Source organism: Cavia porcellus, unplaced genomic scaffold (assembly GCF_034190915.1).
Source record: "Cavia porcellus strain 051 isolate PalLab524CR breed Dunkin Hartley unplaced genomic scaffold, mCavPor4.1 scaffold_26, whole genome shotgun sequence".
Taxonomy (NCBI): domain Eukaryota; kingdom Metazoa; phylum Chordata; class Mammalia; order Rodentia; family Caviidae; genus Cavia; species Cavia porcellus.
Window position 1 is genome coordinate 36,368,853 of NW_026947509.1, and position 72,089 is coordinate 36,440,941.

The following is a 72,089-nucleotide window of genomic DNA, read 5'->3' on the forward strand; positions in this document are numbered from 1 at the left end:
TGCCCACTGTGGTGTTATCAAGGGGTAGCGCAGTAGGGAGGAAATTAGGTAATGAGGGACCCCTCATTAGTGAGTTCAGTGCCTATATAATGAATGAATGCTTGTCCCCTTTTGACCAAATGAGGACAAAAGGAGAAGACAGGCACCTATGGATGAGAAGGAGCTCCCTTCACAAGAACCTGCTGTCATCCTGAACTTTCAGTCTTCGAAACTCCAGATCTGTGCTAAATAAGCACTCATCATCTAGGTCATTCTCTGGTTTTATAGCAGCCTGTTGATGATTACAGTGTGCAAACCTTTCATGACAAAATCAATGCAACTTTTTGTGTCCAGAACATACTGTGGTCCAGCAGTAGAGATGATGGCTAAAGAACTAAAGGGCTCCAAAATCAATTGACACTTTCTTGTGCTGCAGGACCAGTGCCTTATTTTGTCAGGAAAGTAGGCCTGACAATCCCTTTGACATCTACACTGAACTGTAAGTAGTGTGGAAACTCTAGTAATTTAATCTTTAAATTCTTTTCTTCTTCTCTGTTTTATTAGTATGTGTTTGAAAATATGACAGATACACATACTATGAGGAATTGGCACCCATATTATTATGTGTTAATCCTTTTATCTCCTCTTTCCTCCCACTCCTTAACTTTAAGGTATCCTGTAGTGCCAAAAGAACAAAGAGTAGGAGGAAAACTATAGCTTTAATAGGCACTGGCTGATGAACTAAAGAAAACACAGGTAATGAACCAAATGTTACAGAAGTTTCAGGAGTGCGTGGTAGCACAGACCCGTATTCCCAGCACTCAGGAGGCTGAGGCAGAACAGGCTGGGCTACATAATGAGTTAGAGGCCAATTTGAACTACATGGCAAGATACTTTTTTAAAAAAATTCTCACATAAATACTTTTCTTCTTTTATCTCCCTCTAGAAGTCTTTACCTCACCTGGCTTATTTGCATTTTGAGTCCAGTGGGCAGACGAATTTCTAAACCCGTGTTCAGAACAATCCTCAGTAGCTGCCATTATTCATAACTGATCAATAACAAAGTTAATAAGAAGCACAGCAGGAGATTTTTTCAGCAATTAATCTTCCTAATTTCAGGGGGAGTGGTCAGATGTTTGGTGACAGGAGTTCAATTTTCAGAAACTGCAGGACAGGTATAATATGATCTCAAAGAGAAGAACTCAAGCTTTTGTGCATTCTTTAAAGTAATAAGTTGAGGCTCAGTTTGTATAGATTCACAAGCACCAAATGCATATCAACCTTGTTTTTGAAGCTAGTTTTATTTGAAACTGCATCTAGCAGGAATTATAATCATATATAGAACCCTTCATGCAGACAGTTCTGCCTCTGTAACATGACACACAGCAGGAGTGTGACATTGAGACAGAGGTGTTAGCATCCAGTTACTTCCCACGTCCCTCCCTGATTAGACAAGCCTCAATACTCATGGTATATATGTGTGTACACATGCACATTGAACACAGCCAAAGTACTGTTTCAGCCTCATACACACACACCTTAAAGTAGACGGCGATTTTCTCTTTCCTTTTTTTATTACTAGAAATGTTTATCATTTGCATCTTAATTTCCTTTTAAAATTGCTAGATATTCACACTTCATAAGTATTTCTCCCTAATAAAGATCCAGGGAGCTGCGGGGGTGTTGTTGTCATACAAAGTGATTTCTCAGTCTGGACAACCCCTATAGGGCTCCTTACACCAGCGGAGAGAATCTATCATCATCCCTGCGCAACACAAGAAGAAGCCAAAGCTGAAAAGAATCTGTTGTCTAAATTCCTGTCTCTCTACTCTACCATATTGGAATGTTAACTCTACCAGATGGAGAATTTGGATAGGAAGGGGCTGTACGCTTGTCTAAGGCAGAAAGCAATAGCAAGAGCTCCTTGCTTACTGTTGTGCTGTGTGTGGCCAAAGAGACAATTTTCCTGAGGATCTTGTGCAAGAGATATGGCTGTTCTAAGGCTGTTTCCAACAATTTTCTTAGCAAATACGAAGAGACTTCTTCATTTTTTTCTCAGTAGACCAGGATCACGAGGCCAAAAGTGCAATTGTGGGAGAGAATTAGAATTTCTGAGATTATGGCTTAGTGCCACCCTCCCTCCTCTTTGTGCAAACCCCATTCCGGCAACAATAGTGACACCCTGGGTGGCCAGTTCTCAATCCTTTCCTGAAAGTCACACTTGGGCTGCCCTATGTGAAGGTCAGGTGGCCTTCTGCATCAGGCACATATCTGCATTTGGCTTCTCAGCTTTCCTAAGAAGCTGCCAGATCAAGGCTTAGTTAGCTCTGCCCTCTTCTAAGGGTTCATCTGGGTCTCTATCTCAAACCCAACTGCCATCCATGCCCAGCTCAGGGGTCTTATTTCAGGAGCACCTTCTGAAGTGCACATTTCTATCCTTTTCTTTAGAGTCTCAAAAATGAGCTTCTAATTCAGGATCACCAAAAGAAAGGTGCTGTCAGATCAAGATGCTGATAAAACTATTTTAACCACACAACGAGTTTCATTTGCTGGTTATTGTTCTGTTGTCCAATCTGAGACACATCGCTGAGAGCAGAAGGGTATTTTATCCTCCCAGAAGTGTGGGCTTTAAGAAGGATCAAGTTCAGAGGACGGTGTGTGTTCTCCGAATCTCTCTAGCATATATTCTCCCTTCAGGTGTTATCATTCACTTAATGAGAGTCAAGTTGTTACTTCCATTTCTAAGCCTATTAAGTGACTTTCTATTTAAGCAAACAAAGTTCTGGGCATGAGTTAGGGATTTAAGCAATAGCAGTTTCATCATGAAACTCATGAAACTTAGAACTCTGACACTGTCTTTTTATGAAACGGTGTCCACTGAGACTTATTACTTTACTAAACAAACTCCATAAAGAAACTTAAAAAGAAATATAGGTGGGCCTCTGAAAAATGATCTCTCTGGATCTCACTTCTCTACCTATGAAGTGGTTTAATGATAATAATGCATTAGGATGATACAACACTTACATTTATAAAACTGCAAATCTTTAAGACTATTGGGAAAATTTTTTACAAGAAGTTTATTTTTGTGCATAGTAAACTGTATATCATTCTTCCTTTCTCTGGCAACTTTCCCATACTCTTGCAAGAAATAACAATGGCAATGACAAACTCTCTGCATTGTCATCTTCTTTGTTCCTGCAAACTTCCTTTGTTCCAGCTATGGGTTTCTCATCTCTTGAGATTTTCCTGGAATCACTCAACACAGGGCAGGTGGCCACAAGATTCAAAATCCTGCCTGTCCTTCCCGTGGAGCACAGCTATTCCCATGAGTAGCAGTTCTTGGTCAACCCCCAACTGCTTTCAGAACACAGAGCCAGGCTGATATTCTTGACAATAAAATTCTCCCTATGGAATATTTTGTATATCCAGCCTTCTGGGCCCTTCCAAGGATGTATGACAGTATAATAGCAAAGGGCCACCTGCCCTTTAAGGCTCTTTTGTTATCTTGAAGTTCTTAAGGCCTATGGAAAAAAAAAAAAGGCCCTGCCTTTTCAACTTTCAATGTCCTTGGCAAATGTGGCTGGCTGTGCCAGCGTGGCTTGCTTTGATCCGAGCAAGAGAGTGTTCACAGCATCTCACAGTACTGCTATTACTTTAGGAAGGTTTAGTGTTAGGACACCAGGAGTTTTCCCCTCTTCTTTCTGAATCTGAGGCTGAGCACAGGAACTTGTATAATCAAGAACTTTAAAGCTTATAGTGATTCATCAGACTGAGAAGTTCTGATGAACAGTCCAAGGAAATGCCAGTTTGAGTTCACACTGCAAAGTGATCACGAATTTAATCTCTTTCCATACATGTCCTTCTCCCTCACCTTTCAGAGCACTGAAGCATCATAGTAAATTACCTGTCAGCTTCCTCCACTGGAGAAACAGATAAAGCAATTCAGTGTTCAGTGAGTTATAATTTACTTATTTGTGTTGAACGTTGTAGTCCTGTCCTTTTATAATGATCTAAAATTATTTTAATTAGAAATTGTTTTCCATTCATTGTCTTTCACTTTGTAGGGATGGTTGAGACACATACATGGAATGGTAGGTCTTATGCAAGGGTAGTTGCTGCTTTAGACCCATGATGGTGAACGTTTAAGTGCTTTCAATGATAGCAAACAGCTGGCTGCAGCATGCGTGCCATACATTTGCCATTACTGTTCTAGATGACTGTGTTGGATCCTTAGTGATGAAGCGATTGTTATCCAAAGCAAGTTCCACATATTGCTGATTCTTGGGAGAAAGCTCCTGTTTCTTTGTGTTTCCACTGGAACACAAAACTTGGCCTACAACAGCACTCATTAACAATTTACTTAAAAACTGGCATTTTAAAATTATTTCTTGAATTTCAATAAAAAGTCACGTTTAAAATTTTTTAAAAATATTTTTTAACAATATCTACTATGTACTGATATATATAAGGATGTTTACATAAATCGCCTGCAGTAAATTTGCACCATCCTAATACATTATTATCATTGAATCACTTCATACGTGGAGAACTGAGAGCCAGAGCAGTCGGTGTCTTTCAGAAGCCCACCTATGTTTCTTTTTAAGTTTTTAAATAGACTTTGTTCAGTAAATATGGAGACTAAGTATGAATACATGCTTTCAATCTAATCCATGCTGTGGACTAATAAAGCAGTTTTACAATCAACTATAGAGAACTAAACGCCTGTAAACAGAAATAAAAGTACAACATGCCCAAGGGCCTCCTCACTGACCAGCCATCCAAGGAGAACAGAGACAGTGGTGAGGATACCTCCCACTAACACGTTTAACAAGTTCAGTCAACTGAGCCCCACCTTAGGGACACTGCTGTGGTCCCCATCTTCTAGGAGTGCAGGATAATAAAATGAACTCTGGGTAGGATATGGCAGCAGGCAGTTTATGATGTTAGGTGACTTAAGCTGGAAGTCATTTCATATTTCCATTTTAAGTATTAATTGAGAGACGCAGATTAAAACAAAAATGAATCTCCCACGGAGATGAATTCTAAATAACATATGCAGCTACTCAGCTTCAAACAACAGTGGAACCTCTCTCTATACTCCCGAAGTGTGGGCTGGCTAGTGACTTCTCCCCAAAGTGCAATATAGAATAAAGGAAATTTCCTACCAGTGACAGGTGACCAAGGTCAATATCAGGAGTGCTAGGCCCTGCTACGGCTACATGTTTTCAGTATGATGAGGTAAAAGTGACAGTTTACCTCCACAGTCTTCCTCTCCAAAACCTCATAACCCTGCCATAAGAAAAACACTGGACAAACTCCAACTGAGTGACATTCTGCAAAACATATGACATGTACTACCCAAAACCATCAGAAAACCTGTCATTCAAAGCATAGTCAAGAGATTATGACTTTTAACTCTGAAAAACATTCAGAGTCAAGAGGACCCTAAGGGCACAAGATAGCTAAATGCAATGTGATAACTTGGATGGGATCCCAAAACAGAAACAGACAGAGGTAAGAAATAAGGGAATCTGAAAATGTAGTAAGAATGTACCAGTATTAACTAATTGCAAAAACTATAAAAATATTAAAGATAGGGGGAATTATGTTTTGTGGTGTTCAGGAATTACTATCTCCTCAATTTTTCTTTAAGTTTGTCTCTATTTGAAAATAAGATTGTACTTAAAAAGTAAAAGCAAGTTAAACTTAGTCACACTAAACAATGCTTAAGCGCTCTTGATCAAGTGGCTTTTGCTGCAAACAGCAAGATATGCTGGGCAAACCTTTCATAACCAATTTCATAATGATTACTGTCTTTGAAGCAGGAGAAACCCTGCTGTCCCTAATGAACATTATGCCTGCAGCAAGTGCTCACCTTGGATGGGAAGCAGGTAGCAGCTGGTAGCTGGAAGTAGCAGATGGTGTCTGATGACCAGGCTGTGACTTCTGGTCTCAGGAAGACACAGCAAGTGAGGTGTTCTCCCTCCTTGGTTCCCACCTTTCCAGAAGCAAGGATTGAAAGAGCCAGTGGGACTTAATTCAGGGTGTTGCAAACCAGTTAATGGTGACATATCAGTATTTGCGATTGCATTAATTTTAATATAACCTACATGCTTGTTGTGAAAGTCTCAAGAGGATCTTCCAATGTTCTTAATTAAGGCTCTTTGTAGAACTTCTTTATCATTTCTTAGAAGGGATATATACATATATATCCAATTTTTGTAAAAATGCAACTTATAATTTTTGCATATATACGTTGGGAACGGAACAAAAGCATTAATGTCTGTTTGGAATCCTTATAGGTAAATGGTCATTAAAGTAATACAATGTTGGCCAAAGTGCTACTTGTTTTTCCTGAAGACTTATGTATGAGTCACAGTCCTGTTACTGTCCTAGTTACTTTTCTTTTTGAGACAAAATTCCAGACATCCAAAATTAAAGGAGCAAACTGTGTTTATTCTACCTCACAGTTTGTAGAGGTTGCAATCCATGGTCATTTGATTCCAAGGCAGGTGGCATGGTTAGAGGGGCATCATAAAAGAGAACAGGGTAGTCAGGGAGGCAGGTGGCACCAAACAGTAAGCAACAGCAAGGTATCAAGGAGCAGCAACCTGCTGACCATCTTTCTCCTTTGTCCAATCCAGGCTACAGATTTTCTGGGTAGGGTTACCCCCATCCAGAAAGACCCTTTCCATTATTCACATCTAGAACTATGCTTAAATCAATGAATTAATTATAATTAGTACCACACACTCTCAAATCCAGTAACACACTTGTCAGGTGTCTGAACTAGACCCCTGACCAACAGGAGAGAAAAATCTCGCGAAGCAGATCTAAATTATTCGCACCTGGGAGAGCACAACTTTCAACCGGAAGCGAGTAACTTCCTCATGCACCCGACCGGCTTGCAGCTGCCTCCACACAGCTCAACCTGCAGAGTTGATTCCATAAAAAACCACAAGAGACACGCCGTGCTTCCAGCACTCCCTGTACCCAATACTGCCCTATCACTTAGCCTTAGACCCCCTACTCAGAGACTCAAACTTTTGAAGCCCCCTCAGCAATCCCTCCTTTCCCTACTTAAACTCCCCTATAAAGAACACCTTCCTTCTCGTGCACGGGCTAAAGTTCTTTTCACACTTGACCTACCCACATCAGATTGGCAATAAAGTCCTCGAACGTGAGTTCAACATCGCCTGCCTCGATGATGTTGGTTGTGCCTCAGTTTACCTAACAACACTCTTAATTGACATTTTCACACACCCGACATCCAGCCACCTCTAAAATGTTCCACTTACCACCAAATGAAGGATTGGGGTGACATCCGGTTTCAAGCCACAGCAGTGACAGATGCACAAGAGTACGTCCTGCTCACGGACCAGTGACGCAGTGACCTGTGTGCAGGAGAGGATGATGCGTTCCGCCCTTATGAAACTCAGCGCAGCACTTACCAACGTGGTACTTTGCTCCTGGAGCCACAGCGCTTCTTTGAATACCGACTTCCTCATTCTTCCAAACCGGAAATCGTACTTCCCGCTTTTGGTGTGAGAGCAGGCATTTCTCCAATCAGCTGTCAATACGTCATTCTGCCCACCCCTTCAAACTCCAACCCACATCAAACCTAATAAAAGACCGCACCTCATTTGTCTGGATCAGGCATTTTGCACTGTTCTGCAACCCTTTCCTCCTCTTAATAAAGGCTTTGTTTCTTTGTTTCCGGTCTTTGCTTCTCTACCTCGCCAAGAAAAAGCTATCAGAGGATACCAAAGGTTAGAAATTAGATGATTTCAACATCTAATGTATAATTAACTGCAAGGGTAAATTAATAATTTCAATTCTGAAAATACTTCAAAAGATTGCAAATTTGTCTGATATTTAAGCATTAACTTATAAAATTATCCAGAGACATGTTAATTTCCATAGTGTCATGCTATGGATTTCTTTACAAAAACTATTGAAAATAGTTTTTCATCACATTTTGTTATCTAAAAAAAAAAAACCACAATTCTAAAAACTTGAATCAGGCTAATACTATCAGGAAAAATTTATGGTTTGGTGATAACTCCACTCATAAAACAAACCTTTGTTTCTGATCTCCACTTTTTGATAGGAATAAGTCATAAACAGAGATTACATATTCAAAGTTATATATCTATATTTTAATGATGTGTATATGCTACTTACATGGTTAATGGTTATTTACCTTTTACTAATAGTATGGCTGAGGGTTATATAACTTTGTATTAATATATTTTCCTTGTGTTATTTTAGTAATCTTATCCTGAATGCACATTGCATTGTACTGAAAAAAGCATCTAGCAACAAAATGATAAAACACATCACAAACTAAAATGCATTTTGTTAAATATTTACTACTCAGTATGTTTACAGTGAGGAATATTGTGAAAATTTAGGTTTCATCACCAGATGAGTTGCATTATTGATGTAACAGTTTTTATTACCAAGATATAATTCAAGCCTTATTAATTTTGAATTTGATCATTTCCACTGTAGCCAAGAGATTATCTTTGATTTGCTTTTAATAAAAGAAAGATTTCCTGTGCAATTTGATAGCTTTACCAAGCTCATCAGAGGGCATTAATTTACTCAAGAGAATATTGGGTTGTTAGAACATTTAATAACCTTCATTTGCATATGATTATTTACATTCATTTATTTTGTATATTAAAAATTCTGCTGAAGCATTACCTCAAATCTCAATTTTTCTCAAAAGTGCTTATAAAGAAATACAACAGAGTATTTGTTGGTTTTGTATATATAATAAAGACTAGAGGTTCAGATTGCCCTAAAACATAGGTCAGGGACATGACTTTCAGGTTTCTAAAAAATTTCCACTGCCTCCAGCACTATACTCAACCTCTGCCTGATACTCAACATTCACTTTCTACATAGCATTGCCTTATATCTCAAATTAAAATTATATCCAGATAAAAAAATCTCCGGACAGGATTACATTGACTTACTCCTGCTAACATAGACATTATTGTTGGAAGATTCTCTGAGAAAAAGATTGTTGATTTATTAGCTTATTTGAATCAGGAATGTGTTGGGAGGGAGGCTTCCTCCATGAAGTAGATGAATAAGAAACAAAGCAAGAAAATGCAGTACAGTAAAATACTAAGGGAGATAGAGAGAGATTTGGCCTGAAGAACAAATTTAATTTTTGTACACATCTGTTGGGACCTAACTGATAAACTAGCTCAAGAGTTCAAAGTAACTTCTAACTAATGACCGTAGGATAATTGTATACTTATTTACCCCTCCTTAAAACCTACCCTAATATTACTGATGTTTTCATATTTTTAAAATTTTTAGTAATATAGTGAATGGCGAGTACCATAACTCAAATGTTATACCCTTCTTGAAGTTCATCTTCTAAATAGTGTGAAATTGACAAGTGAAAAACACACATTCTCAGACCAAGCATGGAAAGTAATTAAGTTTTACGGTCACAATTTTCCTATACTCTGATTTCTGTTCAGATCGAATAAATCTTTCACCTTTTACAATTTCCTGTGGGTGTGCACTAGAAATGACAGAGTTGCAGTGGAGGTTGAACTGAAGGAGAATTCACATCACTAACACCACTTTCATGTGACCCTGAGCCAGCCATGTAGCTCAGAGAGATATCAGAGGGGAGCTAAGAAGGGGCAGAGAACATACAAAGCCCTTGCTGTTACTACAGATGCAACTGGCTTTCAGGAAAGGAGAGAGGTGAAGGAAGATGCACTCACAGTGTGACTCAGTGAGATGCTTAGATAAGAAAGCCTCAGTAGGAATTATAGATATTCCCACTTACTTCTCTATAATGCTGAAGGAATGGGACTTGTGCATAGATACATGCAGGAAGAACAAAAAGAAATAAGTGAAGGTTAGATGAAAGATAAAATATTCATAATGGGGGGTTTGTTTAAAAAAAAGAACAAAAATTAACAAATATGGTATTTTGTAATCTCAAAATAATTACAGGAAACATGATTGCTACATTCCTTTTTAAGGCTCAAGGAAAAGACTCCAGGATTCAAAGAGATACAAGACAATACCTGGAGAGAAAAAGCAAACTGGCTGTGCACAGAAAATCAAAGACGGAGAAAACAAAAAGTGTTAAATGGATGAAAGAACACACCAAAAGTGCCAGCAAATAAAATAAGTATGATTAAACGCCTTCCTCTCGTCTTGGCCTCTCAATACAACCTTAAATGAGTGAAGAGAAAAGATATAGAAATCAGGGAGAATATATGAATATATGACACAGGAATTCAATATGTAAGTAGAACAATGGAACTAAAAATTGCTGAAAAATATAAATCTTTTTTTCTCATATATTTGTCAAAGTCTAGATTGAAAATGCATGGTAACTAGGAGAAAAGTAAATGAAACAGAATGGTCAACCATGAAACAATGAAATTCATGAATAAAGCAGCAAATTGTGTATGCATAGGAAATAAAAACAAGTCACCTACCAAAAAAGAACCAGGAACATCAGATTGATTTCAGAATTCTCCAACTTCATTACTGAAAAAAAGCAAGGTTAACATATTCAAAAATTGACAGCATTGGGAGTGAGTTGAGAGGAATCTATAATGAAGAACTTATACCCAGCAGAGCATTTATTTAGGTGTGAAGGCAAGGGTCAGAGTTTCATGTATGCAAGGATTCAGGAATACAGCACCAAAGAGCTACTGAGAAACAAGAAAAGAAGTTTTAAAATATTGGTTATCAAATTTCAGTCAATATTTACATTAAAGTGGCTATTTAAAATAAAAATATTGGATTCAACACAGTAGGACTGATTTTTCATCACTTTTACATAGAGCAAGTAAGATCAATCACTGAGAATTATGACTACAAAACAGTGCATAGATCATATAAAGCTTAATGATAATAAAATTTGGAATGAGGCATTGGAGAAGCAAAATATGTTTATTTGCTCACCATTCACAACGAAGAGTTGATTGATATCTACTAAAATAATAAACATGGCCTGGGAATGGAGCTCAATGGCAGAGCATGTGGCTAGCATGCACAAGAACCTAGGTTTTGGGATTGATCCTTAGCAGTGAAAAAAGTTTAGAGAAAATTATGATATATTCAAGATAAAGACATGTCAATTGAGGGGGCACCAGGAATCAAACTCAGGACCTCATGCTTGCCAGGCAGGTGCTATGCCACTATAACAAATCCCTGGCCCACATGTCAACTTCTTAATTCTGTTATGAACGCCCTTTTATGTGAATTTTGGTGAAAAGAAACATACCTGAATTTTAGTAGTTCTTTTATTCTTACCACAATTCATTTTCCTGCTGTTAAATACAATGAAATATAATGTCCTATAAAGTAAAAATAGCAGGGACAGATTGGTCCAAACTTCTGACCAGCTTTTCTACCTTTACACTCAGTGCTGTGGAGTATAAAGATTTGCGGTACAGACCGACTCTGGAGATGGGTTTCAGAGCATGACTCTACCAGCTACCAACTGTGCCTTGTTACCAAAGCTGTTGCACCTTGCTATTTTATTTATTAGAAAAGTTAGGATAAATGTAATGTAAAGCTCACAGAATTGTTCAAAAGATGAAGACACCCATTGACATACTAATACGTATGTTACTTGCTGTGCTGTTTAATATTTTACTTTTAGTTGATTTAACATACCTTTTAGAAATAATATCATTATTTATGAAAAATAAATACTTCTATCCAGTAAGGTGACAAACTAGAACACTTGCTATTTTGTAACTCTCCATTTTCTGCTTTTTATTGAATTATTTCATCATGACCTTCAAGAAAATCTCACCATGATTTATTGGTACAATATATTGCAGTTCAGCATGGCTGAGACGTTCAAAAAAATCTATCAATTCCATGAATATTTTCTTTGACAAATTATTCCTTATCCATCTCCTCCTATGGTTGGAATTAAACAAAAAACTGGTGTTACATTTGAAGTACTTTACCTTAGTATTTGACACCTTTTATGTATCATCTTTTTGTTTTGCTCATTGAATTGATCCCTGTGTATTTTTAAAGATGAACATGTGCTGAGCATAAGATAGATAATTCTACCGAGTTTCCTACTTTATAGAAAATATGACTCATTGCATAGTGTACAAATGAAAGGGTGTGGAAATTGTTTTAGTTACTTTTTCATTCAACAAATGTTTACTGAGTGTCACACAGAATGAAATATATACCAAAGCAAAGAGCAGTGGACAAGATCGATGTGGTCCCTGTCTCATGAATCTTCTGGCGATTAAATACTTACTTTCTGTTACAAATCTTGTTAAAAATTTAAGTACCTTGTAAACACTTCACTCCATAATATTCACTGACAATATTCATTTCACAAGGTTGTTTTGAAAAGTAAATGAGAAATCATTTGTGAGGTGCTGGCAGACACATTGTGGTCTCCCTCTAGATATTTTTTCTTTAATGCATGTTTGAAAATAAATCAATTTAAAAAGAATCACTTCCAAGTCATTCATACTCAGGTATTGCTTTACATTAAATGACACTTTGAGATGAATTCTACTGTTTAGCAACCTCCATCTATTTTTCTAATCAGCGTAGTATCAAATTAGTAAATCTGAATGACTATTGACATTTCAAGATCAGCTCCTGAAACTGATTTTGTACCATCAATTGTTTGCTAACTCAAAAGTGACAGCCCTAGGAAAACACCTGCTCATCTCAAAGGAATTTCTAGAAAAAACAATATCTTGTGCTTAGAACAATAGATGATGTTGTAGGGAGGGAGGCTGGGTATCAGACAGTGAGACTATGAAATTCTGCAATAAACTGAACTTTGAATAAGTATGTGAAACCATAGAACTTAATGTCCATTCCCTCAACTCTGAATGTTCTAAAGGAAAAGGTCAACTTATATTCACATAGACTAGACCAGTGAAACTAACCAACCCAAAGATAATTTTACACATACCTGGCAAACTAGTTTCAATGAGGGCTCCAAAATAAACAATGGATAAAGGTAGACTTTTTGATAAATGTATTGTGAAAATGTTATACATATGTAAAAAATTGAAATTATATTTTTCTCATACTACACAAAACTGTCTTATTTGTACACAAAAATGAATTACAAATGGATTAAATATTGAAATACAAGACCTGAAACCATGAAATGCTCAGAAGAAAACATGGGATGAAAGCTTTTCAACATTGATATTGGCAATGATTTGGGAGGTGTTTTTTTTTTTCTTTTTTGGTATTTGATCTGAAAAGCAAAAGCAAAAACAGAAAATAGTACTACATCAAACTGACTCATTTTTGTACAACAAAGGGAACACTAAAAAAAGTAGCTTATATACTAGATGAGAATATTTACAAAAATATCCAAAATGTAGAAGAAACCAGTAAAATTAAATACTGACACAAAAGCAAAACAAAAGCTCCAAATCACCAAACTTAAAAATGGTTAAAGGATCTGACTAGACATTTTTCTAGAGAAGTCACACCAAGCAACCAAGAAGTGTATAGAAAGACGCTCAGTGTCACTGTATTCAAGGACATGCAAATTAAAAACCACAAACAGCACCTCATACTTGTTAGGAGTAGGTATTAGGGGAAAGTCAAAAGATGACACATATTGGCAGGCATGTGCAGAAAGGGAACCTTTGAACACTAACGAGAAGAAAATAAATTGGCAATGCTTTAATGAAAAACAATACAGAGGGTTCCCAAATAATTAAAGTAGAATTATCAAATGGGCAAATATAGAGAGGTATAATAGTGAAAGGAATGATTATGATAGGTGAAGAGGCAATGGAAAAAAGCATAGAAGCAGTTTAGGATGCTACATTTCTTTCTTATTCATGGTTTGCACCCAGGTAGAAATTTAGAAGGGAATCATAACCCAAAGTATGTAAGGGCCTCGCTGCTTTAGAGATAAATATGGGAAAAAATAATGGAGAAAGTGACCTTGAGAGAAAAAGTAAAAGCTTTTATAAGAACACAAAACCTTGAGCAGATGAGCTGCTTAAAGGTGCTTAAATGCTGAGCTGATATCCTTAGAAGAATCTTTTTTTTTTTTTTTTACTTGAAATGGATGGACTTATTTCTGCTTTTTTGAACTCTTCAAATCTGTGAACATCATCTAGTGGGTATCAGAACTAACAAGCTTCAGTAGCATTTCTAAGGAGGTTTGTCAGTGTTCCCAAGTTATCCAATATTCATTTAACTTGGTATAGTTCACCAGGGAATTGAACTGTCCCGTACTGAACCAGGACATCATAAGCTCTCTGGTACTGTGAGGAATGTCTATGTTTAGAATTCATCAGGTGTCTTCCTCTTATTTCTTTCATGCCCGAATGGTATATTAATAACAAAACAAACCAGGCACCATCTCCATGGAAACAAGCACAGATGTACACCCATGGAAAGTACTCACCAATGGACTACATTATATTCCTTAATTAATTCAAATATTTTGCTGTCAGCTCTTTCTCTTTGAAGTCACAGATTGTTTTTCATTCCGAGATTCACTTTCTTTCCATTGATAAACAGATAGGTTTCCTTTGTGCCACTGCATCAAGATTTATAAATAAGATTCGTCTGGAAAATCTCAGGCCATGGAGTAATTCATCTGTGATCACCATTTGGAGCCTTTTATCCTCCTAATAAAGGTCACATTGTTGTCATATGGATGACATTGCTCTTCTTTTTTTTATCAAGCATTTTCTTTTGGAAACATTTTTCCTGGATAGGGTAAAATATATCCATTTCATACATCTGAATTTTACACAGTTCTGTTTTAACAATTATGTAAATACCACCTAAAAGTTTCCTATATTCACTTAATATTTGTATCCCTCTAATAAGGGAGCCAGACAACCCTCTTTTCTTTCTTTCTTCACTTTGTTGTCCATGTGGATGTGGTATCTAAAATCTGTCCTGGGAAATAGATTTTACCAGCTTAAATTTCCATGTTGGAAATTTCTTCTTCCTCTACTTTCAAACTGTACTGAAGAAATATCAATCAAATGGTAGATAAATTGTCTAAAGTATAACACTGCAAGAAGTTGTCATATGGATTTATTTGGTGGCATAAGGAACCCATTTTGGATGGAACATGATTTTATTAATGACATTGTACATTAATTCATGATGCTGATTGATGTTTTTTAAATTTGCTAATAACATTCGCTTCAACTTGGAAGAATTTGACGGTGGAAACATGGATGGATGAATGGATGGATAGATGGATGGATTAGAAAGAGGCTCAAAGAAAACTCAAAACAGTGCAATAGTTGAGGATGAAACTTCACAAATGCTTTCTGCTTGCCAATTGTTGCCCTTGGGAAGACTCAGCAGTAGAAAACAGACTACTCACAGATAGGTGCTAAGAAATTCCTTCACTCACTTTTAGTCCCCAGATGAGTTAGGACAAAAAAAAAATAAAATCTTTGCCATATTTCTGTTGTATAACTGATTTCTTCCAGAGAAAATAGAACAAAGAGTCTCAACATATAATTCGGTGGTCTCCTGAATTTTATTATCTGATAGGAAAATTGAAATCTAATAATAAAAAATACATGATAAAATTAAATTTATATATAAAAATAAATATTTGGGGCATTAGTGATGTTAATGAGTTATAGTATCTTGCTAACAATGAGCACCGGTTGTTTATATAAAAGTTTCAGAATTTTTATAGCTTATATTATATCTAATGATTCTTATTAGATGAAAGTTCATAGTTCTCAGGAAAATTTCATGAGAAACTATCCCACTGGAAGAAATTTTACCTTCAAAGTATGTGTACAATTTAAGTGGGGCAAAATACAGATGTGTGTTAATGAAATATTACTAATGTACCTTGTGTATAACTCAGAAATCAAAGTGTCACTTCGGACATAATGCATTCTGTATGGAAATTTTACCACAGAATTTTTGTGCCATCATAAGTAAGGAACCCACAGTTTTATATCATCTCAGATACCTTGATGCGTAAGTCATACCTCTAGATTTTGTCAAAATTTAACTAGAAGTTATAGCTTGTTGTAAGACAGCATATTGGTCAGGTTTCCCATTGCTGGGATAAAATGCCTGATGCCTATGATGTAGAGAGGATCAGATTTATTTAGATTATGATTTCAGAAGTTTCAAGTCCATGGTTGCATGCTTCCAAGGCAGAAGCTGCATGACAGAAGGGAAGGGTGGAGCAAGTGGCTCCCTTCATGGTGGCTGGGAAGCAATGCAGAAAGGGACAGTGCGTGGGACAGGTATAACCACTTTCAACTGAAACCCACTTCCTAACAGCACATTTAGCTATGAATATCAGTGTTTCAACTCACTGATCAGAATATCACCCACATAATCCAATCACCTCTCTAGGAGATTAGCAATTCTATTGATAATTAAGATTACCAGGCAGAGACAGTCTCTCAGAACTGCTAGAAAATATCTCATCCCTCAAATTTCGTTGTACTAACACTACACCAAATTACTGGTAAAGAAAATTTTGGAAACTGTAAGATCAAGCAAAGGTGGAAAACTTCTCAGAATTATAGTATTCTGGACATGTATAAAATAAAAAGCATATTTTAATATTGAAAGAGTGATTTAGAATGCAGATACCATTAATTAATAATAGTGGACACTATGACTTTTTCTGCAGTCACATAGTCTAACGTACTCTTAGCAATTACCCTGGGCTCGGAGAAGAGGAGAGGAGGTAAGGATTAGCTAGTCCGATGAACAGATAGAAAATAGTGTAACTATGGACATGATTAATGAAGCTGAATGGGGCTGCCTGAGGGAAGGAATGGAAGACCTGGGTGAGTCGGGGTTAGAGATGTCACTTTGTCTGGCCCATGCAGTCTAATGTGGTGACAGTGGTGGGGATCACATGAGTATCAGCCAAAGAACTGCATGTGGGGTGCTGTGGGAGCTCTCAAAAGGCTTAGTGACAGGAAAGCAGTGCCATGCAGTTGTACTGAATTCGGGTGGATGTTGTTCATCACTTCAAACAGAAATTTCAGACATCAGGGAAAGAGATTTTGAAAACAACTCACCTCGTGCCCCAGTACAGTGATTTTTGCAGTGGAACTTAATTGACATCACAGGATCATCTCTTTGTTGAAGAAATGGAAGAGTCTTCAGTAATAATCTGCTATGTCCTGCAGACAGAGAGCACTTTTTACAAACTTAAGTTAGATCTTTTCTACTCCAAGCATGAGATGATTTCCATTTTACCCACAGTCAGCATCACAATTCTCACAGTGGCTCAAAGGTTTTACATGATTAGATGAGGTCCCATCTCAGATCTCCTCTCCTCCTGTTCAGCTCCCCCTGCTCCTGCCACATGCTCATACCAGCTGTTTCTGGGTTTGAGCTGTAAAATCTTATGAGGTCTTTTCATTTGCCTTGAATGTTCTTCCCCAGCTGTCTGCTGCCTGCATCTGCCACCTCCCATGTCTCTCCTCGGAGGGCAACTTCTCAGTGATGTCTGAAACACCCTCACGTTTCAAAATTGCAACACGCTGGCCCTTTCATCTCTGGTGCCATTTCCAATCCTATCTTTTTTCTTTTCATCCCCTGGTCCTTCTGGTACACTATATAATTCACATAGTACGTTTCTTGTAACTTCTTCTTTCTCTAAAATGTGAGGATCAGGAAGATAGAAATCTATGACCATTTTCACTAGTAATTGCCAAGTCCTTGTGCTTAATAATGAGAGGCACACAATGAGAAGCATTGGACAAATGACTAGAATGAGCAAATGAACTGGTTGCTTACACAGGAAGTGAGCAGCAGAACTAGGATTTGTGATCAAGTTGCTTTGTACCATTTACTCATTAGATAAGCACTCAGCGCTTATACAACTGAGTGCCACATGGACAGAGAAACCAGTACCTAAGCCTTCTGCTACCCTTTAGTATCTCACAGGCTGCAAAACCCTGAATTGCTTGATTCAAAGTGCAGCAGTACATTGCTGAGAGATTTGTTGTTCTGATCAAAGAGAAGAGTTTTGATTTTCCTGTGGATCACCCGGAGTCTCATTCTTCACCAGAGGAGTGACCTGAGCCTTAGCAATGGGAAACACTTTCTCTTTGCAACTCCAAGAACCCGTGGCATTAGTGTATGATGTGATTGTATCATCAGCTAAAAAGCTTCTGCTCTGCAAATGTTTTCTCCCAGTGTCTTCTGCTAACTGTGTGAGCCTCTGAGTTCAGAGGGATAGCTGGGCTGCCGCAGGGATTCACAGTGGACTTAATTAAATCATTAACCTTCATCACCAGTACTTTTTAGACCAAGAAAAAAACCCTCCCAGATGTAATTGGGTATTAATATGAAATATGGATCTTTCAGACTGTCTCCTACCCCATTTTTAGAACATAGACATAATTATCATGCCCAGCTGAGCGTGCTCTAGGAGGTGAACTCAGTGATGGCACCAGAAGGCGTGCATAATTGGGAGTAAGCCCTCTGAGGAACATGATGGTGATTTTTATAATTCTGCCTAAATGCATGTCTCTCTTTATTGAGCCAGCGAACCTAGGATTGCCTGGGTAAATGGGATTACTGGGTTATGACTGCCCAGCTTCCCTTGCCAGTGACCTGTAAGCCACTTAAGTAATTTGGTGACACTTCAGCAAAGGTCATTGCTGGAAATGAGCTTTTTTATATTCCCTTATTTTGCCACTCTTTAGCCTAACAGGAGGTTTGAAGCTTGAATTCAGGTTTAGAAAAGGAAATAAGTTGTTGCCCATCCATGCAGACAGCTCGGTTCTGCCTATTGCAATACACAAAAGCTCCCAGCCAGGACCCTACTGTTATTAAGGAAGAGAGGCCAGGTTTTCTCTTGATCCTTTCCAAGCAGTTACTCCAGAATCCATGTTAAAGGCACTTAGTTGCTCAACAGGGTTCTCCATAACTTCCCAGTCTGAACAATGCTAGAGAATTGTGCTAAATAAAACAGAAACAGAATATTTCTGTCTGCAAAGTCCACTTACAACAAAAGCTAGGGAACCACATTGTCATGGCATTATATCAGTGTCCCCCAAGCCTCATGAGTTATGGACTGACCAAATCTAGCATGTGTGATTGGTTTGTTGTCTAGCTCTCCGACTGGTGGTGTGAGTGCTACACCCAATCTGGAGCCAGCATATGATGTAATGGCAGGGAAGAAGGTGTGTCTCGAGCTTTTGGTATTGGCTTTTGCTATTTGCAGCAGCCATTAATGGCTGCCCCACCACACCACACTGCCTTGAGCATGGACTGAAACCTCCAAGAGCTGTAAGAAATAAACCTTTCCTTACCTAACTTTGGGCGTCAGGTGTTTTGTCTCAACAACAAGTAAAAAGAAATTAAGATAGAGATTGATACCGAGAATGGAGTTATTGCTGTATGTGACTTAAGAACCTTGGCAATTAATTTTGAGAGACTGGCAAAAAGACTTTGTATGCTGTAAACTATATTGGAGACTCTGGTCAGAACAAGGAAAATCAGAGTACTGATGGAAATGCTGCTGGTTAAGATGAAGCTTAGGAGGCTTCTGTTGAGAAGGACTGCAGTGGTTGCTGGAGTTCAGGTAATATGTTGTGTTGGGCTAAAAGTTGGTCTTCAGTTTGTTTGTATTTAGAAACGTTATTTGGTGGCAGAAAAAATTTCGGTGCCGTCTGTTGTTGGGATGATAGCATGGTTACTTCAGAGAGCTTCTGAATAGATCTATGTTGGAAATTTAAAGCAAAGAGCCAGTAGAGTGATTTAAAACATTTGGCCAGAAAGAAGGCTCCAGTGCAACTCCGGGTTGCAAAGGTGACACAGAGAACATAGTTTAGAAGAACAGGACAATGGAAAAATAAATTAAAGTCTAAGTCTTTTACTTGAAAATAAGTATATCTGAGTTGCAGGAGATCCTTGTTTTTCATTCTTGCCATGCTACGTTAAAAGTTAATGGGAAACAAGCACTGTGGTTAGAATTCTTTTAGTTTGATTTTAATGTTTTTATATTTGTAACCAGATTAATTAATCAAAGTATTGTGGTTTAATGTTGAACAGTGGCCACCCTATAAATATTTTGTTTTTGGTACAGGAATAAGTGTACAAAGAATTGTATATAGGTAATTGTTGTATTAATGTAAATCTGAATGTTAATTTTCACATATCTGCCACTAAAGACTATAGTTTAAGGAAATATGTGTGGTTATTAAGTTGACCATGGGTAGACTGTTATTGATTAAAAACTGTTGGTCAATTTAACACCAGCTGAATTAAATTCAGCATGGTGCTGAGCATAGATGTTCCACCTGAGTAAAGTTGCCAGCATAGAGACATGGAGAAGATGAGTGAGGTGTTATGGGTTTCTCTAAGTGTTGCTGTTTTAAGCCATTGGTTCTCTTGGAGAAGCTTGTCATGACTAGCTTCTTCAGTGAGTTCAACCACTGTCATTGGACGAGCTCTGGACCTTGTTGATGAGAATGGCTGTGATTCACTTTGGGGGAACTCTGGTCTTTCATCAAGCATCGCTTCCTGGCTCCAGAGGGGAAGATATCTGCTGTTTAGTCTCCAGGAGAAACTTGTCATGCCGGCTCTCTGGTATGTACTTGACTGTTCTTATAGTTGGAGGAGCTTGGGACCTCTGTGTCAAAGAGAATGACTATGGTGCTTTTCAGGGGAGCCCTGGTCCTTGTTTTGAGTATGACTTCTCAGCTCCAGTGTGGAATCCTCAATCTACTATCACAGCTCTTTCACCCTGCTGGCCTATATAGACTTTCTAGCTTCCACTGCTGACCTTTGGGCCTTCCCAGCACAGAGGGGTGATACAGGCTGGTGTGAGTCCTTGTGGGCTGTAGACTTCCATTAGACTTGTGGGAGGCATTGTCATGGGCTCTAGGTTTTCATCTGGACTCATGCAGCACCTTGCTGTGGGATCCATGCCTTTGGCTAAATATTCTTAGTCTTTAGTGTTGTGGACAGATTTCCTGCACTTTGTTGTGTTTAACTCTGAGTGACCATCATAAAATAATGTTATAAATTCTGTGTCCTGATTCTAATTGTTCTCCTCTCAACCCCTGACTTCCACATAAATGTTTCCATTTTGATAATGCTTTTGGATGAGGTTACATTGCTTTCCAATGCTCACTCATCCTTACTACTGGAGTCAGAAGAAAAGAAAGAAAACTACTTTTTAATTTTTTTTATTTTATGGAAAAAGTTAAAACAAAATTTCATAACAACACAATAAGAGAAAACCAATAGTTAATTCATTACATCTTTATCTTTAAAGTAGTTACCTTTAAAGTAATTACTCAGAGTATATGATATGGGCATAAAAATTCTCTAATCATATTAGCACAAATTTTCCTTTTCTGTGAACTAAGAGACTCACAGTATGACTCACTTGTGTTTTTTCTCCCTTTTCCCTGCCGTCCTTTCCCCTTCCTCCCATCCTAGTTCCTTTGTCCTTTTAAACAATTTCTTCCCATTTCACAATATCTGTGGTACATTTTAAACCTTATTTACTCTTTCAGTTTCTCACACTAGGGAGAATGTTTACACGTGTGTTTACACACGGGAGTCTGATTTATTTCACTTACGAGTATAGTCTCAAGTTGCATCCATTTACCAATAAATGTCTTGACTTTATCCTTTTTTATAGCTGAGAGGTACTCTATTGTATGAAAATACCACATCTTTTTTATTCATTCCTCTATTGGTAGGCATTTGGTTTGTTCCCAAAAGTTAGCTACTACAAATTGTGCTGTTAAAAACATGGGTGCATGTATATCACTATGGTATGATGTTTTTATTCTTCTGGGAAGATATCTAGACAGGGAGTAGCTGGGTTGAGTGAGACCTCCAATCCTAGTTGTTTGAGGAATCTCCACACTGATTTCCGTGGTGATTGTACAGTCTGCACTCCCACTAACAGTGATGAAGGTTTCTTTTTTTCCAGCTAGCATTTGTCATAGTTGATTTCTTGATGACAGCCATTCTTTCTGGAGTGAAATGGAATGTCAGGGTTGTTTTAATTTGTATCTCCTGAATGAACAATAATGTTGAACATTTTTTCATGTATTTATTTGCCATTTGTATTTCTTCATCTGAGACATACATATTCATTCTAAATGCCCACTTTTAGATTGGGTCTTTGAATTTTGTGGATCTCATTTTTTCAATTCTTTATATGTTCTAGATATAAGTCCTTTGTCTAAGGGACAGTTGGCTATAACTTTTCCCCACTCTGTGTTTTCTTTTCACTGCTTTGGTGATTTCTTTTGATGTGCCAAAACTTTTTAATAAGATGAGATCCTAGCTGTTGATTTTTTGAAGTATTTCTTGTGCAGTTTAGGTTTGGTTCATGAACTTTCTGCATATACCTATATCTTCAAGATTTCTATTTACTTTCTCTTCCAGTAGATTTAGTGTTTCTGTTGCCATATTTAGATTCTTCAACTGTTTTGACTTTAGTTTAGTGCGTGGTTATAGACATTGGTCTAGTTTTGGTCTTCACCTTGTAGAGAGCCAGGTTTTCTCACACCATCTATTGAAGAAGCTATCTTTCTTCCAGTGGGCATGTTTGACCCCTTTGTCAAACATAAAGTGACTTAGTGTGTAATTTGTTCTGCTGATCCTCAGGTCCATTTTATTTCTTTATTTTGTTTTGCTTTGTGGCTTTTCCCAGTACTGTGCTGATTTTATTATAGTAGCACACATCAGAGATATGTTGCAGACTGTAGTATATAAACATCATCTCTGAATACAATGACCTAAATTACAAAACCTAAAGAATGTGATTGCTGTTTCATAGAAACAGTTTGCATAAAATTTGGAAGTTTTTTTTTTTTCTCTTTTCTTTCTGGAGAATTTCTGGAATTAGAATAGAGAAAATTGTGAGGATAGAGCAGATGACAACAAAACTAGAAAGAAAGTTTATTACAAAGGCTCTGCCCAAACTGATGGTCCTCTGACTTCAATCCTCTAGATTGTGAAATGTCAAACATTTGTGTTGATAGATGCCCACATTGGAAAATGAATGAGCCTCCAGGTGTTTTAATGGCTCTTAAGCAGTGACCCATAGGGAATCAGTATTGGGCTGATTCTAGGGCCTCATATGTGTTTATATGCACGTAGGGGTCTGAAGTCAAGTTTGGGTGGGGAAGGACTTGAAGATTAGAATCCATGGAGTTTGAGCAGAACTCAGTGGAAAGTGTTCACAAACATGGGAAGGCTTTTTTCCTCTAAGAGAAGTAGAGGTATACAGGCCAGAAGCAGTATTAAGGGCAGAAGCATGAGTGAAGGCTTTCTTCCTTCAGAGGTAGTTAGTGGTTTGATAGCAGAAAAAAGGTAAATAATCTTTACCAAATGACGAAATGAGACATTCATCCCTGGACCTTCCATAGAACAAAGAAGAACATGATTCTGCATATTCATAAAAGCACAGATTCTATAAGTAGCAATGATAAATATCCACAGATTGTGACCATAGTGATAGAATGGATTCTTCATCTTATTTTCAGATTCTCTTGGACTATACTTTCCAAATGGTTTCAGAAGTGTGAGAGGGGACAAATTCCTTTTGAGTTGGTATTTCCAACCAGACTCCATATTAGAATTACTCAAGAAAGACTTTAATAAAGCACCAGTGCTCAGAGATTCTGATATAATTGGTCTACAATGGGATCTAGTCTCAGAGTTTATTAAAAGATATTTAGGTGGTTTTATTGTTCAGTAAGCCCTGAGTTTAAAATCATGCACTGGTTTCCAACCATGTAATCCTGCCGTCAGCCACTACGCAGAGGATCAAAAAGGCTTTTTAAACCCACTTCCAGTATATGAACATAAAAAAGCGAAATACATTCCGTTTTCCAAAAGAAAAAAAAATCAGTGTGTGTAGCATAGAAATCAGGAAAGAGTTGGTGCTTTCTGAATGCAAGAGGTGGTACCCACTGCTAACGAATTATAACAGAGGATGTTGGGGCAGGTGTGCTTGTGATTGGACTGCATTTTCTAATCATTGGGTGGAAATTGTGTTCAGCAGACTGTGTCTGACTATATCAGAGTGGAGAGTAGTACGTGAAATGAATACATGAGAAGCTGAATCTAGGAATCATAGGAGTTAAAATTTAACACCTGTGCATAGTAGGGAACCCATAGAAACAAAGACAGTTACTAACGGCTTTCTATTGGCCAAATAGTGCCCTGAATTCTGGAGAATACAAAAAATTATTGAGACATGGAATGTCTGGTTGGAGAGCCCATTTATTACTGAAGAATGTGTACAACTACAGACCAACGCCATACAGCAGAAAACAAGGTGTTACCTGAAATATCCAGGGAGAGGTGCTAGAGTGACCAGAATGCAAAGGAAGCAAAAACATAGAAAAGAGGTTTTAGAGCCAGGCACTCTATGGTTTTAACTTGCCTGGCTTAACCACATATTGTATGTATGGCCTTAATTGAGATAATTAATCTTTACCTGAATCTCAGCTTTCACACAGAAATAAAGAAATTGCACTCATATTGCTCTAAAGATTACTAAATATAAATGTTATGTGCCTAACAAAGATCATTGGCCCACTGGAAATGGTAGATTTAGGATGAGCACAAAAACGGGGTTATAAAATTAGTGTGACTGTGTAACTCATCATCCAAATTAGGACATTTTTAACATGAAAATAGACATTATAATAGTTATGCAGTAAGAACAGTCTAAATTTGGAAGGTCTGGTAAAAGCATTATATATGATCTCCCTATATATGATACTGATACAAATTATTACAAGATATCATTGATTAGGGAGCAAGTGAATAGGATTTGAATCACATTTCTTGGATTTAAATCTTGTGAGCATCATTCACTAACTGTGTAATCTTGAATGAATGAATTAATCTGAACCTGTTTTCTCAGTTACAAAATGGGGATAATAATAATATCTACTTTATAATTAAGCATCCAGATTAAATGTTTAATATTTATAATATCTTTAGACAAGTCTGTAGGGTGCAATACATGCTTAGGAACATTTATTCAGTGTCATTATTACTAAGAATGGTGGATGTTTTAAAATCAGTAATGAGGTAAAAAGAGTATGGGAATTTTTGCAAGTACTTTCAGAAGAAAAGAACACATTTCATCAGAGGTGTAAACATGCCATGCAGTGGTGACTTTTGAGAGTGTAATTTACCAGTGTAACCAATGAAGGAATAGTAAAGACCTGTAGACTTTTTGTATAAAAGAGTCTTCATAATAGTATCACAAAACAATAAGACCCAGATGGTTGGAAACTGTAGATCAATGTGGAGCTGAGGAAAGAGTGAGATCCCTTGAAACTTCTTAGTGACCAAGTGGAAGGTATCCAAAGAGAAGGGTGGGCCCGAAATGGAGGAGGGTAGGAGTAATTAATGACTATCGTTCATGAGGCAATGATAGAATCAAGTCAGGGAGGTCGACCAAACTTTAGAAAGATGGGAAGAAATTACAGAGTTGTTTGTTATGCTTTCTTCTATTGAAGTGAGAAAATGAAAAAATGGGAGTGGACATAGAGAGATGTTCTTGTGCACATCCACCTACTATGGAGTGCTGATTCCTTGTTCTTCTTTGGGGCACAAGAGGACCTTCCTCCTGAGTCATCTGCAAAGGCAACTTTGCAATAAATTCTCAATGTGCTTTCACCCTAAATGGAGATTATGGACAATAAAAATGAATTCTCTTGATTCTGTATCTTTTGATAGTTATCTAATCCCTCTACCCTCCTCAGCTCTATTTATCTGGAATATCCACTCCCAATCCTTTGTTGGAGAAAGTTATTTGGGATCTCACACAGGCACGTGAAGTTCAGCATCTCTAGAACAGAACTTGTCACTAGATCAGTCCTTCTTGCCTACAGCCAAAAACCTTGCTTAGTAAAAGTTCAAGTGGAACTTTTGAAGGTAGAGTACCTGAGTAAAGTTTCTAATTTTACCATTTTTTCTCAAGACTGGAAAATATGTCAGATATTTAACATTGCTATGCCACTCATTTTTCTTTTAACAATGAATATAAGAAGATTCCTTCTTGGTTATTGTGAGGATGAAATTTTAAAGAGATAAAAATCACGTTGAAGAATGCCTGGTGTGTAAGTGTTCACTTAATATTGGCTATTAATGCTATTTCAATACTAATATTCTCTCTTTTCATTGAGGAATTACTTATTCACTGAAGCTAGCAGCTTGGGGGAAGTTGCTGATTCTGCCTTCCTCACTGTCTGTCTGCATATAATCAAAGACTCAGTGATTTTAGCACTTTACAATTTCTTAAACCTGTCTTCTCTTTTCATTTCCGATAATATTCTTTTAAATTTAAACCCTTATTGAGCATCTTCTGAATTACTGACACAGTATCCCCAAAGGCCTGCTGGATGTCAGCTATATCACCTTCAAATTCAGTTTAAAACCAGTCTCCAGAGTGACTCACTTCAAAGTCAAATATGCCCCTGTCACATCCAAGTTTAAAAACTTTAGATGATTCCTATGCCTGCTAAAGAAAGTGAGCCCTTCCTGTAGCAAGTAACCTAGGAACTCAATGTCAAGTCCTTGAAGCATATGCAGGAATGCCATGGGGTCCTGGACATTTATGACACACAGAAGCTGAGAAACAGACTGATTTGCAGGACTAAGTGGACTCCCAAAGAAAGGGAGTGGATGGTTCACATAGAGAGTATAAATTGTAGGAGCTCCTTTCTCCTTTCTCTCTGTCTCACAAAGTCGTGACCTCCAACACATGCAGCATGTGCATGGGTGTGGGTATGTGCAAGTGCATGTGTGTGTTACATGCAGTGGGAGCAAAGGAAGTGACAGCTCTCCATTGACAGTGCAAATGAAAGTCGTGTCGTCACAGAACTATAAGAGGCTTTCATTAAGAAACAAATGCCCCAAGAATTTGAAACAAGAAAAAAAAATTAGGAAATTTAGTTTATACTGGATAAAAGAGTAACATAAGGTCATTCAAAGAATAATTGGTGGTAATTTGGTATAATAATTTATTTTTCAGCCAAGATTTCAGAAGCAGGAATAAATCATTTAAACATTAATTTTAAGATATTATGGGGACAGAAGAAGGAGTTTGGAAAGTTTCAAAAATGGCAGCTTGCTAGGGGATTGGGCGGAGAGTCTCTCTAGAGAAATCATATTAGATGCTAGAATATGACAACATGGAGAGGGCCAGACGAATGGATAATGATTCTTTTTAACCAAGACAGCATGGCTGGAGGATTTAAGGTTGTTGCTGAGACTGTGATGGCTGATAATGGGAGTCTGCAAATCCCGCGCCTTTAATACAGCACTGACCAGTGGACCCAAGAGGAAAAGCTGTATTGGCTTTTGGTGACTGTTGGAAATTGAGACCCGGGACCCCATGAAGCAGCCAGGGCTTCCCAGCTGCGCTGGAGGAGATTGTGAGAAGCTCTGGAGTTCCGAAGCCGGGCACCGTGCAGTTTTCTGACCATTCCGCGCTGTCAGGAATGCAGTGAAGGCAAGTGGCTTAGTGTACAGTAGACTCAAGAGGAAGACCTGCACTGAGTCCTGGTGAGTACTGGGGACTGGGTCCTGCGGCTGCTGTGGCTGGCTGGAAGACATCTTGAAATTGGGCAGAGCCCACCACAACAGCGACATCAATAATACGGAGACTCTGGTGGAAGACATCTTGGAGTTGGGCAGAGCGCACAGCTCAGTGACATCAGGCAGTCGCCCCTGGCATAGAGAGGTCTGGTGGAGGACACCTTGAAAGTGGGCAGAGGCCAGCGCCGTATCGGTGTGAGAAACATAGAGAGAACTAGTGGAAGACAGCTTGGAATTGGGCAGACCCACAGCCACGGGGACATTACATAGTTGCTCCTGGCACAGAGAGGTCTGGAAGAGGACAGCTGTGATTTGGGCAGAGCCCTGTGCCACGGTGACATTAGCCAGCTGCTTCTGGCACAGAGGGAACTGGCAGGACCTGCTGGGGCTGAACCAAGCCTCTGGTTGGGACCCAATAAGCAGATACAAAATAGTCACAATTCAGTGACACCCACAAAGTATAGCCTAATTTGCAGATTGACTGGCACAGAGGCTGGAGGCTAGCCTGCACCATCCCTGTATCCCTGCCTACCCCAGATAACAGCAAATTGGGTAGGACAGCAAAAACTCAAGTCAACACACTTCTGAAAGGCCCTAAGCAATACGGAGAGGGCCACAGACCCCCAGAACACTCCAGTCTGAAAGAAACCAGAAACATGACAAGAGATAGAATTAAAAAAAAAATCTCCAGCTGCCCAACATGAGAAAATAAGTCCAGGAGAAATAAACACTGAAGAGAACAAACACAGTAACCATCCAATACTGGACACAGCATCAGCCGAAATAAAAAGATACCTCCATGACCTCATAGATGAATTTAAAAGGGTACTCCTGATCCAAGTGAGGCAAGATATAAAGAGATAATTAAAGAAATGACAAGCCCTGCCCAAGAGAACACAGATGGAAGAACTGAGGAAATCAGAAAAGAAAGAGATACTTCTGAAGATGAGTTTAAACATAACTTAGAATACATGAAACAGATCCAAAGAGATTACCAGGAAACTAAAAACTCCATTGAACACTGGCAAAATGCCTTGACAGAAACTAAGGCCAGCCTTTTGAAACTTGAAGAGAGATTTAACATATATGATCATGAAAGAAAAGGCCTCTTAAAAATAACAAGGAACCAGAAAGAAACAATTTAAAGGCTAGAAGATGACAAAAGGATATATAACTTAAGAATAAAGAATGTGAGTGAGGAAGCAGGAGCAACCAAAAATGAAATACAAAGAATATTCACAGATATATTAAAGCAGAATTTCCCATTTATAGCAAAAAGCAATGATATCCAGGTAAAAGAGGCATACAGAACACCAGTTACCTACAACCAAAACAGATCTACACCCAGACATATAATAATCAAGATTCCAGAAATCCACCAAAAAGAACAGAATATTAAAAGCAGCCAGAGAAAAAAAGCAGATTACCTGCAATAGGAAAATTATCAAAATAACAACAGACTTCTCAACACAATGGGGAAGAAATATTCCAAGTCCTGAAAGAAAATAATATGCAGCCAAGACTCAAATACCCATCAAAACTCTCTCTCAAAATTAATGGAGAAATAAGATGCTTCCAAGACAAGGAGGAACTGTGGGAGTTTGTGGCCACCAACCCAACCCTACAGAGAGTGCTGAAGGACATTCCAGAGAAAGAGAGGAAGGGATACCAAGATTCCAGCAACAGTGGCAGAGAGGCCTCAATGAACGGGGCAGACAGTGGAAATAGGGAGTAAGGTGGACAAATTATAGCAGTAAAGTGGAATAGCAAACATGAGGCAGAGACGGTAAGCGATAGGCTTTAGTATGGATAGCTTTGATACACTACAAAAAAAGGCAGAGGTCATTGTTAATAGTGTATCAGGATTTAAAAGTCACAGTAGTCTTATCGCCCTGTTTAGTTTGAATTTAATTTGTTCTGATCATATTGGATTTGGATCCACTCATATTGGATTTGAGGTCACAGACATCTGACCCAAACATAGCAGGTTATACCATGGTAACTATCCTTAATTTCCTATTAACTTGAGCTGAAATCTTGTACTACTTATATTGTCTTACTATGACTGATCTTATTTGAATCCGATTCATATGACTACAGTTTTGCCTTGGCTGATTTTATTTGAATTTGATATGCTTGATAGTATCAACCCTAAAAGTAGAGGCAACTACTCTGAAGATGACATGATGTAAAAGATATCCATACCAGTATTAATTATTAACAGCTGTTAAGTCCTACAATATTTTCAAAGTTGTGTTATTATAAAAATAGCTAGGTAATACTATGTTCAACTATATTAAGCCCAATGATGTGGACAAGACTATGGAAAATAAGAGAAAGCATAGTAACTACGGTAGATCACCTAATACTGTGGTCTTATGTGTCTTTTTCACTGCATGTTTTTCTAGGAATTTGTTTTGCTGTCTAGTTATGATTCATTTCCCCCTATAATACAGAGAGGATAGATATACATGTAGAAATTCACGCATGAGAAGATTCTTTTAAAAAACTATTTACGGGAACAGATTATATAATGCAATATGTAATGAACAGATACTCTGAAGAAGAAGAGACACTAAGAAACCCAATGCTAATTTTGTAGCATTATGATATAAAATCTAGCAATACTATTATTCACTGATCAGAGTGATATTAGTCTAGTCTCTTAAGTTTAGTATCAGCATATGTAAAGATAAGGATAGCTACTACGAAGAGAATGAGAGATGCGATGGTAGTTATTATTGTCTTCCCCAATGTCAGATCTTGAAGACCTAAAAAGCCTTCATCATCCTGTAATTATTTGATTAGTTCTATAATATGCAGTATGTATTTAATGTGTGTGAAGATGGGGACAACTATTTGGAATAAACTAGAGACAATTAGATAGACAGTGAAGATCTCCAGTGGACTTGCTTTGAAATCTGTATTTCCTTAAAGTGTTTTTTTTTAAACTGTTTTGTTCTGTTTTGATATGTTTAATCTTACCCGCTTTAAGATATAAAACAAGTGTGTAGGACTGATATTACTAAGTTTTTGTTAGATCATTGAGCAGAACTGTTGGCAGTGTCACTATTTGAATGTCATTTTGCATATTTTAATATTGTAACCTGAATAGCTAGTTCTAAGATGACAATATGTAACTTATCAAGTGGCAATTTCTTACCATTTATTTTTCTGTAATTCTGTATTATTTCTACCCTTTTTATCTCCATGTATTTTTTTTGTTTCTTTCTCTTTAAATAAAAAAAAAAGATATTATGGGAACAGAGTTCAATTAAAATTAAGAAGCCGTAACAGCTAATATACATGAAAAACATGCTGGAGTCTCAGGTAGGGGATGAGAGAAGCAATCATCTGGCAGTTTGCATTGGATAATGATGAATATACCTCATAGCATTTTTTGGTCATAATAAATAAGACATTTTTCAGAAGACTTTGAGTCTATTTCATTCCACATCTCATTTTTATCAGGATTTTAGGTGTATTCATATTCCTGGATTGGTTATTGGCAAAAATCCCTACTGGCAAAGGAAATGGAATCACCATGGTTGAACTAGACTGATTTCTGTTCTCTAACTAGAGAATGAAGCAAGTCCTGAATTTATGAGAGGCAGTCAGGGACAGATCGAGGAGGACAATGAGAATGACTATCGTGTTGTCTGTTTTCAGAGTGTTTCACTGTCACTTAGAATTGTAACACTAGAGACAAGACTCACGTCTCAAGAAAATGTTTTCGAGTAAGTACTCTCGCTAACTGCTAACTCTCACGTCAGCTGGGGTTTCATTGAGGCAGGGAGGGAGGGCAGTTCTGCCTGGCCTGGTTGCTCTGCCACCCTTTGGGCCTTTGCAGGGAAGGACTGGGGGAGAAGCAGATCATTGGACCACTGGCTTCCGTTGCTAAAATGTCAGAAGTCTTTTTAAATTGCAAACGCAGAAAGTCAGAGTGAGTGCGGAGACAGACATCTCTTTTTTGCAAACCAAGACTGGAAATGTGCTCATCTGCAAATATCTGATGGGTTCACTTAGTACCAAGCGCACTCCAGGCAGGGTGAAATGATGGCCAGATTTAGAGCTAAAGCTCCATTGTTCCTTTGGGGGGAATAAGATTAGCTTGAACAGAATCAGAATTTTAGTGATAGCCTAGAGTAAAACTTTAATTTCTTGAATTACTTGAATAGTAGCATTGCATTGCTATTCATCTCAGAATTAATGGGGGTAAAACCCTATAATTTAGTTACAAACTTTTAAGTTTCTTCTGCTTTGGGAAGTACAATGTAAATAAAGTTACTGAGCTAAATGTGATTTAAGGGTCACTGTGTATAAGTCTTAGCTATTGCTGAGGTGGATATTATTTTGTTTTTGTTTTTTTTAATTTGTTTTGTTTTTTTAATTTTTAGTAGCTTAAAAAGTTTTTTTGAGCTGTATGGGAGGCAGTGAAGACTCATAGATATCCTTCTAAGCAGGAAATATTAAATAATCCCCTCAAACAAACCAAAAACCAAAAAGCCTCATAAACCCTTGACTGATTAGTTAATGCCGTTGATAAGTTGAATTTTACTTAATAGAAATTTATCCTCAGATTGTTCATTGGATTTTTTCCTCCAATCCTGATTCCACTTTCCCACAGCAGCTGTATCAGGGGTTCAGGTGGCCACCGGGGTGCGTGGAGAAGGCCCAGAAGCTGCCTTCCCTCTGTCGCCTGCCCGTGACCGACCACGCTGTCACGCGCAATGGCTGAGCTGCACCTTGGCTGTGCACGTGTGCAGACCTTGAAATTCCTCTTTACCGATGAGGTAAGGTACAGGTTGAAGTAAATTCTCTAAGGTCACACCACTAATGGGCAGGAAAAAATTGAGATTTTTATCACTGGGTTCAGAGTTCTCTCTAAGTGCAAAATAAATCCAATTTATATGGCATGATCCTGGTTTTATGTATTAAATTGAAGTCTCCATAACGACCTTTAGACTTGAGAACATGGTTTCTTTAAGAGCAGAAGTGGTGTGAGCTTTTACTGCTCTCCTTCCTATTACTGTGTTCCACTAAAGTAAGTGTATTAGATTGAAGTGTTTTCTCCTATTCTCTCTCACCGTTTTCAAAGCAAGGCTGGACAGTGAAAATGCCTGCTCATTGCTAGAGGTATAGCTCAGCGGCATAAATGCCTGTCTGACGAGCTCAAGATCCCAAGTTCAATTCCCAGCACAGAAAAAAAAAAAAATCACTGATCATATATGTGGAGACAGAAGGAGGGTAGCAATGCCTCTCTGGAGCCAGACTTCAGGCTTTGGACTCATAGCCCTGATTCCCTGAACCCAGCCCTTCTCACTCACTCCATAACCTAGAGATCAAATTCAGCCAGTAATGGGTAACACATTGTGCCTTGCTTTGTAACATACAAGGATGTAATTTAAATATTAAAGAAGAAAAAAATAGGCATCCAAGCAAACAACCCAGCCTCTAACCTGAAAGAGGAAAAAGGAGATAAAAATTCTGACAAATCTAGAGGCAGACTTGCACAGGATGGTATGATCTTTTTTCCTTTCTTTTTGGATGCACTGAAAAAGCTGTTTTATTTTCCAGTGTTCATCTTTTGTTTCTCGCTTTGCTTTTTTTCTGCCCTCAGAAAAGCTTTTTATTGTAGTAATTGGATTTTTGCTGTCTATATTTTCTTTCCCAGACATCTAAACATAGTCCTTAAAATCGCCCTTCCTTTCCTTCCCTTCTCCATATTTTTCAGCCAAGCTCCCACTTCCATGCTGGAAACCAAAGAACCCCATGTATCAAGAGTCCTTTTGCTTTTATTTCTCCAACTCAATTCTCATTCCACTGCCTGCAAATTTAAAAAACGTTATCACCCCAAAACTATCCTTTCCGATGAGAGGTTGATCATTTAACATCTAAAATGAAACACTTTTTGAGAGTGAAACATGGTCTATCTATGATGACACTATCACAGCATAAATTAGGACCTTCCTTCTCAAACCAGCATCTATGGGAACCCTACACACAGACCCAACTTAGCACTTACCTGATTTGATTTCCTCTGAGCATTGCACATTGAAACTTCCTTTTAAACATGCCTGTGTATCAAAGCACCCATAACCTTCTGGTTGCTCGTTACCATTATTTTGAGAGTTCCTTCTTTCTCAGGCTATTAACATTTTGTATTTCTACAGGTGTATTAATCAGCTTTCTTACTATTGGAAAAAAAATTTGATACTCATAACTTTAAAAGTGAGAGATTTACTTTACTTAAGGTTTGCAGTGGGTTCAGTCCATGGCTGGCAGGCTCCAGCTGAAACAGCATTGTGAAGGGCATAGAGGAGGGAAGCTGCTTACAGCATGATATCCAAGGAGCAAAGAAAAAGGGAGGCGCCTGGGATTAACAAAACACCCTTCCAGGTCAAATCCCCCGTGGCCTGCCCATCCTAACCAGATTCATACTCAAATAGTACTTACAGGACATTTCAGACATAAACCATAACAGAGGATTTATTCCAGACCTAGGGCTTGCTATCTGCCTCTGTCAGTGTATTCATTCTTGTGGTTTCATGTATCATCTTAATGATGCAGACTCACAAACTCACAGCTGAGATTCATTTCTCTTTTACTCATTAGACCCCAGTATCCTACTGTGTACTAAACCTCTTCTTTTGGCTTTTCCACAAATACCAGAAAACTGTTGTGCCAAAATCTCAAACCACATTTCACCTTGAAATCATTCCTTACATCCATCTCATTTCCAAAGCCTGTATCCCACTACGAAATGTCTCAAATCTCAGTTTCCTCTGTCTCCTTGGGTTTTCTGCAGTTCAGGCTGGAACCATTTTGCATTTATACCTCTGTAAGAGTCTTGAAATCCAAGTATTCCCTTCTTTAGTCCAGTTTACTTACATAGCCCCCAAAACTGCTTCTCTTACAGGCAGATCTGATAAGGTCACTCTTAGGCTTAAAATATGTGGAGTCCCTGTTTCTTTTGAAGGGGTGCCTGCTGAATCTGGTTTTTGTTTACTTTCCAATCTTCAAATTTTGCTTTCATGTAGCTCACTGCTAAGTGCATTGAGCTCCTTAAAAAGGTGGCATGTTTTTTCACCTAAATATTTTTCTTAATTTACTTTTCCCTTCTGTTCCTCCTCATCGTCATCTACCTCAATTTTATTTTAAATGTTTCTCCCTGATTCCAAAGCCCTCACTGATCCCAATAAGCTGTTTTCAAATGTTCCTCCTATGAAAACCCTGAAAACCACTGAATACTTCATAGTCATTGCATTGTGATGAGATTGCCTGCTTTCTGTAATTCCTCCCGCAGTGACATTCAGGCAACATGGCTCTGTGTGTGTGTGTTCCTATCAATCCTTAGATTCTAATAGAATAGTTTACACATAATTAGTGCATCCTAAATAGATATGGTTAAATGAACATATTTTAGATAAAAAATAAATGTCAGGTGATCCCTAAGTAACTGACAAACTTCAGTACTCTAACCTTCGAGAGCTATTCCAAGTATAATGATAATATATAAAAGTACATGGAGTTAAAAAAATTTGGGAATGTGAATGAGAAACTACAAAATATATATTTTGAAGGGAATACCAAGTAGGCTGAATTGAGGGAAGATATGTCTGGAATACCATAAACCAGTTTGAGAGCTATGTGAGAAAGAACATGCTAATGGTAATCTAAGTATTATTTGAGAAATATAAAGCTTTCATGATAGCTAACACAAGAGATTGATACTGGTTTTCTGATTACAGCAATGAAAATAAATTAACAGATAAAAGCACGGGTGCTTTACTCTGTAATGCAACACATAATATCAAATACATGTCTTCCATGTACTCATGATTAAAAACATTTGAAAGTTCTTGCTCATTCTCAAGCCAATACCTTTGTTTTGCTCTACATCCAGGAGAGTATAATACTGCCAGAAATTTCCATCCCGTGGAGTCTCCCTGTAACATGACAGCTGAACACACTACTTGAAACTGGTCTAATGCAAATACTTCTGTCTTTGTACTCCAATAACACACTCATACAGTGCTTCATAGTTTAAGGCTATAAACAGTTATTTTGTGGTATTTATTTTAGTCTTTCAAAACTACTAGGTAATTAGGGGAACATTTTATAACTTTTATGCACAACAGAATTGGCAACCCCATATATTAAACACCTTACTCCAGTGCCACAAAATTCCTTAACCTCACAGCTGAAACTCAGATAGGAAGCTACATAAAGTTGTGTAACTTGCAGAAGGCTAAGGGAACAGGATGCTGACATGTTTGCTAGAATTGCATTCAGATAGATGACAGGCTGATTAGACAATCAGGAATAGCAGAAATGGTCTGGGAAAGGTGGGAACCCAAGTTGTCAGTGACTTAGGGAGGGGAAAGCAGGTTGGAGAACAAGCTCAGAATGTGTAAGGGAGTAAGGAAAATGACAAATGAGCCTTGTGCTGGAAAGTGGGAATGTCAAGCTCACCATCACTCTCAGGTAATGAGATGCTTCAATTATTCAATGTCAGTTTGGATTTCCCTCCATTTTCCATGGCAGCCAAAACAGCCATCCTCTAAATCAATCCAACTCTCCCAAAGAATTGACACTGTCTCCTTACGGGTGGCTGAGACCACAGTTCTAGCACTGCTGAAAATGCAACCCTAATGAACCAAAGATTCAGGCTTTTCTTGGGTTTTACTCATGCAGTTGTAAGTATGGTACAGACAAGAAACATTTCAGGATCCCTAAGTGTGACTTGTGTGCCCAAGTACTTGGTTAGCATGATCCTCTCCACTATTTACATCTGGGAAGAGGAACTGAGTCCTCAACTGTCATAATAAATATGCTCCAAAATTGGCACAGAGTAACAGTAGCAGTGCATCATTTCTAAGTCTATTAGAATCAAAGTTGCTTCTAGGAGTGGATGGACTGGAAGAAACAAGAAAAGGGCGGGTAATTTACATGTGCATCGGGTGTGGCTTAAGTTGTACTCAATATTTTTAGCTTAACATGTAGATTACTTGAAAAAAAATCTAAAATTCACTTTATAAATTATAACAAGAAGAGTGGAGGGAAATGGAAGGAAAATCTAGTGTAATAATTAAACAGACTAGTGCTAAAATTCAATCATATGCTATCTGACGAGTCATCTGTAGACCTGCATCTTGAAGGGAAGGTAATATAGAATTACAGGACTTTTAAAAAATTTTCTGGAAAGAAGCAACTAGGGAAAGGATAATCTCCCAGGATGCAGATACCTTGTATTTTTAATTCCTTGTTCATTCAATTACTCATTCACTCATTGGTTTACTCATTTAACAAATACTTATGAATGCTTATGATGTGCAGGGTCATCTGAATGGAAAACAAAAACATCAAAGTCTTAACTCCCGCCAGGAGTGGTGGCTCATGCCTGCTGGGAGGCCAGAGCATGTGTGCTACCTCAGCCCAATGTGGGGGACTAAGCATAAGCTCACCAACTGAGCTATATTTGCTGCCCATTATTGCTTTTATGTTGAGACAGGGTTTCATCAAGTTGTGCGCGTGCGTGCAACTGCTCAGCTCCAAAGAAGTTCATTTTCTAATGGAAGAGTTAACATATAAGAAAACATGTAAAAGTTACAGGATGTTACAGGATACATGTTTGAAAAAAATGAAACAATGACAAATGTGGCCCTGAGAAGAATTTAATTTGATTAGAATACTTTGGGAAGCAGAATTCTGAGAAGCCCCCAGGATATTGCTGTGTACACATCCTGAGGAATACTCTTCCATGAGTGCTGGTGAAATGTATGGATTGGGTGGGATTTCATGTCTGAGGCTGCTACCTAATGTGAAAAAATGGATTCTGCAGATGTGTTTACAATCTATCGGTTAACTTCAAATAAATCAAAAGGAAGATTTTCCTAAGGGAACCTGACCTAAATTGGTGATCCCTTTTATAGAGATGGGAAGCAACAGAAACACGCTTCTCTATTGGTGGTTTGGAAGAAAGCAAACAACCATTTGTGAAGGCCAAACAACTAGAAGCTGGGGGTGGCAGCTAGCAGTAAGAGAAACTCGGTATGACAGCCAGTGACAAACTGGAGGCCTAAAAATATTGGAAACTGAATTACTCCAGCAGCTTGAATAAGCTTGGAAAAAGGCACCAAGATCTAGATGAGCTGAAGTCAGCTGACCTCTTGATTTTAATCCTTATGATCTTGAACAGAAAATCCAATTATGTTGTGTGTAAATTTTGCACCTAGAGAAAACTGAGATTACAAATGGATGTTTTAAACCATTAAGTCTGTAGTAAGTTGTTATGAAGCAATAAGAAACCAGTGCAGAATTAGTTTAGTCTTTACTGACTTGGCCATTGCAATAGGCAAGACACCTTTACACACAGCTTGTCGCTCCACTGAGCCATTCCTTTGAAGCTTCTGGAATTTCACTTCCAAGGGAAAAGACAGCAAACTGGAAACAACCAGAGTTTCATATGCTATTTACTTTCTATATTGGCACCAGGCAACGCCTGGCAGTTGAGAGGATTGTTTCTGTGTTGCTACTTTGCTTTCCCAGTGCTGAATGAACTCTGACTCACCACATTTTGGGGACAGGATTGGTTACTGAACACACAGAGCACAATAATACCCAGAAACACTCCTCATTCGACAGGAGGTCAATCAGCTCCCTTGTCTCAAAGCTCCTTAGTGTAATGATGCTTTATGGCTCCACACAACAGACCATTACCCCCAAATGAAGCGAGGACAGCAGAAAATGAATATTTTATTACCTCCTGTACAATGGGCACGGCCTGAAGTAAAAATAAATGTTCTATGGCATTCATCTTTATAAAATGCATTCTACCTAACCATAAAAGGGATCCAGTGAGTCACCTTTTTACATGTCTCTCTGCAGTTGTGATATAGTAAATAATTGTAGTTATATTCACAGATGGCCTGTGTGCCAGGAAAAGTTATGTTCAGGTACTAACAATTTCTTCTAACTCAGAGGAAAATTTTAAACATGGTGACTGAGAAGCTACTGCTGGATTTTTCTCAGATAAAGACTGATTTTTTTATGTGATTATGTGGGCTCTTTGGTAGCATAATCACTTTCAGAATATCGATGTTTCAGACAAGTATAAAATTATTAGGTAAACATCAAAAGTATTAGAAATTCACTGTGCTGCAAATGAGATTATGAAGTATCACTGATTATCTGGGAAAAACTGCGTAGATTTTCAAAGAGAGAAAAATAACAAAAAAAAATCATAGAATAGAGTCAAGCAGAGGGAAAAATGATAAACGATACTGTAATGTTGCAGGATTTGTGGATGGTTCAACTGGGGAAGATTTTGATTAGTATCTCATGTCTGATTTACTTATGGAAATGTCTTATATACTATATTAAATTCAATTTATCTTTGATGTTCTACTTGGAAAATATTAAGTATTTTTGTGAATTTCTGTGAGTCTTTTGACTTGATAAACTATTCTTAGTTGGAAAGTCTCTTTTCCAATGTCCTTCTAAAAGGTCAGTTTTTTCCTTGGATTTTAGCTATTTATTCTCATTTTATTTTTCTAACATTTCCTTTTCTAATCAACCATTTCATTTTGAAGTAGCTTAGGATGTGTCATCAAACATTTATGCTTCTTGCTTTACATCCTCTCTCCTCCCATAATTTTAATTACCAATCACATTAGAAATGTTTCTGCAACACAACTGTTATATCTCCAGATGTATCATCCCCCTGGTGTGTTAGGTCCAGCTACCAAAACAAATGATCATAAACATGTTATGATGTAGGCCTAAAATGTCCCCCAAAAGTCTCATTTTCAGAGATGGGCTCCTGCCAGCTTATTGGATCATGGGGGTATTATAATCAGAAGTGGGTTAGTCCAGTGATGAGTGTGCTAATTTTGCTATTAACAGGTAGATAAATGTGCTATACCTAAATATGCTATTGACAGGTGGGTCGTGGGAGCTGTGACCTGGAAGGGTGTATTCCTGTCCGTGGCACCCATCCTTTCTCTCTCTTTCCTGAAATGAGTTTTCCTCTGTCTTCACCTTCTGACTTACTATTTCTGCCTTCAAGCCCAATAAACATGGACTGAACCCCTGAAACTGTGAGCCAAAATAAACACTCCTCCTCTAAATTAGGGGTGTTAGGTATTTTGTCTCAGTGATGGAAAAGTGTCTAATATAGACTGGATAATTTATAAATAACAAACACATATTTCTCAGTCTTGTAGGCTGAGGGTCTGAGATCCTGTGGTCAGTATGGTCAGGTTGGGAAAGGGACCTTTTCCAGTTTGCTAATTGCTGTCATCTTATTGTATTTTCACATGGTGTAAAGAAGGCAAGACAGCTAAACAGGTTCCTTTAATAATACACTGATGCCATTCAGAAGATATTTACTATCATAACCCAATCATATCTCAAAGACACAACTCCTGTCATTACTGCAATGGTGGGACCTGGAATAGGATTTAAATGTATAAGTCTGGGGGGCACAGTACTTGACACTAGAAATAAATGAGAAGGACACATGACATGAGCCAGAGCGTGCATATCTGCCATGAACGTGAAGGCTTTCCCTGCCCTTCCAAGAAATGTACTTCCATAGTCCCAGACCAAACTGCTGTGTTAAGGATACTGAAATGGAATACATTTTTAGCTCAGCAAATTATCTATTTGAACAAAATTAAAGCCTCGTTAGAACTGGGAAAGAAGAGGGGGTGAATATTGAGTAGCCATGACTCCCAAGTGTATATCTTTATTGATCTAGTTTTGAATATCAAACCAATGTATCAAGCATCTATACCTTGAGATGCTTTAATAAAAGCTACTCCACAGTGATACTCTCCTCTCAACTTTTCCTTCTCTCATTTTTCAGTTGACTCTGCTAACTGCCTGGCTAAAGTTAAATCTTTGATATCTTTTGTGTTTCTTCATCTCTGTTACTTTTTCTCTCTAGCTAATGTTACCAAATCTTGTTTCATTTTGAATGCGTCTAATTCATTCTAACTGAAGTGTTTCAGTCTCGTGAGACTACCATTCATGTTTTCTTACATATTATTTTCCTAACTAATCTCTTTCTTTTAATATTTTCCTGTCATCAATTTTTTTTTGTAATTTTACTTCTAGTAACTTTTTAAAATATGAAAATGACCCTAATCCTCCCTGGGTTGAAGTTAATTAGTATTCCTTCTGTCTGATTGAAACTTTGAACACTTGTGCCGGGTGGGTGGCTCACGCCTGTAATCTGAGCACTTGGGAGGTTGAGGCAGGAGGATCTTGGCGAGTTCAAGACCAGCCTAGACTACAAAGTGAACTCAAGGTCAGTCTGAACTGCACAGCGAGACCCTGTTTCAAACAGACAAAAAAAAAAAAAAAAAAGAAACTTTGAACACTTTGATCAACATCTCTTTCCCAACATAACCCCTGATATGAATTAAGAACTGGTGGTCAGGGGCTGGGGATTTAGCTCAGCGGCATAAGCGCCTGCCTTGCAAGCAGGCAGTCGTGAGTTTGATCCCTGGTACCGATAAAAAGGAAAAAGACAAAAAAAAAGAACTGGTGGTCAATTTAATGCCAGCTGGATTGCATCAGCATGGCATAGATGCTCCACCTGAGGAAAGTTGCCAGCATAAATAAAGAGGTGGAAAAGGAGAAGGAGGGCATTAAGGCACTAATTCGTTGTTGCGTTGAGGCATCCTGAGATCTCCTATGAGTTACTGTTTGAGCTGTTGGTTCTCCTGAAGAAGGTTTGGTCCTCACATTGAGCATTGCTTCCTGGCTCCGGAGGGGAAGATGTGTGCTGGTTGCTCTCCAGGATGAACTCATCACGCTGGCTTTCTGACATATACCGACTGTGCTTATCGTCAGAGGAGCTCAGGGCCTCTATGTTGCTGAGAATGGCTGTGGTACTTTCAGGACAGCCCTCGTCTTTGTTGAGTGTGATTTCTCAACTGCAGTGTAGAATCCTCATTCCACCAGCACAGCTCCTTCACCCCTCTGGCATGGATTTTCTGGCTTCTACTGCTGACCTTTGGGCCTTCCTCGCACAGATCTATAAAAGAGACTGGCATGAGTCCTTGTGGGCTCTAGACCTCCAGATGGACTCGTGGGAGGCATTGTCGTGAGCTCTGGGTTTTCATCTGGACTCATGTGGGACATTGCTGTGGGATTTAGACCCTTGAATAAGTATTCTATGTCTTTGGTGTTGCGGATAGATTTCCTGCATTGTCTTGTGTTAACTCCCAGTGACCATTATAAAAATAATATTATAAACTCCATGTCCTGATTCTAATTGTTCTCTGTAACTACAACAACCCCTGGGGATTGACTTTTAGCACAAATTAATCCTTTCTGTAAATATATATCAAAACATCACATTGTACCCAATAATTTTTATTAAAAATTAAAATTAAAAAAAATCAATCAACAAAGTACTTAAGCCAAAAACTCTATCTGATTAACCTTACTTTCCTCTCCAGGAACCTCCTATATCATGAAATCATGTCTTATTCTATTAAAATGGTATAGAAATTTCTTCAAACTTTACAAGTCATACAAGGCAGGGCCTTATTAATGAACTATCTACTGTGAGAGTAGTGAACTAAGCTTGTCCTTTACACGATCACTCACTGCAAATAGTGCAATTGGTAAATTAGTGTTATTTTCACTTTTACTCACTAGTGACTTCCCTTCCAAGAGTAGCCTACAGGAAAAATTGAAACAAGACCCAATAGTTTATCTTCCTAAACCAACAATGCCCAAACACTCATAAATTCACATTTTTTTCAAAAAAGTAGCAAATAGGGTAGTGTCTGATGCATGTTTTGTGTGGAGAAGCAGGAAAGGACCTATCGTTGATTACCACACAAAAAATTGGTTAAGAAATCCCTCTATCAGAATCAGTCAGCATTATTTCCTGCTGCCCTAAGGTTTGTTCATTTCTCCCTGATCATGAGACCTTGCACCTGGCTTTTCTCTTTCCATCCTTGATTGGTTATAATGCCACCCTTTCTCCACATTAAACTCTTCTGATTCCAACAACCCTCCATTTTGTTTCTATATACGCACATCCAGGTTCTCTGAGCTTATAGAAGTGTCTTAAAATCTTGCTTCAGTTACCTGAGTTCCTGTGTGTTAGCTTCCAGCTGAAGGACTGGAGCTTTCCTTGTTAGTTTTGCATGAACATTATCTTTGTTATGAATTTGCTTCTACTAAAATGATGAAAAGCCTAGCAACAGACTATGTTGAAATGCCTTTATGTTTTTATTCTTCTGTCTCAATGGAAGTTTATGAAATATTCCAAAATGGCAGGTCAATATTTTAACCACTGCCTCTAAATACAGATTCTTTACTAAGTCCCTTACTTTCACAAATCAAATGGTAATTAATAATGGAAAATAAAAAAGAACTACTTTCTGAAAATAAGTCATGGGGTGTAGAGTTGAGGCAATAATCTATTTGGTGGAATCCATTTCTATGCTACCTAAAAGAACTGTTAACTTTTCAATTATTTTTATTTTAGATGGGAGGCTTTAAAATAAGGTTATGTGTTGATTTAGCTTTTCATTGCTGATCAAATGAATTCTTTTTTGGGAGAGCAAACCAAACTGAAGAAAGAAGGCATTTCATTGGCTTATATTTAAACCAAATCTGGGGGGGAGGTGGGGCCGAGTTTGATAAAGACACATTCAGGGCTGAGGGAACCAACAATTCAATTACAGGTATAGTGCATGACTGAAGATATTTTAAAGCAACATTTAGGAAAAGACAGTGAATAAATAAAGATACTTTAAAACATCAACGTTGGGGCTGGGGATTTAGCTCAGAAGCATAAGCGCCTGCCTTGCAAGCAGGCAGTTGTGAGTTCAATCCCCGGTACCGATAAAAAGGAAAAAGACAAAAAAAAAAAAAAAAAAAAAAACACACACACACAATGTTAATGAAGTTTGAAATATTAAGATCAACAATGCTGATGGGGTAGTTTTGTACTATAAGACACATAGATTCCTGGGACTATAAATCTCTGAAGCTTAAGCAGAGGTATTTTTACAATCCGGGCTGAACATAGTCCCTGATCATGCTTTGAGATTCAGACCCTAAGATGTAGAAAGCAATCTCTTATAAAATTTTAACTTAGGTGATTTTTACCTGAAGCTAAATTTCAACTGGGAACTGATGCCAAATGACATTATTTTAACTATTGCCACACTGCAGTTTGCATTCTTTATTTTTTCACCAGATATTTTTTCACTAAAAGTTTTTCATATGCAACTAAAAGACAAAGTTTTCACATACTTATCTATCCATATTCCATTGTACTAAAACTGAATTTCTGATATTCTTCCTTAAACATATCCTCTTGCAGAGGTAACCAGAATCTTCTCCTCTCGCTGGTAATGGTGATGAGTTTATTTTTCTTACTGACTTTTTATTTTCTTTTAGAATTTACTCTGTTTTGTGCTTAGTAAATATTTTTTATTCTACTTTGAAAATATGTCCAGAGTTTGATCATTTCCTGTGCCCACTAGTCCCGCCCTTTGTGAGCCCTCTTCCATCTTGATTACTGCAGTGGCTTCCTACTGGGGCTCCTAACATTGCCCTTTGCCCTCCCCAGCAGACAGAGGGATCCTGCTAAAATAGGAAGTGGACCCTGACACTTCCCAGCTCAAAACTCTGTTTCCTCCTCCTGTGATTCAAAATAAAAGTTCCAGTCCTTGCCGTGGTCTGAACCCTGTTCCTGTCACAATCCCACATTTTAGAATTCCTCGCACACTACACCCCATGCAGTTCAAAGTCTCCAAAAGGCAGCTCCCAATAAGGGGGAGATGGACAAGAGTTTTATTGGAAGAAATTGTCTACGATAAATAGAGCCAGACATTAGATTAGGTGGTGGACACAGATTTTTATTCAGTAGCTTCTGACAGTAGGAGAAATCTGAGCTTCATTCTGATTCGTACAGAGGTGATTTGGACATTTTTAAGGGAGAATCAGAGCAGAGAACAGAGACTCAGAACCACAGAAGTGAAAAATCACCAAGGGCTGCTCTGTGTTAATGCAATGAGGCCAGCTGTGTCTGTTGGATGGCAGTGATTAAAGTTAGGGTTTTATCTTCCCACAGAGCCTGGAAAACAAAAACTCTATCATTCCTGATAATTACTTCTCAAAAAATGGCTTTCAGGTCCTTGAGAAAGACACTTGTAGGATGTAGGAGATGCATCCTCATAACTGTCAGGACTATTTTTTCTTTTCTTTTCTTTTCTTTTCTTTTCTTTTCTTTTCTTTTCTTTTCTTTTCTTTTCTTTTCTTTTCTTTTCTAGTAGATGCTCTAAGAAAGGGAAGACAGGAACCTACCATAAGGTGTTGGGTAGAAGAAACAGTGAATTTTGTGGGTGAGTAATGTTGTTTGCTCAGGAAATTATTCCTGGGGACTATCTAGAAACATAAGCCTGTCCTGTGAGAAGCTATGCACCCCCTGCTCAAGCATTTGGGTGCTTTGTGCTGAGTACTACAATTCTCACAGTGCCTGGGAGCTAAGGGCAGAGAGTGGGAATAAGTAGGCAGAGGCTGTTCACGCTATGACATGGGTCTGATGCCTATGAAAGGAGACAGAGAAAGGAGGAGAATTGTTTTTAGAAGATTCTCAGATGGCTGCGTCATTCCAACAAAGTTTCAAACATGGAGTCCTCAATTTAAAGTCATCTTTAGAGGCATTCCTATTGTCACTAGAAAGGGCATTTGTGACAGTCTCCTCCATGCATACTCTGTCACCATTTGTGAGCAGCTCATCAGAGCCACAGCCTCAGTATGAACATGGTGGTGGTTGTAAGGGGGTGGTGGATGGGACTGTAGCCAGCTGTTGTCTGCCCAGCAGGAAATACAAGTAATGAGTGCTCACGACCAAGACACACTACTTTAGCTTTTTATGCTTGTTCCTAGCTCGAAGTCTCTGCCCACAATGTCTCCTGTGCCTAAAATGCTTTTGTTCTGATATCCATGGGGCTTTATCCCATTAGTGAAGCTTCTGCATTCATCCTGTCTCAGAAGTCACCCAGCTCAGCAAGCCCCAACCTTTCTGGCACCAGGAAGTGATTTCATGGAAGACAGATTTTGCACAGATGGAGTGGGAGAATGGTTTAGGGATGATTCAGGCACATGACATTGATCGTTTATTTCTATTTCTATTGCATTAGATTGTCACAGGCACACAAAACCTAGTGGGCTTTACATTCCTGTGAGAATCTGATGCCCTGATGATTTGGCAGCGGGCAGAGCTCAGGGGTCAAGCAATTCAGAGTGACTATAAATACACAGAGGAGGCTTTCCTCAAGTATTCACCTGCTTCACCTCCAGTGAAGTACTGGTCTGTAGCCGGGCTTCTGAACCCTGATGCAGCTGCAAATCTGTATTTTCTTTCCCTAATGATTTTTCTTCTTAACACTAATTATCACATAGCCCATCTCATATATTTTATCATTTGCTGTGTATCTTTAGCATCTCACAAGGATGTAAAGAATTTTTGTTCTATTGTAACTATAATCCCAGCACTTTGAATGACAGCATAACATGAAACAAAGTAGGTGCTTAATAATTGTCTGTAATGATATTTTTAATGCCAGCAATGTGAACATGAGCTCCTCACCCCAGAGCCTTCTACTGTTTATTCCAGAGTTTGAAAAAGATGTTATTTCCTCACAGAACTCAAACAGTGACAGAAGGAACATTATTTATAAATTCAAACTTGCTGATGAATTCAAACTGGACTCTATTTTTTTACTGAAAATATTAACCCCTCACTTAATGAATTAATTGAATATTGAGTGATTCCAAAAGTTGGAATTTTCTTAAAAAGTCACCTAATCTTACAAAATCAGTTTCCACTAAGGATTTTATCATGGGATTATTCGAAGAGGGCCAGAACCAGAATGACAAAGGTAATTTCAGGATATTTGTTTAGTTTTACAATCAGTTTTCATATCCAAGTTTGCTAGGTTGTATATAATCTAGTTTATTAGGTGATTAATAAAACAGAGCATAACTGATGGAATCTTGAGAAATAGTTCCATAGAGTGATGTCTTTTGCGCATTGTAGCTTACTATTTTGTGACCTGCTCACTTTGAGCATTAGGATTCATATCATTGTCCCATGTGGAGCAGACTTGACATGACAGTTTACAAAAGTGAAAACAAATCCAAGAACATTTGGAAAATTTTTGCTCCTAACTTCTAGACTGAAAGACACACAGCAACAATGATCTCTGCCCGATAAACGAAGATTAAACAATGACCTCTAGGAGAAAATATTTCACTTTCAGATTTTATTTTCAACTTCTGAAGTAAAGCTGAACCACGACCATAAAAAAGCTTGACATGTATACTGCCAGTCTGTTTATGAATCCCAATTTTGTCACAGCACAAATAGATAAATAATAGAAGCCTGTAATGCTTGTGTCTGAAATGATAGTTAAACGGAAACTCAGTATGCAGGAAACAAAAGATGAATGGTTGTTCATAAACATATTTTGATAACAAAGTCCATTTATATAAACAACTGGCAGCATATCCTTTTGGGATTCTTATTAGCCAGGATTTTCAAAGCTACACTGAATGAACTGAATTGCAGAATTATTTACCAATTGTGTCTTGTTGGGAGGAAACATCTGTTAACTGTATATAAATGAACAAGACATTTTGTTTTCTAGAGACCCGACAAAGAGCCCTTAATGTGGGCCAATTTGTTAAGTAAGAAAACACAGTCTATTCAAAGGACCACAAATACTGTCCAACAAGATATGTTATAAAGATAGCAGTTTTCTCTTAAAAATTGCTGTATTTGTATCTAGTGGGGAAGGGAGATTTACCTTTGATTCAAAACCTGTCTGGAGCTTTTTGTTTTCTTTTTGCTCAGCCGTCAGACAGACTAAAGTTAGGAAACAGATTGGCCTCATGGAAGAAGTGTACAGCAGACAGTATGGGAAGATGAGGCAGTAAATCTAGTTTAATATTTCCACATGTCTGGCGATTACCCTTGGAAGCCAGGAGTCCAGACATTCTGCAGCAGATGCCTCAGCTGGGGCCTTCCTTTCAAATTCAGTTTGGTCTCTTTGCTCCAGAATGATGTTGCTCATCTCATGCATACTAATTTTACATGAGTTTGATTTAGAGGCAAGAGAGTCGTCTGTAGGTGCCGTTAGCTGGAGACAGCATGAATAACTAAGAGAATCAGTCAGATATGACTTAGGTGCAAAGACAAATAGAAAACCCTGTGCTTACAAAGAGCTTACAAATGTGGTTTTTGTAATGCAGGAAACTGAGTGTTTCCTTGAATACTAACTCTTGAGGGAAAAGATCTAAAAGCTAACAGCATCATGATACCTGAGAATTTTAATATTTATTCATCATGCTTGCATATCTCAATTACTTTCTAATGTTCAATGTGAAGACTTCTGTGTTATATATGAGCACAGCTACTGTTTGTATGAATTACAGTGCCTTTTATATCTGAAAAAATTTACAGCAGTTTCTTCAACAAATATAGGAACTTAATCGATATGCTCCCGGTTATGGTTTTTTGGTAAACTTTAAGAAGCTACATTAACTGGAACTGCTGTAGAATAATACTTTACTCATTTGGTAGTTCCATTTAAACTAGAAGTGATACATTTTATTGGTGTCCTGTCAACTTTATGAATGTATCCGATAAATATCTCTGTTTTTATTCTGCCCTTCCTCATCAGTAATTTTATTTAGAGCCCACTAAATAAGGAGCCACCCCTTTGAGTTTCTGTCTTCTTCTCATTTCTAGTTTAAATAAATGTTCATATGAGTAATGGAACATTCCCCAAATTATATTTTCTTCTTAATACTGATAAACCTAGACGAGCTCTAGGTTTTTTTTTAGCTGGTGCCATTTAAAACAGTTTTTGTCTCGCTATTTATAGTTTTAGTTTCCCATGATGTTCTGAATCTCTCCTCTGAAAGAACTGCGTGGACAATTTTGAAACAATACACATAGAAATGGAGAAACCACTCAAGAAAAAGAATGTGTAAAATGAAAATATTGCCAGGTATGGTGGTATAGGTATGTAATCCCAGCACTTGGGAGACTGAGGCAGGAGGATCATTGAGAGTCCGAGATCAGCCTGGGCTACAAAGTGAGCTCAAGTCCAGCCTGAACTGCATAGTAAGATCCTGTCTCAAAAAGACACACACACAAAAATACTGTATGCATCTCTTTTTTTTTCCAGAAAAAAGGATACGATTTAGATAGAGAAGACAACTGGTTGATGCATTGTTGTGCAAGTGTGTATCCTTCTGTGTGTACAAGGTAGGATCAAACAATACAGTGTTTTTCAATTTTTAAAATTATTAGGATAAAAGACACATTGGCACTAATCCCCCTTGCTTCCAACATGCTTATCCCATGTTCTTGCCACTTTCTAAAGCAGTTCTGGAAGTCCTCTGCCATATCTTTAGTTCCTCTGTCCTATCTGATTTGATGCCTTGAATCGATTCAGAATGTTTCCTTTTCATAGTCATTTTGATTTTGTGGAACATCCAGAATTTTCTTAGTGTTACATCTGGTTGGTCCAATGGATCACAATGGACTATAAAGTATCTACAAGATGCCTTTCCATTGGGTGGTACTTGGCTATAGCATTCACCCTATTTTTGATCATACTTCCAGAAGACACTCACAAAAGGGGAGTTCCAGAACTGCTTCAGAAAGTGGGAAGACAGATGGGATAAGTGTTTGGAGCAAAGTGGGAGTATTTTGAAGGGGTTTGATAACAATATATCTTCTACTGTAAAAAATCTATTTCACACACTTAAATGATACATCTGGTATACATCTGTTTAATATGTGTTTTTCATTTAAATATCATTTAAGTGTGTAAGTATATATTTCAGTCATACCTAATACATTCATATATGTATGTTTGTTGAGAATTTTTGATTGAAAATCCTGCTATCACTAGTGACAACCCAGAAGTATTTGGAATAAGAATTATCTTTCATTACAACCAGGAAATGAATATCTGCTGCTTTGGATTACACAACACTCAAGTGACCACAGTGGAGGTGTTACCATCTTTGTCTGAGCTGGGTCTTCTCAGTGAAGTGACCATGTCCCTGACTCATCTGGAATTCAGAATTTATGCCCCTACTCATCTCATTTAATACAGCGTGGTGCAGACCCTGATCTCTGCAGAGTGAACTCATTTCTGGCACGTTTCCACTTTACATTCAGAGCTTTTAGAAATTAATCTTGACCTAGTTCTTTTAGACCCTACACTTTTCGCAGCCCTCCATGGTGTTTTATAAATGATGAGGCATTGATACCAATGTATATAACATTTTATTTTTACCTTTCAATTTTCTGCTGTATGACTCAGAACTCTGTAACTCAGAACTCATGTATTTCGGGTTCTATGGAAATACCCCTCACTAAACTAACTGGGGTAGTAGTTTTAGGGTTTGTATTTAGCCTCATGCCCCCACAAGTGGGGCTTTGAGGAGATGACTGAATGATGGATGCAGTGCAGCTGACTTGCTGTTAGGACGTAGGGTCTGGTTGGAAGAGGCAGGTCCCTGGGCTGTGGCCGAGGCCTCCTGCCTTGTCTCTCTGTTTCCTGGACATTGTGACAGTAGCAGCTTTTTCTGCGCTGGCCTCTCTGCTTGCTGTTGTTTCTTTGGAGTTGGTATTCACTGGACTGAAATGTGAGCCAAAATTAACCTCCCCTTCTTTAAATTGTGTCAGATGACTAAGACAAATAGCTTTTTGCTGTATGGTCATGTTTGAACGGTTTTCTCATCCATCTCATAGGCATCTCTTACCTATTCTTCATCCTAATACAGACAGAAAGGCAGGAAAAGGATCAAGCTGGTATCTTAGCATATTTATGTTGTGGAATAATAAGGGACATGATTAGTGGCAGCCGAATTGCAGGGAGCTTTGAATGTTAAGCCTCAGTGTCTCAGTTTTCTTCAGAGAAGGCAGGATGATAAAATGAAACTGAAATTCTAGGACGGTTGACTCAACACAGGGAAGCACAGTAAAGAAGTCATAATAAGTACTAAACTATTTAAATTCTAGTCCATATTCCGCTGTATAATTTTGGGAAGTCATTGCTGTTGTTTTAATGTCCTAATCTCTAAATTGAGAGATTGAATCAGATTTATTTTTTCTCTTTTCTGAATTCAGTGACTATGTTATATCTTGAGTAAAGTCATAATATAATCAAATTCATGGTTTCAACTGGATATAAAAAATCTATGCATGTAAACAACTTGGTTGGACGGAAGAGTGGAAAAGAATTTTAAGAAGTAGAGAAAAACATACAACCCATTATGCTGAAATGCTTCGTTAATGGGTTTACCTGATGTAGTAATTTTTGCATCCAAAATCATCACCTCTAAGTTGGTTTGACTTCAGGGAAATTTTATAAGCAAAACTCAATGCAATATTAGAGGAATAATGACTGCTCATAATACACTTTTTCAGTGGTGAGTCATTATAATCACAGAACCCATGAGCATTCTGTCTGAATTTGAGCTGCATAAAATAAGTTTTCCCACTGACTGAAAATGCCATTTTGGCAACCGCTGAGATCTGAGTAATTTCTGTAATTATGACTACTTTTTGTCAGCTACTATTAGCAAGTCTGTTGAGAATAAATATCCTATTCTATGACCTTGGACAAAGCACTTAAATTACTTTGCTTCTCATTTACTGAGAAATTAAGTAGAGTTTAATAATTTTTATAATACTATTAATTTTAAATTATATATATATTTTCTTATAAAAATGCAAACATTTTGATGAATAATTTGATATCTCATGTTGCATGTTCAGGTTTTATTTATCCAGAAAATAGATTTATCAAGAAATTACTTTTTCAGGGGACTAACTGGGCCACACCCAGTGACCTCCAAGCTAGCAGGGGCCTGAATCCAGTCCCGGGAGCCAAATGTACCCGAGCTGATTCCCAGCACATGGAGGAAGCTTTGGAAAGTTGCTCCCAGCTAGTAGGACCATGCCCAGTGTCCCAAATCACTGGAAGACACATGGGAGGCCCCCTCGTGGGCCTAACTAGGCCATGCCCAGTGATCTCCAAGTGACTAGCAGGGACCTGTATTCAGTTCTGGGAGCCAAAAGTGGGCCAGATGATTCCTAGCATGCAGAGGAAGCTTTAGAATGTCACTCAAAACCCAGAAATATAGGAAGATGACAAAATGAAAGAGAAAAATACAATCTCAGACCTCCAGCCCCACCTTAGCAAGCCTAGGAGACATGGACATAGAAGAAAATGTAAGTCATACAGCAGAAATTCCTGAAATGATGTCAACTGAAGTAAAGAAACAACTCTAGGAAACTATAAAAGAACTCATATCAGAAATAATCTTCTAGGTAAAAGAAGAAATGATAAATGTAATAAAAAGTGCTGAACACATCTAAAGAAGACATAGTTAAAAAATTATAGGAACAATGCAAAAAGATAGAAACCCTGAATGAACAATGTAAAAAACAAACAGAATGCATGAAGATTCAAAGAGATATACAGGAAATCAAAAACTGAATTGAAAGTTGGCAAAACTGCCTCAACGAAAGTGAACATAGAATTTCAGACTTCGAAGACAAAATTGCAGCTAGTGTACAGGAAAGGAAAGATTTTTTTAAAAATAACAAGGAATCAGGAAATGACAATTCAACAATTGCAAGATGATGCAAAGAAAAACAACGTAAGACTGATAGGTATAAATGAAAAAGTGACAACACAAATGATATCAAGAGGCTATTTACAGAAGTAACAGTTGAAAATTTCCAAAACATGACAATGGAAACTGACATATAGATAAGTGAAGCATATAGAACTCCAAATAGCCATAACCAAAATAAAACTACACCCAAGCATACAATAATCAACATCCCAGAAATCCAACATAAGAATAGAATATTAAAATCTGTTAGAAGCAGATAATCTATAACAGAAAGCCTATCAGTATCATAGCAAATTTCTCAACACAAACAATAAAGTCAAGAAGAACATGGAGTGAAGTATTTCAGATCCAAAAGGAAAATGACTTCCAACCCCAACTGAAGTACCCTGTAAAACTGTCCTTCAAAATGGATGGAGAAATAAGATATTTCTACAACAAAGAACAGCTGAAGAACTACATGAAAACCAAACCAACCCTGCAAAAATACTGAAAGACCCTCTCGATAGACAGAAAAAAAATGACTAAAAAGGCAAACAATTAAAGAGTGGAAAGGTAAAGAATCAACAGCAGAAAGATAACAAGTAAAAAGTAAACCAACATATATCAGTTATAACCACTGATGTAAATGGCCTCCATTCACTGATTAAAAGAAATAGACTGGCAGAATGGATCAAGAAACAACATCCAACCATATGCTGTATATAAAAAATTCATCTAACCCAAAAGGAAACTCATAGACTAAAAGTCAAAGGATGGAAAACAATGCTTCATGCAATAGGATCCTCAACGAAAGTAAGGTAGCTATTTTGTTTGTAGACAATGTGAACTTCACATTAAGAAATTACTTTTTTAGCACATGTGACCTTACTTCTTAGAAAAAGAAAATTTTCTAAAACCATCTAGCTTCTTCTAAAATTAACAATGAAAGACTTTTTTGCTTCTTAATTTTATTTTAATGTACATAGCTTTAATTTCATTCTTTGAGAAGGTATATTCCATAGCTTATTTGTAGAAAGATCTGATTTTTGAAAGGGAGCTCTTATGCAGGATTCACTTACATGGGGGAGGATCTATCTTTTAATGATTTCCTCACAACACTCTGAAATCACTTATAAGGTTTATCTTTGAGGGACAAAATCCTGTACAGTGGTTCTTGTGTACACTGTGATTTGAGAAACGTTGTGCTCAACAGAAGGACAAAGCAAATCTACAAGTCTGGGTGCTGGATCCATTGTGTCCTAAAAACAAGTCAGGTTCCTAACAGCAAATGGGACTCATAAGGCAAATTTACCACACAGCTGAGGAGACACACCATTTACCTCTTTACCTACACAGAGCCCTGGGAAGGACTTCAGCAGCCCTGGGAAGGACTCTAGCAGTGTGCTTGTGTGGCTTCATGCAAGCTGTAAAGTAATATGCTTAATCTGGCAGGTCAAGGCCACTACCTGTTTGTACCCCAGTTAACCCTTCCTTGCTTCCCCTTCCAGTTGGAAGCACTAGCACTGCAGTGCCCAGTGGCAGTTTTGGGTTTTAGCTCAGAGTAAAGTAAACTGGGGGTGCATAAAATTTGGGTTTGGTGTTTTTATGACCCTCAATTGTGTCTAGTTAGGACCAAATTCTAGCCAACTGTTCCAAATGCAGAAATAGCTTCGGAAATTTTTTCCCATTGTGCATTTTGTCAACTAACCAAGCATCAGGTTAATGAATGCGGTGGACCAAGGCTTGTCCTGCAATGTGAGCATGAATGAGGCTCTTGGCTCTATGAAAAAGTGCATAGAGGAGAAATAAAGTTTGATGTTCCCAAAGACTGAAGCCAGTCCACACATAATTCTTCCAATCATCACACCTGCAAAAATTTAAGTTAATGATTTATTTCCTGCTGAAAGAAGTTCAAAACAGGAGAAATTTTCAGTAATATGGTAAGTTCAAATGTATACATCTGGGCAACAAAGATATTAAATATTTCTGTCACATTATCAATAACAAGTTGTGTAATTAGAAGTCATGTTTTCTAAATTCTCTACTAATTTTTCTTTGGATTAATCACACAGGATGTACTATTTTCCTAGGGCTGCCATAACAAGTGCCACAAATTGGGTGGCTTGACCAATGGAAATGTATGGTTTCACAGTTCCAGAGATGCTCAGAAGTCTAACATGAAGGTATGAGTAGAGTCATGGCCCTCAGATTTTTCAAGGGAGAGCTCATCTTTGTTTTTTCAAGCTACTGGCAGCCCAGTATTCCTGCGTCTTGAAGTTTCACACCTTTCTCTGCCTCTCTGCTCTGTCTTCTTCTCTGACTTCATGTGGACACCAGCATATTGGATCAGGTAGCCACCCTAACCCCTACAATGATCTCATTGTAGTTAATTCCATCTGTATTAACTCTATTTCTCAATATGATCATCTTCAGATATATATATATATATATATATATATATATATATATATATATATATTCCTTGTTTAAAGACCTGCCTGGTTAACCACTGTATGGATTTAGGACAAGGCATACTGTGTGGACGTAAGACCTGCCACTTGGATTTACCACCACAGGGGATTTGTGACACAGGAGTGTGAGCAGCAGTGTGGCCATGTGGTGGCTTTTTTCTGCAGTGCAGCACTGTCATTTTCTTTCTGATTGTACAGTATAGTACAGTACTGCAGCTTCATATTCTGTTATACATTACAGTACTGCCTATAAGTTATGCAAATAACAAGGTCATAAATTTGAGTTTCCTTTGCTATTTCTGTGTTGTGAATATTATAATGTGCACACTATGCACAATTCATCATTCAGTGACCAATTCACTGAGGTCACAAGAATGAAGGTTGGTTGTTAGATGATGGATATCTGTACCAGAATTAGGACTTCAAAATTTTTTTGGAGGGGGGAGAGGGTAAATTTAAATTAGAGAAAAGTGTAAATTATCTGTTAACTCTCCACATATGGAAAAATGTTATCTAATTCTTACTGCATTAAAAGGTGATCCATAGTATTCATTCAGAAATAGTTGTGGAGGGAGAACTGGTATACTAGGCACTTAACCAAGGAAGCAATGCTTTTCAGTTTTCATGAGTTTTACATTATTAGAAATCTATCTTATGTTAGAAATTTGTTGAGATTTCTTCCCAACAAATTTTGAAAATTTTGTTATAAAAAATACACTTTCCCCCTGATATCTGTACTTGCATCAAGTGTCCTGCTTTCATATAGAAATCCTCAACACCCAGAAATAGTATGTGACTGATTCAGATGAAACTAAACTTGGGTATACCCTTGAGGGTCAGGTAGGTTGTTTCTGTTCTCACTCATTTGATTGCTTCCAACATCCTGATACAGGGTTACGGGGTGCAGGGTCCTGGCATGCTTATGTGCTTGCCGCTCTTCCATGATTGGCTTCCTCCTCACCTACAGGAAAAAGCTGAGATCCTTACAAAGGCTCACAAGCTATTCTGTGTATCTCTTTCCTTAGTCCTCTCCTCTTGCCCTATTTCCATGTTCCTCTCACATTTTCCCTGATCTTGCTCTCTCTGCTACCTACGTTTCAGACAGGCTGGTGCAATTGTCCCCACCCTCCACTGCTTAGGATGATTATAAGCCAACCTCCAACCACCCCTCCTCACCCCTTATATGACATTTTAGTTTTTTGGAAAAGCACTTGTCGTCATAGCCTTACTGTATACCAACTTGTAAAACTTGTTTTTTGCAAGTTTAGGTAGGGACTCTACCTAGCTCACACACTAGATATAGAGCCACGCCACAAGTCTATTTGATTTGTTTTGTTTTTTACTGTGTTAGGGACTGTACCTAGGGCCTTCATACAGAACTATATCTCCAGCCATTTAAAAAAAATTCATTTTGATACAGGATCTTTCTAAATTTGTAATATAAGCCTATTATTCTCCTCTCAGTACTCAGCCACCCAGAGTACTGGGATTACTCAGGTTTTGAGTCAGATCATTGTTCATTTTTAATGCTGAACAGTGGCAGGAACATGGTAGAGGTTTACTAAATAGTTGTAGATGACTCAATCATAAACTTTGTTGTCATTGCTGCCAAGATTAAACTGGAAGAACCTTATTTTATGTATTAGTGCTAAAATCAAAATCCGTTAAATTGAGACGTGGTATTGTGAGCTATCATGACTCTCCAAACTTCTTTTTTTCCCTGACATATAAAGACAAACAGGTTGTTCCATTTTCTGTCTTCTCACATTTCTGGTCACCAAAATGTAGTAGAAGTGCTTCTCCAATCTCAAGAGGTTCTCTTTGGCTTCTAACCAGGTGTCCTGTGGTGCAGTGCAGCTGTGCAGGTGAGGCTCCTGGACTCCACATGTTCAGCCCTCACACCCAGAAGATGGTCCTCTCTGCCAGCCTTCCATCCTAAGCAGTGGACCCCTGGAAGGTCTCAATCTGGGTCAGACTTGACTACAATTCAGAGGATCCCTCAGTCCTCTTCTTGGGTTTGAAAATTTGCTGTGGTTTCTCACAGAAGCCAGGGAAATCCTTACACTTGCCAATTTATTAGGAAAGGTATTGTAAAGTGTATAACTGAACAGCTGATGAAATGATACTTGGTGCAAGGTTTAGAAAGGTGTTCAGTGGGGAAGCATCTGGCCTCATGGTGTCAGGGCAGCGCACAGTTGGCACATGGACATCTTCTTATTCACCAAGCCCAGACCTCCAGATCCCACAGGGATTCATGGAAGCTTCATCAGGTAGACATGACTCAGTCTTCAGCTCTTCTCCCTATCCCTGGGCATGGTGCTGGGGCTAGATATCATAAGCTACTAGTCATGTCTTGGCCATTTGGGAGCCACCAAGAGTTCTGCGGTAGAACAAAAGGGGCTCCCATCACTCAGGAAATTCCAAGGTATCAGGAGCTCTGCATAGGAACCAGAGACATAACTAAAATACAGATTTATTATAAAGAACAACAGAGACATATATGAGGTAACCTCATTGTTACAGTCGTCACACAACCAATGTTGGCTGTCACTCAGCTGCTTCTCTTGCACAGGGATCCATTTTTTAAGTAGTTTTTAGTAATATTTATTATTATTGTCACATAGCGGTGGGTAAAGAGAGAGTCTGAGCAGAAGAGAACCATGTCCTTTCCTGGGAGGTAGGAGTTAATTAGCGGGATGAATAATTGCCCCCGCTTGACCCCCAGACTCGCAGGGGCGTTGGATTATAGCTCCTCTCTGCTGTGCATCCGCCTCAGGAGATCGCTTGGCTTGGATTTGCAGCTGAGCTGCATTAGCAGACACAGTTCTAGGAAACAGCAGGCTCCTTTAGGTGTGGCCTACTGTTATTGTTTTACTGGCACAGATCAGCATTAATTGCATGAAAAACGAGGGTTCAATTTGCAGACACCTGCCATGTTCCTAATGCTCATTTTGGTAGCAGATCAGGTTGTTTTCATCCATGATTTCCAAAGAAAAGTCAGGCTTCTCTGCAAGGCCAGGTTTCACCATCATTCATCCTGCCAGGAAAGAGACATGCTAGCTATTTTTGCAAAACTTTTCATCCAGGTGGAAAGTCATACATCTTCTAAGAACTGCAACGTAAAGCTGAAATGAAACCTTTTTGTATGGTGACCAGCTAGTCTCTCACGATTATCTCAGCTTTTGCTATTCTGTTAAGACAGCTTTGTATCAGAAGTATAGAAGTTTCATACCTATAGATTTTATGATTTGGCTTTCATTTTTGTTTTCTTTTACTGGGGTTGAATTCCTTACTTTTTGCTTTTCATGCTGACATGGAGTCTGTTTGCATTTATTTGTGATCGCTTAGATGCCAATTTCAAATTTTAATTACTGTTTTCTGGCATATCCCTTTCAAGTGAGTCAGACAGGGATAAAACCTTGAGTGACTGGAAGTGCCCTGTAATTGACTACACTTTTGAAAAGAGGGTCTGCGGTCCCTGCCAGGGGTGGGTGAGCAGTGCACAGTCAGCTGAGAGAAGGTATTTATTTTGTTTATGCCCTGAAATACTCAAAATAAAAATGTTCTTTGCTCATTAAACTCTTTTAGATAGTTCATGTTTGTAGGATGTAATGACTGCATTTACATTTCATGTACAAATACCATCTTAACTCTTATTTTTGTCCCCTTTTTCTCCCATCCTTACCTCTTCCTTCCAACTCTTCTTTTTACCCTTTGCAAAATTTCTATTTCTATGTTTCTCAACTCTTTTTTTAAAAAAAACTGTCTTTTCCCTTTATCCATACTTCCCCTTCCATTTCTTAATTTCCTTTCGACTTGAAAAAGATCTTCCTAGTTCCTACTATCTATCTTTGATTTTGCTCTTCATTATTTTTACAGCTCACTTTTTAAAAATCTTCTAGGAGATGCCAAAAAGTAAAAAACTAATCCTGACAGATTATTCGGAAACTGCTGTGTTCCAGGTCAAGCTGGCCAGTCAGGAAGTAAGCTTAATGTGGGGGTGGGAAGTGCTCGCCAGATTCGTTAGGGTCCAAATCACGTGCAGCTTGTTTGTTTTCCTTTTCTGTTTTCTAGGAGAAAAGGAAAAAGTCAAATTGAGATACAATAGTTATAAGGGACAGACCCTTTCCAGATTTCCCAGAAATGGGTGCACTCAGAGACTTTCCTCGCTTAGGAAACACTGTCCCATGGCATTAGAAAGAACCGAGCACTGTGGAACAGTCGGAAGCACCACCAGTCCAAACTGCTAAAGAAAAGGGAGGCAATGGAGACCCAGAAGGCAGTTGCGAGGCTGATGAGAAGGGTTTTCGTAGGGAAGTTGTTGAGTACTGTTATGTCTCAACAAGTGTAGGCAGAGGAGCCTCTTATGCTTTCCTGAGATGACCTGTTTTAGGAAAGAGCTCAGAAGGAAGGGTCAAGGAACTGGAAGTTGACTCCCAAACACCTATGTGTGCCATGTTGGTCCCAGGAAGTCTCTGTGTAAACTCAGGAGCACCTACTCCAATGTATGAGGCCCCACTGTGGGATCATAGGATGTCTCTTTGGTAAAACTCAGGCCTGAATTTAACTGGATTGTGTCTTTCATCTTGTTTTTGTTGCTTTCACGATCCAAGACATTGAGCAAGGTATTTCATCCTTCCATATCACTGAAAAGGACAGAGCGGTATCCCATCCTCAGGGTCACTGAGAAGCATGAATAAGAAAACCCATGTAATATATTTATCATGGTAATGAGCACAGTTAAATGCTTACTGAATGATCATTTACATAAACAAGCAAAACTGTACACACAAACATCCTTGTAAATATTTTGTATATAAACAGTGTGTTTATATTTAAATGTTCACATATGTTTAAATATATGTACAGTTAATGTATATTCAAATTCCCAGTATGCTCCAGGTTTATCAAAAGCATACATCATCAAAGAACCAGTTCTGATATGCACATCATTTTCATTCCCTTATATTTTCCAACCCAATATTCCTGGAAAATAGACTATAGTTTGCAGGGTTACACTGATATGCTTTGGAGCTCTGCCTATATGTTAAGGCAATTCCTGCCGTGACCCATAGTTCTTTGAATGTTTATGCAGAAATAGGATAGCTCTACATTCGACCAATAAGAGGAAGTAGCACAAATGTACCCTCTATTTTATACAAACATAAGCACATTCTTCACAAGTTATTATGGAATGTGTAATACCAGCAACATTTTACAGGAAATGGTCCTCATTCCTGATATTTCAGATAGCCAGCAAACATAATAAAAATGTATACTTTGCAAAGAAAAGAGGCATTCATGTGCTGAATCCAGTGGTGTCAGCATTAATGTATTCTTCATTACTGCTTAATTTTAAGTGTGATTCTAGTTCTCTATGCTACTGAATGAATGCAGAGTATATTAGTAAACTAAGAGTTATGAAAAAAAATGCTCTCATTTTTTTGTGATGACTCTGTCCTAGGGATGTGCCTAGGCCTAATATTTTCTTCTGGTATCTCTAAGACTTTAGGCACTGTTGGAAAACCATTCCCCATGATTGTCCGTAAGGGCTTTCAAAATAACACAATTACTATCGCACTCAACCTGAAGCCTTCCCTAGATAGCCTTATTCCCACAAGTTGTTTCAGCATGAAATAAAATCACAGCTCTTGGAGTGCAAAAGTACATTAGGGCCACCTGCTGTTAAGCAAGAAAGGCATGTTCACAATCCCATATTAAATCTTAATTGATTGAGGCTTTAAGAAGGCAAGCCAGCTAAGTGTAACATGCTGTCTCAGACAAGAATTTGAAACATGAAGACAAAGAAAACAAAACAAAAAAAAAATCTGAAAAAGCATAGACTTCAATAAAATTTATTAGTATTGGCTCATTAACTGTGAGAACCATATTGTAGAAATGTAAAATGTTGCTAAGAAGGGAAATGATGTGTAGAATGTATGGAGCATCTATAAATCTAAAAATATTCTAGAATAAAAATTTAAGTAAGAAAAATTCATGGCCTAAACTATAACTTAGTTTTGTCTTCTGAAAAGGAATTATAAAACTGAGTTTAATCAGCTGGTTTCTTTGGTGTTACAAATGCCTAAAATATCAGCTAGGCAACTCGCTTATTTTGCAGTCCAAAAGATGTACCTCTGTGAAAAATAATTCTGGGCAGAATACCAATGGCATCAGCTGTGGACTGACCACATCAGGATGGAGCTGTTCTCAGGCCCTTGGCATCTATGGCATAGGGTTGCATTAAAGATTCTCACACCTCACTGGCCACCATCCTCACTGCTGCCTGCCCAGTATGCTTCAGTTTGTTTTTCCTAAAAACGGGTTCTTCATGGGAGTATAAGATTCCCCCATGGAGGGTCATTTGGAGAAGGTTCTCCTTTGGGTATAGGTTAAACCCCCAGCACCCTTGTTGTGTGACCCCCTCATCTTCACACCAGTTAGCCCTACAATACTGGAAAGGTGTCCTCTCATTCTATAGCAAAGGTAAAGTGAGACAGTAGCCTTGCCCAGTCCCAGAATCTGGCAGTCACAGGGCTGGAACCAGAACAAAGGGATCTGGACAGCTACAATGTTGAGGAAAGTAGCAGTCAGTGGCTTGAGTTTTAAAGCAGAAATATAAAACCAAAAGAAATACAAAACCACGGGATTGTTAGATATTTTTTGCTCATTGTACTATTCTACTGTATTAGTTCATTTTCCCACTACTATAACCAAGTACTTGAGGCTGATGAATGTATAAAGAAAGAGATTTATTTAGCTCAGAGATTTGAAGGACATGAATTTAAATAGCATGACACCAGCTCTGGTGATGATACTTGTGTTTCTGTCACATCATGGCAGGCAGTATGATGGTGGATGCATGTGTGAGAACAAACCTATGGTGAGACCAGAAGCCAGAGAACAGGGAGGCTCTCTTGTAAAAACTACTCATAAGAACAACCAAATCACCTCACGGGACTAGCACTGATCATTTCAAAGGGTGACACACCAGTGGTTAAGTCACTTTCCACCAATCTCCAATATTACCACACTGAGAACCAAGTTTCACATGGATTTCTGAGTATCATACCCAAACCATATCGGAACTGTAGCACACAGGTAAGCCATACATTTTTAAAAGTCATTTAATTATTTAGTGGGTATCACATTAAATCCTGACAAGTTTGGATTAAGATTTCTTTAAGTTTGCAATCATTTCTAAGAAAGTGATACCTACTATTTTTGTTAATGATATGTGGTTTTGCAATTTATTCAGCTGCCTTGAAATGAAGCTGTATGTCCCTGAATCAAATAGGAAATTCTAATGATAATCAGAAAATGCTTTGAACTTAAATGATAACAATTGATTGGCATATAAAATAAGTGAGATACCTGTAAAGCAGTACTTGAAGAGACACTGATAGCTTTAAATACAATTTTAGTTGTGCTGTTTTTCCTGTTTTACATTGCAATTATTTATATTTATTAATGTTGCTATGTCAACTAATCGGCTTTATTCTATAATATTTTCTCAAATTAAATACTTAGTAGACTACTATCCTACATATAGACCTAATGTTCAAGGGTGGGGTAAACAATGAAATACCTGCTAAGTGTTATTTTTCTTATACAGTGCTATTTATAATCACTTCTTAAAAGTACACACAAATAATTTTTAAAAAGTTGATTATCACTATCTAAAAGTACAAAAATATTTGAGGGTATTTGAAGAAACAGAACAAAGACATTTAAATTCATAGTATTATGAACTAGTCTTGTAAGATTTTGGCATGTCTCATCAAGTTTAGTGACCTGAGTTTCTATAGTTGCCTGAGAGATGACATCTAACTTCCTCTAGATATTGTGTCTACCAGTTCAGTAGCATTCTGAACAGTTTATTTTGATAATGTTGACATTTATAAGCCTTTGATGTAGAAACAAATAGCAGTGCTAAACTCATGTATATTATTTTCTACACAAATGCAAGTTTAGAATTTTTAAAATTATCTTTTTTATGAAACTAGAAAATGCAAACAAGTTTTAAAAAAGCACCTGTAGTATAGCCATCTTACAAAGATAATCATTTTCAATAACTTGCTATGTGGCTTTCAAATTTTAAACATATTCTTATTACTTATCAAGATATTAGAACACATTTACTACTTAAATGCTTTAAAATGCCTCTCAATTAGCACAAGTTTTAAAGAGATTTCTACAAGCATTAAATCTGTTATCAATTACACCTTCATTATGTTTTCCTTCCTTAAGCTCAATTTTGCATGTCAGAGTTCCTGACTGCAAATTCTTAAGTATAAATGTACCCGTACATTGGAAGGCTATTAGGAGTTGTTAAAGTAGAGAAGCAAAGTTGGAAAAAATGATGTGGAACCAAAGGAGGCTGGTTGATAGAAGCTCCCAGGGGACATATAAAAGGCACACACCAACGTGAATGCACTCTGCTTATAGTGCGTACAGGATACCTCTATAGACACCCACATCTGCTGTCATTAGATGAGGCCACTGGCACCACTGTCTCTGCTATTGTGGAACATCAGACAGCATCACAAAAACATCCAAATCAATTTAAAGAGGATGTAACTGAATTATTTCAGTATATGATATATATATATATATATATATATACATACATATACATATACATATACATATACATATACATATACATGACTTCAGTGCATTTAAAGTTTAGACCAAAAATTATTGACTACAAAAAAGGCAAATACATGTAACCCTATTTAGCAAAGGTAGCTGCAGTCCTAGTGGAGCTTTTGGACCTTCATTACTAAATACAAGAATTACACGATTTTAAGTGCTGTAATATGATGACATGGGGCAATGTGGGTTAAGAGAAAAAACTTCTCTTAAAGATTTGAACATGGTGACTATAAAAGAAAAGGATTAGCAAGAAAGAAAATCTCATGTATATGAATTTCCAGACCTCAAACTCAGCTGAAATCCTCAATAAATAAATTCGGTCAGCAGGATTAGTGTGTCCCTAGTTCCTAAGTGACCCTGGGAAGACCTAATCATCTATGAAAACATTAAAGGAATCAAATTTAAAGTACTGACACTTTTGTGCTAAAGGGGATTCTTTGTGATAAAAAATGTTAAATATTTTTAACATTATAAATAATTTGTCATGATGGAGTAATTCCAATTAAAACTTCTTAAATGAGTGACGTACTTGGCTGAGATTTTAAGTAGAAATTTGCCATGATATTAGGTGTTAATTTAAGCCTCATCATCTTAAGAAAGAAAATCAATCATTCAGACCCTGAACTAAGGCAGAACTCTGTGATGTGTGATGATCAGAAGACATTTGGAGATATGATTATTAACATACATGATAGCATGCTTGAACAATTTTCTGATAGCCATCAGTTAGCTTAAGAACTTCTGACTCCAGCTGATTTTCTGCCTTGGAAGATGCCATAAGACATTTAATCATATTTGAAGTGTCATCTTAATAAGAATTTTAAAAATCCAGTCAAAAATACCACTTTCTCCTGTAGAACACCTTTACCAAGGCACAATCTGGAGTCATTTGATTGCCTGCCTCTTTGGTGCTAAATCTTGTTTGACACAGGCTCTGAATCACGTTGCTTGAGAAGTTACTTTAATAGCATGCATATTTTACTCATTTGATTTTAGGAGTTACTATAGTATTTGAGACTTTTCTGTCACTCACCAAATAGTATTCAACAAGACAATCATCAATACTAAATTTATCAACTGAGTTAAAATTATGCCAAAGAATATGATGGATTAATTTTATAAATATGATGTAGTTAACAAGGCCTCTATCAAAAGAAATTGCCAAAAAGGTTGTTGATTTATACACAGAATGATAAAATATATGATCTAAATTCACTGGTTAAGGATGAATAGGTTTTTGGAGTTGGAGTTATAATAATTTAGTGTTCTGTTTTTAATTTTTTTATTTTAAAGAGAATAAAACAAAACAGAACAAAACATATCAGAAAAAAATAATGCAAGCAACACAGGATTTCAAAACAAGAGAATAGGACATCAACAGTAATATCTCCTATTCTTCCTGAAACAGTTATCCATATCTTCATACACAGGGAATTCAAACAAAACAAAACAGTATAAAACTGATCAAAAATAAAGAATGAAAGCATTGCCAGCCTTCAAAACCAGGGAATAGGAAACTCTACAATAGCTACCATAATGTCCCTTGTTTTCTTCAAAATAGCTGCCCATACCTTCACATATATTGAAATAAAATGGTAAAAAACAAATTAAAACCAGTCAAATCAAAGAATAAAAGCATTAATGGACTTCAAAATAAGATGACAGAAAGTCAGCAATGTAATGTCTCCATTTATTCAAAGTAGGTGTTAATACCATCACACATAATAAAATCAATTTTTGTAAACACTTTAAGAGAAGTTCTAGGCATGTATAACCTGTGCATGTACATCTTTCCTTTCTGTATTAGAGGGAAACCAAACAAAACAAAATACAAGAAAAACTAGGAACAAAAGAGACAAATAACAATAACAAAGAGCCAAAAACAGAAACAATATAGGCTTTCAAACAAAGTGGTAGGAATATAATTAAGGTTGTTATTTTGCAAAATTATCTTCAAAACAGTTACTCAGATTGCCAGACAGAGACATGCAAAATTGATTTAATCCTTTGAATGTTAACTGTTTTGTTCCAAGAACTTGTAGAATTAACAGTACAATCATCTTAGCTATCATAAGTGTAATTATACAAATTTATATCTTTTTTCTTTTCCTTTCCTTCTTTTCTCCTTTTTCCTATCTGAATTACTTTTTCCCCCTTAAGCAGTTATTGAAGCCTGAGTATCTTATTCACTCTTTCAGTTTTTCACACTAGGGAGACAATATGGTACTTACACATGTGAGTTTGATTTTTTTCACTTATGAGTATGGTATCACGTCGCATCCATTTGTCTAAAAAAGCCTCAATGTGACTTTCTTTATAGCTGAGTAGTACTCCACTGTATAAAAATACCACATCTTTTTTATCCATTCCTAAATTGATGGGCCTTTGTTTTGTTTCCAATATTTAACTATTACAAATTGGGCTGCTATTAGCATGGGTGTGCATATATCACTGTGGTATGATGTTTTTCAATTCTTCTGGGGATATTCCCAGAAGTGGAAGAGCTGGGTCAAATGGGACTTCCAATCCTAGCTTTTTGAGGAACCTCCACACTGATTTCCGCCGTGGCTGCAGCATTCTACGCTCCCACCATTAGTGCAAATAAGTTTCTTTTTCCCTACAGCCTTCCCAGCATTTGTTATTGGTGGTTTTCTTGATCTTGGTCATCCTTTCTGGAGTGAGATGTAATTTCAGTGCTTTTTACATTTGTGTTTCTCTAATGACCAATGATGCTGAACATTTTTTCATGTATTTATTTGCCATTTGTATTTTTTCACCTGAGAGGTATGTATTCATCTCAGGTAATACCCATTTTTGGACTGGGTCTTTGAATTTTAGGGGTCTGATTTTTTAATAATTCTTTACATGTTCTAGATAGAAGTCCTTTGTCTGAGGGAAAGTTCACTAAGATTTTTTTCCAATTGTGGTTTTTCTTTTCACTCTTTTGGAGTAAAATGCTTTTGACATGCAAAACCTTTTTAATACTATGATATCTCAGCTGATTATTCTAGGAAGTATTTCCCATACAGTTTGATTTTTATTCATGAATTCTCTGCCTACCTCTGTGTCTTCAAGATTTTTACCTACTTTGTCTTCCATAAGATTTAGTGTTTCTATTTTAATATTTAGACATTTGATCCATTTTGATTTTAGTGCATGGTGATAGACATGAGTCTAGTTGTGTTTTTTGGCATATGGAAAGCCAGTTTTTCCAGCACCACTTATTAAAGAGGCTATCTTTTCTCCCGATGAACATGTTTGACCCTTTGACAAGATAGGGTGGTTGAATGTGTTTGTAGTTGTGGCCATATCTTCTAATCTATTCCATTGATCTTCATGTCTGTTTTTATTCCAGTACCATGCTGATTTTATCACAATAGCTTTGCAGTATAACTTCAAGTCAGAGGTTACGATATGTCCTGCCTTGTCTTTGTTACCCAGAGTTGCCTTTGCTATTCTAGGTCTCTTCTGATTACAGATGAATTTTAGGAATGATTTCTCTAGATTTGTGATGTGTGTCAATGGTATTTTGATTGCAATTGCATTAAATATGTATAACAACTTTGGGGAAATGGCCATTTTTACAATATGAACAAGGAATGTCTTTCCATTTTCTGAAATCCTCTTCCATTTTTTTTTCAGCATGTTGTGATTTTTCACTGAATACATCTTTTACTTCCTTTGTTAGATTGATTCCTAAATATTTCACTTTTTTGGATGCTATCGTGAAGGGTGTGGTTTCTCTTATTTTTAAGTGAGCTTCTTGTTTATTTAGAGGAATGCTATTGATTTTTGTATTGACTTTGTATCAGCTACATTAATGAATTTGGTTAGTACATCTAGAAGTCTTTCGGTGAAGTTTTGGAGGTCGTCTATGTAGAGTATCAGTCATCTGTAAATAATGATAATTTAACTTCTTCTTTTCTTATCCCTATTCCTTTTATTTCTCTCTCTCTTGTCTAATTGTTCTGGCTAATGTTTCAGCACTATATTGAATAGGAGTGGTGATAATGGACATCCTTGTCCATTTTAGAGTGTCCTGATTTTAGAGTAAAAGATTTCAGTTTTTGACCATTTTATATGATGCTGGCTGTTGGTTTCTCATAGATGGCTTTTGTCAGATTGAGATAAAGACCATCTATTCCAATTTTCCATAGGGATTTTATCATGAATGAGTGCTGAACCTTATCAAAAGCTTTTTCTGCATCTATAGAGATGATCATGGGATTCTTATCTTTGGCTCTATTGATATGATGTATTATGTTTGTTGATTTGTGTATGTTGAACCATCCTTACATTTCTGGGATAATTTCCACTTGATTGTGGTGTATAATCTTCTTGATGACTTGCCGCATTCTGTTTGCCAGTATTTTACTGAGAATTTTTACATCGATGTCCATTAGGGAGATTGGCCTGTAGTTCTCTTTTTCAGTTGTGTCTTTCTCTGGTTTTGCTATTAGGATAATGCTTACTTCCAGGAATGAGTTAGGGAGAATTGCTTCCTTTTCAATTTCATTAAAGAGTTTGAGGAGTGTTGGGATTAAGTGTGCCTTGAATTTCTAATAAAATTCCACAGTGAATCCATCAGGACCTAGGCTCTTCTTTCTTGGTAATGTCCTAATTACATTTTCAATTTCATTAATTGAAATTGGGCTATTCAGCAGTTTTGCATCTCCTTGATCCAGTTTTGGTAATTCATATGTGTTTAGGAATCTGCCCATTTCTTCTATGTTATCAAACTTTGAGAGTAAAGTTATTCGAAGTAGGTATTGATGATCTTTTTATTTCCACAGGGTCTGTAGTGATTTTGCCCTTTTCATTCCTTATTGCCTGAATTTGTTTTTTTCTTTTCTGTTTTTAATAAGGTTGACTAGGGGTTTATCAATTTTATTTATTCTTTCAAAGAACCAACTCTTTGATTCATTAATTCTTTGTATTGTTTGCTTAATCTCTATTGCATTGATTTCTGCTTTGATCTTTATAATTTCTTTCCTTGTTTTAGCTTTGGGCTTGACTTGTTCTTCTTTTTCTAGATGTTTGAGGTGTAGCATCAGGTTGTTTATTTGTGTTTGTTCGGTTTTCCTGATGTGGGAATTCACTGTAATTAATTTCCCTCTGAGGATTTCTCCTTTCATTGCATCCCACAGGTTCTGGTAAGTTGTATTTTTATTTTCAGTTGCTTGTAGGTATTATTTTATTTCTTCTTTAATTTCCTCTGTAATCCATTGCTTATTCATGAGTGTATTATTTAATTTCCATGTGTTTATGAAGTTTTTGCAGTTTCTTTTGTCATCAATTTCTAATTTCATGGCACTATGATCTGGTAATATGCATGAGATTATTTCTATTCTTTTGCATTCACTTAAGCATGTTTGATGGACTAGTATGTGGTCTGTTTTAGAGAATGTCTCATGAATACTCTGAACACGTTTCAATCCATTTGTTCACAAGTTTGATTCAGTTCTGTTATTTCTTTGCTGATTTTCTGCCTTGTTGTTTTGTCTCTTGGTGTCAATGGAGTGTTAAGATTTCCTGTTACAGGGGCTGGAGGTTTAGCTCAGCGGCATAAGAGCCCACCTTGCAAGCAGGCAGTCGTGAGTTCGATCCCCGGTACTGATAAAAAGGAAAAAAGACAAAAAAAAAAAAAAAAAGAAAAAGATTTCCTGTTATAATTGTTACCACTTATTTGAGTTTTTTATTTCTATTAATATTTGTTTTATATATCTGGGTGCTCCCATATTTGATATGTATATAGGATTGTTATCTCTTCCTCTTGAAATTTTCCCCTAACTAGTATGTAGTGACCTTCTTTATGTTTTCTGATCATTCTTGATTTGAAGTTCATATTGTCTGCAAACAGAATAGCTACCCCTGCTTTTTTGGGGGGTTCCTGTTGCATGAAGTGTTATTTTCCATCTTTTTATTTTCAGTCTATGAATTTCTTTTTAGGTTAGATGGGTCACTTGTATACAGCATATGATTGGATGTTGTTTCTTGATCCATTCTGCCAGGCTATTTCTTTAAATTAATGAATTGAGGCCATTTACATTAATGGTTATAACTGACATATTTTGGCTTATTTCTTTCATGTTACCTTTCTGTTGTTCTGTATCTTTTTCTTTCATTTTATTTTTGTTTTACTTAGTGTGTTTTTTCTGTTGGTGCTCTTATTTTTATGTCTATTTTAGAATATCGTTCAGTATTCTCTGCAGGGTTGGTTTATAGTCATGAAGTTCTTCAGATGTTCTTTATCATGGAAGTATCTTATATCTCCATCAACTTTGAAGGACAGTTTTTCAGGGTATAATGATCTGGGTTGGAAGTCATTTTCCATTAAGATATGAAATTCTTTACTCCATGCTTTTCTTGACTTCATTGTCTGTGTTGAGAAGTCTGCTGTGATTCTGATGGGCTTTCCTTTATAGGTAATTTGTCTCTTTCCTCTAACAGCATTTGATATTCTGTTTTTATTTTGAATTTCTAGGATGTTGACTATTATATGTCTGGGTATAGATTTATTTTGCTTATGACCAATTGGAGTTCTATATGCTTCACTTATCTGCATGTCAGCTTCCTTTCCCCCGTTTGGGAAATTTTCATGTATTACTTATGTAAATAGTCCTTTTACATCATTTGTGTAATCACCTTTTCATTACCAGCGGTCAATCTTATATTGTTTTTCTTTGCATTATCTTACAACTGTTGAACTGTTATTTCCTGCTTCCTTGTTATTTTTAAAGGATCTTTCCTTTCTTGTTTACTATCTGCAATCTTATCTCCAAGGTCTTAAAGCCTATCTTCATATTCATTCTGGCTGTTTTTCCAGCTCTTGATGGACTTTTTTATTTCCTAGATATCTCTTTGAATGTGTTTCATGCATTCTGTTTCTCTCTTATATTGCTCATTTGAAGTTTCCATCTTTCTGCACTGCTCCTCAGTATTTTAATCTACGTCTTTTATAGATGTGTTCAGCATTTCTTTTATTACATTATCTCTTATTTTACCTGGGACAGTATTTGTAATCTAAGTTCCTTTACAGCTTCATGGAGTTGTTTCTTTACTTCAATTGCTATCATCTCAGAAGTTTTAGGTGTACGGCTTACACTTACTTCTGTATCCTTATGTCTCCTAGGCTTGTTTGGCGTGGGCTGGAGGTTTGAGATTGCATTTGGCTCTTTCATTTTGTCATTTTCCTTTATTCCTCTGGAGAAGCTGTGAATGCGACATGTCAGTTGCTTCCTGGATTGAGGATGTCTGTCCATATTGCAGTGAGTTTCCCCAGTTGAGTGGGGGTCACTAGGCAGGCCTAATCAGGTCCTTAATGGCACTTGAAGACTCCTCAAATGGGGGAAGTATGCCGAGTGGACCTTCAGCACACCTCACATGGTACTGTGAAGTTCTCAGCTGCTTGAGGTTGCTGGGCAGATATCTACCAGGTTCTAAGAGGCATACTAAGGATAAACAGCCAGATGGAGTATGCTGTGCAGGCCTTCAGCTCGTGCCATAGAGTGCACCAAAGTTCCCCAGATGCTTGGGGTCACTGGGTAGGGCCCCAACAGGTTCTAAGTGAAGCACTGAGGTTGCACAGCTAGGTGAAATTCGCTGTGCAGGCCTTCTGCTAATGCCGGTCTGAAGGAAGTTCCCCTGCCACTCAGGGTCACTGGGTGGGGTCCAACCGTTACCTGGTGTGACCTACTGACCCTCCCCTGCTGTTTGAGGATGCTTGGCACGGCCCTGCCAGGTTCTGAGCAAGGTTGTGAGGTTGCACAGCTAGGTGAAGTTCGCTGTGCAGGCCCTAATATTCTCTTTAAAAGGTTGTATTCTGAATGTTTCCTGTGCCTTCTTCAGAGGCACTGAAAATACACTGATCCTTGAAAAAGTTTGCATAATGAGAGACTCCGGAACAGAGATTGGAGTGTGGATACTGACTAGCCACAATAATAACTGATAACTGTGATGAAAATTTGCTCTATTCCCACCCAGAATACTGAAATGATTCTTTTTTTAACTATCAAAATCTTTTTAATTCTTTCAACATTTTTCAATTGTTATCAAACTATATCATGAAGCAAGTCTTTTCTTAAAAGTGGGACTTAAAATTGTGCTTTTCAATTTAGGTCCTCAGAGAAGTGGAAATAATCACTTATGTCTTGGCTTTGCATTTTCTCTTTTCCTTTATGTTTGTTTCTCTGTCATGAATGGGTAGAAATAAAAATTTTAAAAATGAAGGAGGCATGTGATGTACTTGCATACTTGAGTGCAAGTATTATAAAGACAGAATATTTGTGCTTGTTTTTTTCCCTTCCTCCTTGTTGTGTTCCTAAAATCTACAACACTGGCTGCCCAATAATATTTGTTGAGTGACTGTGTAACAAAAAGAATAAACTATTAGTTGCACATAAGAGCTACCATCTTTCAATTTATATCACCTATTTTCACTTTCACAAGCTTAATACATTATTTCCATATGTGGTTTACCCCAAGAGACTAGGCATGGGCTATGAACTGGCTTCTGGTGTTGAGTTATTATTTTGAGTCTGAAGGGAAAAAAATTGAACTTGGCCATCTGTGCAAAACTAGAGAGGTTTTAAGCAACTTTAAGTTACTGAGTCAATGGTCTGATTTGCTTTTAGAAAAATTGAAATGAGGGATAGGGCTAAAGTTAGACATATTCTCGACTTCTGGAAGCATCAGGAGGATTAGATC

The 72,089-nt window shown here is 37.5% G+C and overlaps 1 long non-coding RNA gene across 1 annotated transcript; it reads left to right on the plus strand.

Moving 5' to 3' along the window:
• The first annotated feature begins 20,315 nt into the window (after positions 1–20,315).
• Positions 20,316–32,741, plus strand: LOC134473131 (uncharacterized). The gene is made up of 3 exons (XR_010043232.1): positions 20,316–20,559; positions 31,231–31,298; positions 32,189–32,741. It is a non-coding gene; the product is annotated as an uncharacterized LOC134473131 (long non-coding RNA).
• The last annotated feature ends 39,348 nt before the right edge of the window (positions 32,742–72,089 follow it).